This window comes from Pseudopipra pipra, unplaced genomic scaffold (assembly GCF_036250125.1).
Source record: "Pseudopipra pipra isolate bDixPip1 unplaced genomic scaffold, bDixPip1.hap1 HAP1_SCAFFOLD_156, whole genome shotgun sequence".
NCBI lineage: Eukaryota > Metazoa > Chordata > Aves > Passeriformes > Pipridae > Pseudopipra > Pseudopipra pipra.
In genome coordinates, this window is record NW_026990635.1 from 1 (window position 1) to 70564 (window position 70564).

Sequence of the window (70564 nt, forward strand, 5' to 3'; positions counted from 1 at the left end):
TGGCAGTGGTTTTGTTCCCTCTCATGGTCAGTGCCCAGTGTGTCCCTGTGGGCAGTGCCAGGCTGGGGACAGGCACACGCAGCTGGCAGCACTCTCTGCCCCAAACAGCCTCGGGGGGCAGCGCAGCCCCGGGGATCGAGGGGGGCTGGAGGCGGCCCAGGAAAGGACCCCCCGCTCCCCCCGGGGCAGCTCCACAGCCCCCCTGCCCTCTCTGCCACGGGGGCCCCGCTGCTCCCCCGGCTGGCACAGAGCCCCCTGCCCATGGCTGGCAAATCAGGGCCAGGGCTCGGCCTCGCTGCAGCCGCCCCACACAGGAGCAACTCAGGGATCAGCCCAACATTTCCCTGCTTGGCCACTGCAGAGACCCTCAGTTCACCTCAACAGGTTCCTTCTCTTCCCAGCAGGTTACCTGAACTTTAACACCCACAACTGTCTGTCTGTCACCACTCATCACATCAGGTTACCTCAGTGTGTTCATTCCCTGCCCTGCAGAGAATGAAGCTCCTTTTTAACCCCCAAACTTTCCCCTTCCAGCCCACTCCTGATTACCTCTTTTTGAACACAAAATTGAGTCATTCTCTCCCTGAGTTTACCTACCTTTTAAATCCCAGAGTCTTCCCTGCCTGCACACTCCTGATTACCTCTTTAGGACCTCCAAATATTCATGCTCTGCCCTGCAGATTTGCTCAAGTGGGACCCCCAAAATTTCCCTACCTCTCCACAGCTGATCACCTCATGTATACCTAAATATGTTCATGCTCTACCCTACAGACCACCTCAAGTTTACTCTCAAAACTTCCCCCACCTGCTCACCACTGACTACCTCCTTTTGACCTCCAAATATTCATTCTCCACCCTGGAGGGTTTCTCTAGTTTTACCTGTCCACTGATGACTGCCTTAGTTTATCCCAAAATGTTCATTCTCTCTGCCAGACACTACCACACATTTTACCCCCAGAACCTTCCCTGGGCCCACTGTGGTGTCCACTCCTGATTGCCTCCTCTGCACCTCTCAGGATTCATTCTGGACCCTGGAGATTACCTCAGAGATTTCTGCCCTGAATCTCCCCACCTGGCCACCACTGATTACCTCAGTTGACCTCCTGATGTCCTTTCTCTCCCCTGGAGATAACCTCCTTAAAAACCCCCCAAGTTTTAACTCAAAATATTCCTTCTGTCCCCTGGACATTACCTCAAGTTTTACCCCTGTAATTTTCCCCATATGTCCACAACTGATTACCCCAGTTTACCTCAGGATGTACATTCTCTGCTCCACGTGACCTCAACGTTTACAAACACAAATTTTCCCTCCTTGCCCATCACTGACTGCCTCACTTTACCCCAAGGTATTCATTCTCTCTGCTACAGATTTTACTCCCAAAATTCTCCTTACCTACCCACATGTAATCAGCTCCTCGGTACAAATACATGTTCATTCTCTACCCTGTGGGCTACCCCAAGTTTACCCTAAAACACTTCCCAACTGTCCACCACTGAGTACCTCATTTATCCTTCAAAATATTCATTCTCTGCCCTGGACATTCCCTCAAGTTTTACCCCCAAAGGTTTCCCCTCCTGCCCACCCCTGACTGCCTCAGTGTCCATCAGGAGGTACATCCTCTCTGCTACAGGTGACCTCACTCTGGACCCACTGCATTTTCCCGACCTCTCCACATCTCAGCAACTCACTTCTACATCAAGATGTTCATTCTCTACCCAGCACACCACCTCCAGTTTACTCTCAACACTTTCCCCACCTCTCCACCACCCAGGAACTCATTTTCACCTCAGAAGATTCACTCTCTGCCCTGCAGATTCCCACAAGTTTTACCCCCCACATTTTCCCTGCAGGTCCGCAAGGTTTACCCCAGTTTACCCCAGGAGGTGCATTCTCTCTTCTCCACAAGACCTCTGATTTTACAAACACAAATTTTCCCTCCCTGCCCACCACTGACTGCCTCACTGGACCTCAAAAGCCTCATTTTCTCCCCTAGGTGACATCCACACTTACCCTCACAGTTTTCCCTGCTTGCAAACTACTTATTACCTCATTTTTACCTCCAAACATTCATCCTCTGCCACACAGATGACCTCAAAGTTTCCCCCAAAACCTCCTCACCTGTCCACTACTGTTTGCCCCAGTTTACCCCAGGAGGTGCATTCTCTCTCCTCCACATTACCTCAGGTTTGACAAACAAAGATTTCCCTCCCTGCCCACTACTGACTGCCTCACCTTACCCCAAAAGATTCATTCTCTCTGGGACAGATTGCCCCACATTTTACTCCCAACATCTGCCTTACCTGTCCACGTCTGACCAGCTCCTTTGTACCTACAGAGGGTCATTCTGCACCCCACACACACCTCAGGCTTATCTCAAACCTCTCCCCACCTGTCTGCCACCCAGTGCCTCATCTTTACCTCAACAGGTTCCTTCTCTTCCCAGCAGATTACCTGAACTTTAACACCCACAATTGTCTGTGTCTCTCACCACTCATCACCTCAGGTTACCTCAGTGTGTTCATTCCCTGCCCTGCAGAGAATGAACCTCCTTTTTAACCCCCAAACTTTCCCCTTCCAGCCCACTCCTGATTACCTCTTTTTGAACACAAGAGTCATTCTCTCCCCAGAGTCTTCCCTACTGCACACTCCTGATTGCCTCTTTTGGACCTCCAAATATTCATTCTCTGCCCTGCAGCTTTGCTCAAGTTTCACCCTCAGAAATTTCTCTGCCTCTCCCCTACTGACTGCCTCACTTTATTCCAAAATGTTCCTTCTCTCTGCTGCACATTGCCACAGATTTGACCCCCACAATTTTCCCTACAAGTCCACCACTGAGTACCTCATGTTCATCTCTCAATATTCATTCTCTACCATGCAGATTACCTCAGATATTTCCCTCCCAATTTTCCCTATGAGTCCACAACTGATTACCCCAGTTTACCTCAGGATGTACATTCTCTCTGCTCCACGTGACCTCAAATTTTACAAACAGAATTTTTCCCTACCTGCCAAACACTGACTGCCTCACTTCACACCAAGATATTCATTCTCTCTGCTACAGATTGCCCAGATTTTACTCCCAAAATTCTCCTTACCTACCCACATGTAATCAGCTCCTCGGTACAAATACATGTTCATTCTCTACCCTGTGGGCTACCCCAAGTTTACCCTAAAACACTCCCCAGCTGTCCACCACTGAGTACCTCATTTATCCTTCAAAATATTCACTCTCTGCCCTGGACGTTCCCTCAAGTTTTAACCCCAAAGGTTTCCCCCCCTCCTGCCCACCCCTGACTGCCTCAGTGTCCATCAGGAGGTACATCCTCTCTGCTACAGGTGACCTGAAATTTTACAAACACAAATTTTCCCGACCTGCCCACCACTCACTGCCTCACTTTATCTCTAAATGGTCCTTCTGTCCTCTACAGATGAGATCAAGTCTTACCCCCAACATTTCCCTTCCTCTACATCATCAATTATCTCTTCCTGACACCCCAAATTTCCATTCCATCCCTACACATTCCCTGAGTGTTTCCCTCCCAAGCATCCTTCCCTTCTTCCCTGTTTAATAACTCACACTCCAGCCCCAGGCTCTCCACTCCCCCCTCAGTGGGACCCCTCCAAAATGCCACCTCCCTCCCCTCTGCAGCACCTCACCTTTTCCTACACAAACAGTTGCTGGGTCCCCTCAAAATTACATTTCTGCAATCTAATGAATAACTCTTTCCAGTTTCCCAGGGAGAAGAACAGGAACTCACAGCCACCAAGGCCTGACAGTCCCCTGCAGCCAGAGCTCAGCACACACCCAGAGAGGCAATTCCAGCATCTAAAAGAAAAAAAAAGAAGAAAAAAGTGATTTATTTTGGTTTAAAGTTACATTAAGTTGTTCCAAGCAAAGCAAGCCTTGCTCTGGTTTCAGTTGGGTGAACAGGGAGCGCTGGGCACAGGGCACGTCATTAATGCCCAGGGGATGGGGCTTTGTGGGGGAGGGAAGAGCAGCTGATGGAGTTGCCCAGTCCAATTCCTGCCCCAGGCCTGACTGGCCCAGGACAAACCCTCTGGCAGGCAGTGGTTTTGTTCCCTCTCATGGTCAGTGCCCAGTGTGTCCCTGTGGGCAGTGCCAGGCTGGGGACAGGCACACGCAGCTGGCAGCACTCTCTGCTCCAAAGACACTTCTGGCCTCCTTGGCAAACTGCCTCTGACATTTGGTTTTCTTCAGGAGAAATTAAGGAATTGCTCATGGCAGTTTGGAGATGAAGTTATCCCAAAGGGAAGGAAAGAACAAATATTCCTGTCAGAGCCCTTGGGATCTGCTGGGCTGAATTGGGAAGGGCCCATTATCTGCAGAGCAAATACAGGACAACCTCAAACACAAAGCCCAGCCTGTCCAGTGGGGTGTGAAAGCACCACTGGGACAAACCTCCACTCTCCTGATTCTTTTCAGGGACTGCTCCAATCCAGGTCTGAAGCTGCCAAACCCAAACTGTCCCCAGTGCTCTGGAACAACAGGATCTTCTCAGGGATGATACATTGGAAGCACAGTCCCAGCAAACACTCCCAGACACACAGAGGCACAACTGGAGCTCATGGCTGGGGCTGGGAAGGGCTGCAAGGAGGACACAACTCCCAGGTAGGGGAGCCTCGGCAGCAACAGCAGCAAATTCCCAGCTTGGATGGCAAAGCAGAGAGACAAAGGCTGGCAATGCCCATGGCATTGGTAGCTTTCCCTTCTGCTCCCTGTGGGGCCACAGCCCGGGAGGAAATCTCCAAGGGGGACAGAAGACCTCAGGAGGCAACAAAAGACAGCAGCGTCTGTTGCCCTGGTCCTGTTCCAACTCAGCCTGCGGGCCCAAACCTTCCCCCTCCAGGGAAACACTGACCTTCCCGGTGTCAGGCTGGAACACAGCCCTCATTCTCACCTTCCACACGCTCCCAGGCTCACCCCAAATTCAGGACCAGGGGCCAAAGGCCACTCGGGCCGGGGCTCTCTCTGTCTCTGCGGGCTCAGGGACTGCAGCCACCAGGGCCCTCCAGCACGGACAGCCTGGACCCAGAGCAGATCCCTGGGCATTAGCAGCGTCCTGGGCATCCCTGGAGACAGAAACCATCAGCCTCTGGGATAGCACTTCATTGCCAGCACACACAGCCTGCCAAATTTAGGGGGGCAGCTCTCGGACCACAAAGCCCAGTCTGACCCAGTTCTCCTGGGCACCAACACGGACTCCACAAACCCACCAGAATGAGAATGTTCTGCTGCTTTGACAAACTTCAGCCCAGCTTTGCAAACCTCAGTCCCTGCAGCTCCTGCTCTCCAGAGCCCTGTTCAGGGCTGGCTCCAGTTCCCTGGAGAACCTGCCCCAGCCCCACTCTGGGCCAGCCTGAGCAGAAGCCACTGGGCTGCACAAGGAAGAACCCTCCCCTGGCTGCTGCAGCTGGAGGGAGATCCAGCTCCCAATGGAATCCTGGCAACAGCCTCCCAGAGGGTCTCTCCACAGCCCTTGGCAGTGGCTCAGAATGGCAGCAGCTCCAGTGCCAGCTGGGTCCCTGCACGAGTCCTTGTCCCAGCCCTGCCACACGGACACACACGGGAGACACCCACGGGCACACAGGCCTTGCCTGCACAATTCCTCACCCACAGCTGAGGGAAAGCCACACAATATCAAGAAATACCCTGGGCTGAAAGCACTCATCACTCCAGTCCATCAGGACTTGGAGGCAGTTGGGGAGGCAACAGACCCAAATTCTAATCCTACCTCTACATTTCTAACAGGTTCTCTTAGAAAGATCCTGGACAGGAACTCAGACAACAGAACCCAAACACTGCACAAGCAATAGCAGAAGGTTTGCCAGGAAGAACAGAAGTTCCTTGTTCTCCTTAACGCTCTGGGAGTGTAGGACCCAATCCTTACAACCAAGGGACACCAGAGATGTGATTAATACTTAAACCTCTCCCCCATAGTTCTGTCTCAGAGAACTGGGCCAGCCCTGAGCTACTCCCAGGTGCCTGCAGTGCTTTGGGGAGGGGCAGGACAATGTCCCACTTCTGCTTGGAAACATTCCAGATGAGGAAAAGCCACTTCCCTTCTCTCTCTCTGACCCAGAACCAGAACAGTCCTGTGGGACAACACGGACTATGCACGGATGGCCCGAGTCAGTGGGGGGAAAAAAACCTAAACAAACCAAACCACCCCAAATTTCAAGATAAAAACAGGCTGCTTCCTTAATAGGAACACACCAAACTCATTGAAGCCAGAGAGGAAATTACAAACAAACAAACAAACAAACAAACAAAAGACCCAAAGAGATGTTTTGCATTGATCATTCCAAAGGAAATCCTCCACAGATCAGAAGCTAGTACCAATACTTTGTCCTCTATTGAAAATTAATGACTTGAGGGGCTGGACATGTCCAGTGAGGGTTCAGGGCTCTGGTGGGTCCTTTATGGCTGATCCTGACCGGCCCAAGCCAAACCCAACCACCCCCATCCCTGCTCCATCCCAAACCTGGGGGCAACATTCAGACAGTTTGGAAACACTGCCCTTCCCTGCCACTCCATCCTTCCTTACACATCCAGTGCCCAGGGAGCAAATGCCAACAGCAGGAGGAGAGAAACGTGTCCCTCTGACTTACCCCACCCCACGGGCAGCACCAGGAGCCCCCAGCCCGGCCGGCGGGGCTGCAGCCTCTTGCCTTTGGCTGCTCCCAGCCCAGGGCACTTGGCAGAGCTGGGCTGGAGCAGGGCTTTGGCCTGGCCTGGAAGAGAGGAGAACAAGGCAATTAAGGGCACTGGGCAAGTCAAAGGCTCCTGCCCTTCACCCTTCTCTTCAATTGCTCACTAGAGAGTTTTAGCCATGAAAAATCCAGGGGGGACAACAAATAAAATGGGACCTTTTCCACCATTTTTATTCCTCTCTACTTCAGGCACTAAAAGGAGGCTCATCTTTCTTACTGCATTCCTTGCCCCATTTGAACAGAACCCTTTTCATTCCAAACCTCCCATGGGAGTCAGTCAATCCTCTGCCATTGGACTTTGGGTAAAGGAAGAGACACCTGGGACAATGGAGCCCAGGAAATGAGGGAGAGAAACCTGACAGGGAAAGGATTCAAGGCACTCCAGAACTCAGAAATGTGTTCATGCCTTGCCAGCCCACCCCCATTCTGTGCCACCCACCTGAGCTGGGCAGGTGAGGCCAAGGCTCCCCTTCCTCCTGCCAGTCACTGTCCCACCACATGGATCCCCGTGCTGGGCAGCACTTGGAAAAACTTGGGAAAGACAAAAGGGAAATGGCACTGTCTGTCAGAAAACATGTCTGTGAACAAACCTTCTGGACAAATGTAATCCCATCCCTCTGCTCCAATAAACCCAGGGCAGGCAGGTCTCTCCAGCCCAGGGAGAACAGGAAGGAGAACTGCAGGAACACAGGCAGGCACAGGCAGCTCTAGGCACTGATTCCCTGCAGACCTCTCTGCACTTGGGGCTCTTGGCACTTCATTTATAAAGAATGGGGGGCAGCAGCCCAGGAATGCCCCTCAAAAACAGGGGCCTGGGCGGCTGGAGATTATAGGAGGGGAGGTGTGAGGGGAGACACAGAGAGAGAACAGGAACAGGGGTTGTTTGGGAACAGGCTCTGTGTCCAGCAGGGATGGGAACTGGAAACACGGGAGGCTGGAGGAAGGCAGGGGGGGAGCACTGGCCTGCCTTGGATGGATCCTTTTTCCCTTTGCTCAGAGACCTCAACTCCACCCTCTCTGAGAGCAGCAGGGAACTGCTGCAGGGGAAGAGTTCATTTAGGCACAAGCCAGTGATGCAGCCACCGGGGCAGGGCAAGAGGGGAGAGGAACTAACACAAAAATGACACAATCACCACTGAAAGGGACTTTATTGAGCTACAACACAAACACATTCACAGCAGGCCAGGGCAGGAGGTGCCCCCAGGACCACCAACACAGCAGCTGGGCTGGCAGGAACACCCTCTTCTCAAGTTATGGAGCCAGGGGCTGACAGCTGGGATCGAGCCTGGGGGGGTTGGAGAGCACTCAGGCATCAGGGCCAAGTCCTGCCCAGTCACTGCAGACAGTTCAGCCCCAGCAGCAGGGGGAGTTTCTGCCTCTCTCTTCACTATTATTTGGGACCCAACAGCTCAGTGCTGTGGAATTTTAGCTCCATAAGTGTTTTACACAGTTGAGCTTCACCAGAACTGGGGCACTTGTCAGTATTCCTGACTCTTCCAGGGCTGCACTTCCTTTGGGCATGAGGAACCTTGCAGACTGCTCCAAACCTTCACAGCCCACTTGCTCTTCTTGCCACAGTTGGACCAGCTCACTGTACCTTCCGAAAGAGAAGGCAATGATCCCTTCTGAAACCAGAACCTCCCCCCCTTTGCTTTCCCATTCCATGTTTGGTTCCCTACACAACTGAGGCCCTGCCAGGCCTTGCCAAGTGGCAGCCAAGGAATCCAAGCCAGGAACCTGCCAGGGAACAATGTCTGTGCTACAGCAACATCATTCCAGGCCTCTCACTGCCACCCCTTTGCTTCTCCCAACAGCTCCAGGGGCACCAGAACTTGCCCTGAAGACAGAAAGGCTCCTTTTGGGAGCACCACGAGCCATCTATTGTGTAGCACTGGAATTCCATCTCCTGGACAAGCCATGAGAAGCAGGGAACAACGCCTACGGTGACACGTATAGAAATGAGTCACTGTGGTGCAATGACACAGGAGTGGAAACCATTCAGTCAGTCTGACCAAACCCCACAGTCTTCCGAAAGGAATTTCTTCTTTGTGGAGACAGGGCATGGCCAGGAATTCCAACACGTGCAGTCAGAGAGCCTTGCACAATTGGACACCTGACCTGTATGGTCCTCAGTGTTCCTGATGTTCTCCTGCACACACTGCTGGGGCAAGACTGACCTGTATGGTCCCCAATGTTCCTGATGTTCTCCTGCACACACTGCTGGGGCGAGACCAAAGGGATGCTCTACTCCTGCTTTTGCTGCAGCCTGTGACGAGAGGGGAACCTATTGGGATAAAGCACCCTGAATTTTTGCTTCACTATTTGCCCTTGTAGGAACAGCAAAAGCTACAAGAAACAAATTAGGATGCTGTCTTGCAAAGCAAACAAATGCAACATGCAAGGTACTAAGTGAACTGCCTTTGGATGTTAATTCAGTCAGACCTGCTGTGTTACAGAATAGAGCTACAATTGACTTTTTACTATTGGCTCAGGGACATGAATGTAAAGAATTTCAAGGAAGGTGTGGTATGAATTTGTCTGATCATTGGGAGTCTATTCACAGTGCATCCAACAGTTGCAAAAGGGAGTTGCAAAGCTGCATGTTAAGGAGAGCTGGGATTACCTGGAAAACCTGCTGAATAGTTGGGGAATATCAGCATGGGTTAAATCCATAGTAAAGATGGGATGGGCCGGTGTGAGGATGTTTCTGTCTATTGCAATATGCTTGCCATGCTTGATGCAATGCAATCAACCAACTATAAACAAAGCATTAAAGGCTGTTTTATTTGTAAAAAAAGAAGGGGGAATTATGGAGGTGAACAGTGTCACCTCCCTCAGGCCCAGGACAGTGGACATTGTTCAACTAGCTGGCAGAAAGCCATGGGAACGGAAAGCAGGACAAAGAGGACACAGAAGAAGAAGCTACAAGACTGCAAGAAGGACCTTGGTGGCTAAGATATGTAGTTATTTGTATCTCTTAAAACACAGGCTGTATTATGTAGACTTGAAAAAGTAAGCATAAGTAGAAGATCACCAATTGTTCTGCTTGAACTACCTATTGTTCTGCCTGGGATATAAAAGCTGATGCATTGTCATAATAAAGGTCTTCGTCTTTCTTACATCACCGAAACAGAGTCTGTGCCTTTTAAAGCCACACTCCTTCTATTGGGTTAAGGACTGAGGAAGTTGGACCTGTGTCTGACCAGGACAAGTGCAAACAAAATGGTGGGGACTGGAACACACACCTTGCACTCCTGCAGCTCTTACCATTACATTCCAGAGAAACCAGCCAATTGGACCATCACTGCTCATTTCTTAATCCCAATCCCACCCTTCTTTTGCACTTGGAGCACCACTTTTATCACCCAATTACAGTCCATTAGAGAGCTCCACGTCTAGCAGGGACAGGTACCCCTGGGATACTCTCAGGAATGCCTGAATCCATTGCAGGGACCTTGCTTTGAGCTCCCCAGGGCCGGGCACCCCGAGGATCTCCCCGAATAATCCTTTCGGTGCGCGCTGGAGTCCTGGGGGTGCCCCAACCCGGGGGGCACCAACAGCACTGTCCCTCCAGGGGGCACAATTTGGTCCTAAAATGTAGGGGGATCTTGCCTGTGTCCCAGACTGGTCCGGGGATCTGAGGCCCTTCCCGAGAAAATCTCGGTGCCGGCGTGAAGGGCCAGAGATCCCTTGGAGCCACGGGAGAGCAGGCACAGAGTCCCTCCTGGGGGGCCAATTCTGCTGCCTCAACTCAGCTCTTCAAAGAAGCCTCTAAGACTCAGATCGTGACTTTTAGAAGCCATGAAATCTTTTATTCCTATGCTCTTGAATCATTCCAGCCCACCAGGTGCCCTGGTAATCAGATCCCAAAGGGCACACAGACCTATCTCCATTGCAGCTGATATGGCAGCATCACAGGAGGATTCATTTTCCTTACCTGCATTCCTGTTCAATATTCAGGACATTCTCCTACACTCATTACCATACACACCTACCCTTAGAAGGTTTCCAAGGGGCTTCACCCAGGGCCCTCACAGGTCTGCTCTGTCTGGAGCCCTCAAAGTCCTCAGTGCCTGCCTGAGGAACCTCAACACAACTCACCTGCTTACACAGCAACTTGCTGCTGCTTGGCTGCTGCCTCACTTCCCTTCTTCCTTCTTTGTTCACCTCCCTTGGTTGCTCCCTTTCACTCCCTTGGCTCAGTTCTGTGCACTTTCCAGGCTACATCCCACTGCAAAAAGGATCAGCTCTTGTTACATCTTAACACTCAGACAGCATTCCCCCATTTTTCCTGACACTTGGCCATCAGGCCAATGTCTCATTATTTAAAGCAGAGTTTGACTCCTCAGTGACAACAACAGCTACAGCCCTGAATCCTAACACAGGCTGAGACACAAACACGGATGGAACTCTGAAGGATCCACTTTGTCCTGCTCACCAACCAAAAGGAGCTTTCTGAACTCAAGAAGAAGAGACCCAACATCCTTTTTCTGCAATGTCAACTGCTATAAATGTGATCCACAAGACCTGGAAAGGCCCTTCCCACTTCACCTGCAGGGCTGGCAGTGCCACCACTGGACACGGACCCAGTGGCTGGGCAGGAACGGAGGGGCTGGGGCGTCCAATCCATCGGCCCAGGCGGCACCAGGAGTTCCTGGAGTTCCTGCAGGGGAGAGCCTCAGGATTATGAAGGATTATGAAGATCAGTTTAAAATTCAATATGTATATCTCCTGGAATATAGGGAGTTTGACACGGCCTACTGGTGCAACAAGGACACACTCAAGGCTATCTATTCAAAGGATCTACCAGCACTCAAAAGCTATCACTGTCCTTCTTGCAGGGCGAACTCAGGAAACTCTGTTGGCCAAGAGCCTCCAGGAGGATTTCCAGCTTTTGGGGTTCCCTTTTAACCATTTTTCCCATCACTGTAGCTGGGACTATCACCTGCCCTACAGAGGGAACAGCCCACAAAGTTCACTTTGCAGGGATGCCATTAACTCAAAGTCCCTTCTCAGGGGGGTCACTGCACACCTTGGCCTTTGTTTGCCCTCCCCACCAAAGATGCTTCCAACAATTCTGAGACATATGGCAGACCCAGAGCTCTCCTCAGGGAATGCTTCATCTGCTTAAAGGCTGTCCTTGCACCATCTAGCCAAGGCAGAAAATGCTTTACATGCTATTCTTAAAAGTTGGCATAACAGTCTTACCACACATCCAGAGGGAGCAATCCAGAGTCCATCCTGTCCTACCATTCCCAGCAAGGCAGTTCATGGGCTGTCTGGGGCTGAGGGAGGAGTCAGGGGGTTTCTTTTCTTCCTTCCTGCTTTCCCCATTTTCTCCTTCCAAAGCAAAGGTATCCTGGCTTTCCTTGCTCAAGGAGATGCAGCAAAGGCCATCTTTGCAATCCAATACTGGAAACTGCTCGAGGTTGTCATTCAAGGTGCTTCTCTCAGGTCCTGCACTCATCAATCATCTTGGTCATTGGTTCCTTGGCAGGTTCTTGCATTCACGTCCTACAAGCAAACCAGGATGAGCAAATTCAGCTGTTACTGCAACCAATCCAAGCTGGCATTCTGATTTTAAAGGACACTGGCTTGGCCCTACCCATATAGATCCCACATTAGGGGTAATACCTACAAGTTCTACCCTCTTCCACCCTCCTGGAAGTCCACTGGCCCACACAACAGGAACAACTGCAGCTGCCACTTCAGTCAGGACCTTGCTGCTGACAGGAGTTATTCCCTGCACAACAAGAGCTGCTGCTTGGACACATTTAGTTTCAGCAATTACAGTTTCAATATCCTCACTTTCTTAATCCCAATCCCACACTTCTTTTGCACTTGGAGCACCACTTTTATCACCCAATTACAGTCCGTTAGAGAGCTCCATGTCTAGCAGGGACAGGGACCCCTGGGATACTCTCAGCAATGCCTGAATCCATGGCAGGGACCTTGCTTTGAGCTCCCCAGGGCCGGGCACCCCGAGGATCTCCCCGAATAATCCTTTCGGTGCGCGCTGGAGTCCTCGGGGTGCCCCAACCCGTGGGGCACCAACAGCACTGTCCCTCCAGGGGGCCAATTTGGTCCTAAAATGCAGGGGGATCTTGCCTGTGTCCCAGACTGGTCCGGGGATCTGAGGCCCTTCCCGAGAAAATCTCGGTGCCGGCGTGAAGGGCCAGAGATCCCTTGGAGCCACGGGAGAGCAGGCACAGAGTCCCTCCTGGGGGGCCAATTTTCCTGTCTGAAATCAGCTCTTCAAAGAAGCCTCTAAGACTCAGATGGTGAGTTTTAGAAGCCATGAAATCTTTTATTCCTATGCTCTTGAATCATCCCGGCTCACCAGGTGCCCTGGTAATCAGATCCCAAAGGGCACACAGACCTATCTCCATTGCAGCTGATATGGCAGCATTACAGGAGGATTCATTTTCCTTCCCTGCATTCCTATTCCATACTCAGGACATTTTCCAACACTCATTACCATACACACCTACCCTTAGAAGGTTTCCAAGGGGCTTCACCAAGGGCCTTCCCAGGTCTGCTCTGTCTGGAGCCCTCAAAGTCCTCAGTGCCTGCCTTAGGAACCTCAACACAACTCACCTGCTTACACTGCAACTTGCTGCTGCTTGCCTGCTGCCTCACTTCCCTTCTTCCTTCCTTCTTCACCTCCCTTGCTTGGTCCCTTTCAATCCCTTAGCTCAGCTCTGTGCACTTTCCAGGCTACATCCCACTGCAAAAAGGATCAGCTCTTGTTACATCTCAACACTCAGAGAGCATTCCCCCTTTTTTCCTGACACTTGGCCATTAGGCCAGTGTCTCATGATTTAAAGCACAGTTTGACTCCTCAGTGACAACAACAGCTACAGCCCTGAATCCTAACACAGGCTGAGACACAAACACGGATGGGAACTCTGAAGGATCCACTTTGTCCTGCTCACCAATCAAAAGGAGCTTTCTGAACTCAAGAAGAAGAGACCCAACATCCTTTTTCTGCAATGTCAACTGCTATAAATGTGATCCACAAGACCTGGAAAGGCCCTCCCACTTCACCTGCAGGGCTGGCAGTGCCACCACTGGACACGGACCCAGTGGCTGGGCAGGAACGGAGGGGCTGGGGCGTCCAATCCATCGGCCCAGGCGGCACCAGGAGTTCCTGGAGTTCCTGCAGGGGAGAGCCTCAAGACAACAAAGGATTAGGAAGATCATTTTAAACTTTAACATGTATATCCCCTGCAATATGGGGACTTTGACAAGGCCTACTGGGGCAACAAGGACACACTCAAGGCTATCTATTCAAAGGATCTACCAGCACTCAAAAGCTATCACTGTCCTTCTTGCAGGGGGAACTCAGGAAACTCTGTTGGCCAAGAGCCTCCAGGGCAATTTCCAGCTTTTGGGGCTCCCTTTTAACCATTTTTCCCATCACTGTAGCTGGGACTGTCACCTGCCCTACAGAGGGAACAGCCCACAAAGTTCACTTGCAGGGATGCCATTAACTCAAAGTCCCTTCTCAGGGGGGTCACTGCACACCTTGGCCTTTGTTTGCCCTCCCCACCAAAGATGCTTCCAACAGTTCTGAGACATATGGCAGACCCAGAGCTCTCCTCAGGGAATGCTTCAGCTGCTTAAAGGCTGCCCTTGCACCATCTAGCCAAGGCAGCAAATGCTTACAGGCTGTTGGAAAAGTTGGCAGAACAGTCTTACCACACATCCAGAGGGAGCAATCCAGAGTCCACCCCGTCCTACCATTCCCAGCAAGGCAGTTCATGGGCTGTCTGGGGCTCAGGGAGGAGTCAGGGGGCTGCTTTTCTTCCTTTCTGCTTTCCCCATTTTCTCCTTCCAAAGCAAAGGTATCCTGGCTTTCCTTGCTCAAGGAGATGTAGCAAAGGCCATCTTTTCAATCCAATACTGGAAACAGCTCGAGGTTGTCATTCAAGGTGCTTCTCTCAGGTCCTGCACTCATCAATCCCCTTTGCTATTGGTTTTCTTGGCAGGTTCTTGCATTCACATCCTACAAGCAAACCAGGATGAGCCAATTTAGCTGTTACTGCAACCAATCCAAGCTGGCATTCTGATTTTAAAGGACACTGGCTTGGCCTTACCCATATAGATCGCATATTAGGGTTAATACCTACAGGTTCTGCCCTCTTCCACCCTCCTGGAAGTCCACTGGCCCACACAACAGGAACAACTGCAGCTGCCACTTCAGTCAGGATCTTGCTGCTGACAGGAGTTATTCCCTGCACAACAAGAGCTGCTGCTTTGACACATTTAGTTTCAGCAATTACAGTTTCAGTATCCTCACTTTTCCATTTCATTTCTGCCTCAACTTTTCCACTCAATCTCTTCCTAGCAGAGGTTTGGACGAATTTGGCAAATAGACCAACTGAGGAATTCCCCAATGTTTTCCCAGTTTCACCCCTGTCACACCAATCACCTTAACACTGCCAGTCCTTCATTCTCCCTCTATTGTGTTAAGGATTGAGGAAGTTGGACCTGTGTCTGATCAGGACATGTGCAAACCAAATGCTGGGGACTGGAACACACACCTGGCACTCCTGCAGCTCTTACCATTACATTCCAGAGAAAACAGCCAATTGGACCATCACTGCTCATTTCTTAATCCCAATCCCACAATTCTTTTGCACTTGGAGTATCACTTTTATCACCCAATTACAGTCCATTAGAGAGCTCCCTGTCTAGCAGGGACAGCTACCCCTGGGATACTCTCAGCAATGCCTGAATCCATGGCAGGGACCTTGCTTTGAGCTCCCCAGGGCCGGGCACCCCGAGGATCTCCCCGAATAATCCTTTCGGTGCGCGCTGGAGTCCTCGAGGTGCCCCAACCCGGGGGGCACCAACAGCACTGTCCCTCCAGGGGGCCAATTTGGTCCTAAAATGCAGGGGGATCTTGCCTGTGTCCCAGACTGGTCCGGGGATCCGAGGCCCTTCCCGAGAAAATCTCGGTGCCGGCGTGAAGGGCCAGAGATCCCTTGGAGCCACGGGAGAGCAGGCAGAGTCCCTCCTGGGGGGCCAATTCTGCTGCCTCAACTCAGCTCTTCAAAGAAGCCTCTAGGAGTCAACTGGTGAGTTTTAGAAGCCAGGCATTGCTTGCTTACAACACCCTGCCATGATCCCAGCCCACCGGGTGTCCTGGCCATCAGCTCCCAAAGGGCACACACAGGTATCTCCACTGCAGCTGATGGCAGGGGTCAGCACTACAGGAGGGTTCTTTTTCCTTCCCTGCATTCCTGTTCCATATTCAGGACATCCCCAACACCTGTTTCCATACACACAAACCCTTATAAGCTCTCTGAGGGGCTCCATCAGAGGTGTCTGGTGGTCACCTGTGCCTGGAGCCCCCCATGTTCTAAGTGACCACCTTATCAACTTCAAGACAACTCACCTGGTTGTAGAGGAACTTGGTGCTGCTTGGCTGCTCTCTCAGTTCCCTTCTTCATTCTTTCTTTACTTCGCTTGCTTAGTCCCTCTAAATCCCTTGGCTCAGCTCCATGGAGTTTCTAGGGTACATCCCACTGCAAAAACTACCAGTTCTTAGTACACCTCACAACTTAGACACCAGGGAGCAACGCAGAAATCATCTAATCCAGGGAACTGCCTCCAAATATTGGGACAAAAATACCATAACATTCCACAGCCTCCCTTGGCAAATAAACACCAAACTACTCAGACACAAACAATAACCTGCATGCTACAACAGCCTGGCACTGCCAAGTCAGTTGGTAAATTACACAAGGTGAACTTCTTTACAAGTTCCAGTTATGATACAAAAACGAGGGAGATCACAGACTCCCCCAGACACTTTTACTCTGAGGAAAGAAGGAAACCAAAGCCATCCCCAGTGCTGCAATAGCTCAGGCTCCCAAAAGGCCCAGGGGCTGGGCTGGGGCTTTTGGCTGCCCTGGAGCACAGGCAGGAACACGATGTCACCACCCCACAGCCACAGCTGAGAACCCAAAGAGCAGCCACACCAGCAGCTCCTGCCAGCCCTGCTGGGCTGGGCCTTGGGGAGGAAGGGCACTGACCTTTCTTCCTGCCTAGGAGCAAAGAGCCTCCTTGCTGAGCACTTCTCCTGCCAAGGGCATCAGCTCAGAGGGGAAGTTCATCAAGTGCAACTTCCTGGAATGAGAAAGATACTTGTTCCCTGGACAATCTCTTTCCAACGGAACTCAGAAGTACACACTAGAAGTTCAGGTGTTACCTAAAATTTCATACAAGAACCTCTGAGACACAACTGGTGAGTTTCAGAAGCCAGGCAATCTTGTATTCCCATGCTCTTGAATCATTCCAGCCCACCAGGTGCCCTGGCAATCAGCTCCAAAAGGGCACACAGAGGTATCTCCACTGAAGCTGATATGGCAGCATTACAGGAGGATTCATTTTCCTTCCCTGCATTCCTGTTCCACATTCAGGACATTCTCCAACACTTATTACCATACACACCTACCCTTAGAAGGTTTCCAAGGGGCTTCAACGAGGGCCTTCCCAGGTCTGCTCTGTCTGGAGCCCTCAAAGTCCTCAGTGCCTGCCTTAGGAACCTCAACACAACTCACCTGCTTACACTGCAACTTGCTGCTGCTTGCCTGCTGCCTCACTTCCCTTCTTCCTTCCTTCTTCACCTCCCTTGCTTGGTCCCTTTCAATCCCTTAGCTCAGCTCTGTGCACTTTCCAGGCTACATCCCACTGCAAAAAGGATCAGCTCTTGTTACATCTCAACACTCAGAGAGCATTCCCCCTTTTTTCCTGACACTTGGCCATTAGGCCAGTGTCTCATGATTTAAAGCAGAGTTTGACTCCTCAGTGACAACAACAGCTACAGCCCTGAATCCTAACACAGGCTGAGACACAAACACGGATGGGAACTCTGAAGGATCCACTTTGTCCTGCTCACCAATCAAAAGGAGCTTTCTGAACTCAAGAAGAAGAGACCCCAGGTCCTTTTTCTGCAACTTCAGCTGCTATAAATGTGACCCACAAGACCTGGAAAGGCCCTTCCCACTTCACCTGCAGGGCTGGCAGTGCCACCACTGGACACGGACCCAGTGGCTGGGCAGGAACGGAGGGGCTGGGGCGTCCAATCCATCGGCCCAGGCGGCACCAGGAGTTCCTGGAGTTCCTGCAGGGGAGAGCCTCAAGACAACAAAGGATTATGGAGATCATTTTAAACTTCAATAGGCATATCTCCTGGAATACTGGGACTTTGGCAAGGCCTACTGGTGCAACAAGGACACACTCAAGGCTATCTATTAAAAGCATCTACCAGCACTCAAAAGCTATCACTGTCCTTCTTGCAGGAGGAATGCAGGAAACTCTGTTTGCCAAGAGCCTCCAGGAGGATTTCCAGCTTTTTGGGCTCTCTTTTAACCATTTCTCCCATCACTGTAGCTGGGACTGTCACCTGCCCTACAGGGGGAACAGCCCACACAGTTCACTTGCAGGGATGCCATTAACTCAAAGTCCCTTCTCAGGGGGGTCACGGCACACCTTGGCCTTTGTTTGCCCTCCCCACCAAAGATGCTTCCAACAGTTCTGAGACATATGGCAGACCCAGAGCTCTCCTCAGGGAATGCTTCAGCTGCTTAAAGGCTGCCCTTGCACCATCTAGCCAAGGCAGCAAATGCTTACAGGCTGTTGGAAAAGTTGGCAGAACAGTCTTACCACACATCCAGAGGGAGCAATCCAGAGTCCATCCTGTCCTACCATTCCCAGCAAGGCAGTTCATGGGCTGTCTGGGGCTCAGGAGGAGTCAGGGGGCTTCTTTTCTTCCTTCCTGCTTTCCAGATTTTCTCCTGCCAAAGCAAAGGTTTCTTGGCTTTCCTTGCTCAAGTAGATGCAGCAAAGGCCATCTTTTAAATCCAACACTGGAAACTGCTTCAGGTTGTCATTGAAGGGGGTTCTCTCAGGTCCTGCACTCATCAATCCCCTTTGCTATTGGTTTTCTTGGCAGGTTCTTGCATTCACATCCTACAAGCAAACCAGGATGAGCAAATTTAGCTGTTACTGCAACCAATCCAAGCTGGCATTCTGATTTTAAAGGGTACTGGGTTTGCCTTACCAGGAGAGATCCCACATCAGGGGTAATACCTACAGGTTCTGCCCTCTTCCACTCTCCTGCAGTTCCACTGGCCCACACCACAGGAACAACTGCAGCTGCCACTTCAGTCAGGACCTTGCTGCTGACAGGAGTTATTCCCTGCACAACAAGAGCTGCTGCTTGGATGCAATTACAGTTTTAACATCCCCAGTTTTCCATTTCATTTCTGCCTCAACTTTTCCAGTCCATCTCTTCCTAGCACAAGTTTGGGTGAGTTTGGGCAATAGACAAACTGAGGAATTCCCCAATGTTTTCCCAGTTTCACCCCTGTCACACCAATCACCTTAACACTGCCAGTCCTTAATTCTCCCTCTATTGGGTTAAGGACTGAGGAAGTTGGACCTGTGTCTGACCAGGACATGTGCAAACCAAATGCTGGGGACTGGAACACACACCTGGCACTCCTGCAGCTCTTACCATTACATTCCAGAGAAAACAGCCAATTGGACCCTCACTGCTCATTTCTTAATCCCAATCCCACACTGCTTTGGCACTTGGAGCACCACTTTTAGAACACAATTACAGTCCATTAGAGAGCTCCAAGTCCAGTAGGGACAGGTACCCCTGGGATACTCTCAGCAATGCCTGAATCCATGGCAGGGACCTTGCTTTGAGCTCCCCAGGGCCGGGCACCCCGAGGATCTCCCCGAATAATCCTTTCGGTGCGCGCTGGAGTCCTCGGGGTGCCCCAACCCGGGGGCACCAACAGCACTGTCCCTCCAGGGGGCCAATTTGGTCCCAAGGCTTCAATGGACAGCCCAAAAGGCATTTCAAGAGGCCTTCTTTGGAACCCACCAACGGGTATGGGCAGGAAGCCACAAGAAGGCCTCATTTCTAAAGGCAGGGGGATCTTGCCTGTGTCCCAGACTGGTCCGGGGATCTGAGGCCCTTCCCGAGAAAATCTCGGTGCCGGCGTGAAGGGCCAGAGATCCCTTGGAGCCACGGGAGAGCAGGCACAGAGTCCCTCCTGGCGGCCAATTTTCCTGCCTGAAATCAACTCTTCAAAAAAGCCTCTAAGACTCAGCTGGTGAGTTTTAGAAGCCAGGCATTCCTTGCTTACAACACCCTGCCATCATCCCAGCCCCACGGGTGCCCTGTCAATCAGCTCCCAAATTGCACACACAGGTATCTCCACTGCAGCTGACATGGCAGCAATACAGGAGGATTCATTTTCCTTCCCTGCATTCCTGTTCCACAGTCAGGACATTTTCCAAGACTCATTACCATACACACCTACTCTTAGAAGGTTTCCAAGGGGCTTCACCGAGGGTCTTCCCAGGTCTGCTCTGTCTGGAGCCCTCAAAGTCCTCAGTGCCTGCCTTAGGAACCTCAACACAACTCACCTGCTTACACTGCAACTTGCTGCTGCTTGCCTGCTGCCTCACTTCCCTTCTTTCTTCACCTCCCTTGCTTGGCCCCTTTCAATCCCTTGGCTCAGCTCTCTGCAGTTTCCAGGCTACATCCCACTGCAAAAAGGATCAGCCCTTGTTACATCTCAACACTCAGACAGCATTCCCCCTTTATTCTTGACACTGGGCCATCAGGCCAGTGTCTCCTTATTTAAAGCACAGTTCGACTCCTCAGTGACAACAACAGCTACAGCCCTGAATCCTAACACAGGCTGAGACACAAACACGGATGGGAACTCTGAAGGATCCACTTTGTTCTGCTCACCAATCCAAAGGAGCTTTCTGAACTCAAGAAGAGACCCAACATCCTTTTTCTGCAACTTTGGCTACTATAAATGGATCCACAAGACCTGGAAAGGCCCTTCCCACTTCACCTGCAGGGCTGGCAGTGCCACCACTGGACACGGACCCAGTGGCTGGGCAGGAACGGAGGGGCTGGGGCGTCCAATCCATCGGCCCAGGCGGCACCAGGAGTTCCTGGAGTTCCTGCAGGGGAGAGCCTCAAGACAACAAAGGATTAGGAAAAGGATCATTTTTAACTTTAATAGGTATATCTCCTGGAATATGGGGACTTTGACAAGGCCTACTGGTGCAACAAGGACACACTCAAGGCTATCTATTCAAAGGATCTACCAGCACTCAAAACTATCACTATCCGTCTTGCAGGGGGAACTCAGGAAAATCTCTTTGCCAAGAGCCTCCTGGACGATTTACAGGTTTTTGGGTTCTCTTTTAACCATTTTTCCCATCACTATAGCACGGACTATCACCTGCCCTACAGGGGGAACATCCCACAAAGTTCACTTGCAGGGATGCCATTAACTCAAAGTCCCTTCTCAGGGGGGTCACTGCACACCTTGGCCTTTGTTTGCCCTCCCCACCAAAGATGCTTCCAACAGTTCTGAGACATCTGGCAGACCCAGAGCTCTCCTCAGGGAATGCTTCAGCTGCTTAAAGGCTGCCCTTGCACCATCTAGCCAAGGCAGCAAATGCTTACAGGCTGTTCTTAAAAGCTGGTATAAAAGTCTTACCACACATCCAGAGGGAGCAATCCAGAGTCCACCCCGTCCTACCATTCCCAGGAAGGTAGTTCATGGGCTGTCTGGGGCTCAGGGAGGAGTCATGGGGCTTCTTTTCTTCCTTCCTGCTTTCCAGATTTTCTCCTTCAAAAGCAACACCCATCTTTTAAACCTAAGGTTGTCATTCAAGGTGGTTCTCTCAGGTCCTGCACTCATCAATCATCTTGGACATTGGTTTTCTTGGCAGGTTCTTGCATTCACATCCTACAAGCAAACCAGGATGAGCCAATTTAGCTGTTACTGCAACCATCCAGTCTGGCATTGTGATTTTAAAGGGTACTGGCTTTGCCTTACCAGGAGAGATCCCACATCAGGGGTAATACCTACAGGTTCTGCCCTCTTCCACTCTCCTGCAATTCCACTGGCCCACACCACAGGAACAACTGCAGCTGCCACTTCAGTCAGGACCTTGCTGCTGACAGGAGTTATTCCCTGCACAACAAGAGCTGCTGCTTGGACACATTTAGTTCCAGCAATTACAGTTTCAACAACCCCAGTTTTCCATTTCATTTCTGCCTCAACTTTTCCAGTCCATCTCTTCCTAGCAGAGGTTTGGGTGAGTTTGGCAAATGGACCAACCGAGGAATTCCCCAATGTTTTCCCAGTTTAACCCCTGTCACACCAGTCACCTTAACACTGCCAGTCCTTAATTCGCCCTCTACTGGGTTAAGGACTGAGGAAGTTGGACCTGTGTCTGACCAGGACAGGTGCAAACCAAATGCTGGGGACTGGAACACACACCTTGCACTCCTGGAGCTCTTACCATTACATTCAAGACAAAATAGCCAATTGTACCACCACTGCTCATTTCTTCTGTGCCACAGCAACATCATTCCAGGCCTCTCACTGCCAACCCTATGCTTCTCCCAGCAGCTCCAGTGGCACCAGAACCTGCCCTGAAGGCACAAAGGGTCCTTTTGGGAGCACCACGACCCATCTGGACTGTAGCACTGGAATTCCATCTCCTGGACAAGCTGGGAGAAGCCGGGAAGACAACCAGGACCTTACAGGTCAACTGGGGGCACCTCTTCATCCAACAGCAGCTCCAAGAAAGGTACTGAGTCAACACCTCACCAAAAACACAGGAAAACAACTGCCAACACCTCGACAATCACTCCAGTTTTCAATTGATAAAGCAACACTGAAGAAAAGCTTTTCAGACACTTGGCAAGACTCCATCCCACTTTAACCAGTGTGTGGGACTCGTTCCCAGCCTCCTGAGGTTCATTTCCCACCTCCCTTGGGGCTGCAGTACAGTTGGTTCTACACACACACAGGGAGCTGCTGCTCCTGCATTCCAGTCTCCTGGTTCCCCTTGCAACTCCTCCAGCTGTTTGCCCAGCTCTCCAGTGCCCATTCCTTTGCCCACTGCACTTGTTCACAGCCCCAGGGCTCCCAGGGCCACCCTGGGCTCTCCCCTGCCCTGACACTCAGGGCCCTTTCCCAGCCCCGACTCCATCCAGCACTGACCCAGCTGCTGCACCTGCAATTCTCCTGCTCCTGCCCTCCCTCTGCCTGCAAAACACCCCTGCCAGCTCCTGCACCCCACCTCTTACCTCCCAGCAAAGCAGAGCTGCATCCTCCTGGATCCTCCAGCTGGATGCTGCTGGCTCTGGGCAGCTCCCACCCTTCAGCAGGGGATGCCAAAGGCAGCTCTGGGGACTGGCCCCAGGGCAGGGACACCCACTCTGGGTCACACCAACACTCAGTCAGCTCAGGCCTGGGCTCTTCTGCCTGCAGGGCAACAAACAGCCAAGCAGGGACACTGGGACACTCCAAGGAAACAGGCAAAACAAACTCAGCAGCCTGGCACACCACAGCCCCCAGACCTGCCCAGGCTCCAGCTGCTGCACAGACCTGTGGCCACACAGGACCCAAACCCACCCCCAGCACAGACAACCCTGGGCAGGTCAAGCTGCTCATTCCCAAACACAACCAAACATCCATCCCACTGTCTGCCAGCCCCTGCTCCCAGCAATCCATCATCTTTCCCATTTCCTTTCTTTACAGGTCCTTCCATTCACATTCTACTATCAAACCATGATCAGCAAATTTAGCTGTTAATAAAACCAATCCAGCTTGGCTTCCTAATTTTAAAGGATACTGGGTTTGCCTTACCAGGAGAGACTCTGGCTTAGGGGTAATTCTTACAGCTTCTGTCCTTGTCCATTTTCTTGGAATTCCACTGGCCCACACCACAGGAACAACTGCAGCTGCCACTTCAGTCAGGACCTTGCTGCTGACAGGAGTTATTATCCCTTTGTAAACACCAAACTGCTTCAATACAAACAATCTAGTGGACACTACAACTCCTTGGCACTTTCAGTGTAACCAGTGCAAGTCAGTTCCTAAGTTACACAAGGTTTTCTTCTCAAGTTGTAATTAATTAAGATATCAAAACAACAACAACTGTGAGATAAGAGATCCCCCCCAATGGTTCTACTTTTAGGGAAACAAAAACCCAAACCCCCATCCCCAGTACTACAATAGCTCAGGCTCCCAGAAAGGCCCAGGGGCTGGGCTGGGGCTTTTGGCTGCCCTGGAGCACAGGCAGGAACACGATGTCACCACCCCACAGCCACAGCTGAGAACCCAAAGAGCAGCCACACCAGCAGCTCCTGCCAGCCCTGCTGGGCTGGGCCTTGGGGAGGAAGGGCACTGACCTTTCTTCCTGCCTAGGAGCAAAGAGCCTCCTTGCTGAGCACTTCTCCTGCCAAGGGCATCAGCTCAGAGGGGAAGTTCATCAAGGGCAACTTCTTGCACTGAGCAAGATTCCTCTTCCCTGGACAATCTCTTTCCAGCTGAACTCAGAAGTACACACAAAAGTTCAGGTGTTACCTAAAATTTCATACAAGAACCTCTGAGACTCAATGGATGAGTTTTAGAAGCCAGGCAATCTTTTATTCCCATGCTCTTGAATCATTCCAGCCTGCCAGGAGTCCCTTTGGCAATAAGCTCCCAAAGGGCACACACAGGTATCTCCACTGCAGCTGACATGGCAGCATTACAGGAGGATTCATTTTCCTTCCCTGCATTCCTAATCCCTACTCAGGACATTTTCCAACACTTATCACCATACACACCTACCCTTACAAGGTTTCCAAAGGGCTTCACCGAGGGCCTTCCCAGGTCTGCTCTGTCTGGAGCCCTCAAAGTCCTCAGTGCCTGCCTTAGGAACCTCAACACAACTCACCTGCTTACACAGCAACTTGCTGCTGCTTGCCTGCTGCCTCACTTCCTTCTTCCTTCTTTCTTCACCTCCCTTGCTTGGTCCCTTTCAATCCCTTGGCTCAGCTCTGTGCACTTTCCAGGCTACATCCCACTGCAAAAAGGATCAGCCCTTGTTACATCTCAACACTCAGATATCATTCCCCCTTTATTCTTGACACTTGGCCATCAGGCCAATGTCTCATTATTTAAAGCAGAGTTTGACTCCTCAGTGACAACAACAGCTACAGCCCTGAATCCTAACACAGGCTGAGACACAAACACGGATGGGAACTCTGAAGGATCCACTTTGTCCTGCTCACCAACCAAAAGGAGCTTTCTGAACTCAAGAAGAGACCCAACATCCTTTTTCTGCAATGTCAACTGCTATAAATGTGATCCACAAGACCTGGAAAGGCCCTTCCCACTTCACCTGCAGGGCTGGCAGTGCCACCACTGGACACGGACCCAGTGGCTGGGCAGGAACGGAGGGGCTGGGGCGTCCAATCCATCGGCCCAGGCGGCACCAGGAGTTCCTGGAGTTCCTGCAGGGGAGAGCCTCAAGACAACAAAGGATTATGGAGATCATTTTAAACTTCAATAGGCATATCTCCTGGAATACTGGGACTTTGGCAAGGCCTACTGGTGCAACAAGGACACACTCAAGGCTATCTATTAAAAGCATCTACCAGCACTCAAAAGCTATCACTGTCCTTCTTGCAGGAGGAATGCAGGAAACTCTGTTTGCCAAGAGCCTCCAGGAGGATTTCCAGCTTTTTGGGCTCTCTTTTAACCATTTCTCCCATCACTGTAGCTGGGACTGTCACCTGCCCTACAGGGGGAACAGCCCACACAGTTCACTTGCAGGGATGCCATTAACTCAAAGTCCCTTCTCAGGGGGGTCACTGCACACCTTGGCCTTTGTTTGCCCTCCCCACCAAAGATGCTTCCAACAGTTCTGAGACATCTGGCAGACCCAGAGCTCTCCTCAGGGAATGCTTCAGCTGCTTAAAGGCTGCCCTTGCACCATCTAGCCAAGGCAGCAAATGCTTACAGGCTGTTCTTAAAAGTTGGTATAAAAGTCTTACCACACATCCAGAGGGAGCAATCCAGAGTCCACCCCGTCCTACCATTCCCAGGAAGGCAGTTCATGGGCTGTCTGGGGCTGAGGGAGGAGTCAGGGGGTTTCTTTTCTTCCTTCCTGCTTTCCAGGTTTTCTCCTTCAAAAGCAAAGGTTTCTTGGCTTTCCTTGCTCAAGTAGATGCAGCAAAGGCCATCTTTGCAATCCAATAGTGGAAACTGCTCGAGGTTGTCATTCAAGGTGCTTCTCTCAGATCCTGCACTCATCAATCATCTTGGTCATTGGTTTCTTGGCAGGTTCTTGCATTCACGTCCTACAAGCAAACCAGGATGAGCAAATTCAGCTGTTACTGCAACCAATCCAGTCTCGCATTCTGATTTTAAAGGATACTGGGTTTGCCTTACCAGGAGAGATCCCACAGTAGGGGTAATACCTACAGGTTCTGCCCTCTTCCACTCTCCTGCAATTCCACTGGCCCACACCACAGGAACAACTGCAGCTGCCACTTCAGTCAGGACCTTGCTGCTGACAGGAGTTATTCCCTGCACAACAAGAGCTGCTGCTTGGACACATTTAGTTTCAGCAATTACAGTTTCAACAACCCCAGTTTTCCATTTCATTTCTGCCTCAACTTTTCCAGTCCATCTCTTCCTAGCACAGGTTTGGGTGAGTTTGGCAAAGAGAGAAACTCAGGAATTCCCCAATGTTTTCCCAGTTTCACCCCTGTCACACCAATCACCTTAACACTGCCAGTCCTTCATTCTCCCTCTACTGGGTTAAGGACTGAGGAAGTTGGACCTGTGTCTGACCAGGACATGTGCAAACCAAATGCTGGGGACTGGAACACACACCTGGCACTCCTGCAGCTCTTACCATTACAGTCCCGAGAAAACAGCCAATTGCACCATCACTGCTCATTTATTAATCCCAATCCCACACTGCTTTGGCACTTGGAGCACCACTTTTATCACCCAATTACACTCCATTAGAGAGCTCCATGTCTAGCAGGGACAGCTACCCCTGGGATACTCTCAGCAATGCCTGAATCCATTGCAGGGACCTTGCTTTGAGCTCCCCAGGGCCGGGCACCCCGAGGATCTCCCCGAATAATCCTTTCGGTGCGCGCTGGAGTCCTCGGGGTGCCCCAACCCGGGGGGCACCAACAGCACTGTCCCTCCAGGGGGCCAATTTGGTCTCAAGGCTTCAATGGACAGCCCAAAAGGCATTTCAAGAGGCCTTCTTTGGAACCCCCCAATGGGTATGGGGAGGAAGCCACAAGAAGGCCTCATTTCTAAAGGCAGGGGGATCTTGCCTGTGTCCCAGACTGGTCCGGGGATCTGAGGCCCTTCCCGAGAAAATCTCGGTGCCGGCGTGAAGGGCCAGAGATCCCTTGGAGCCACGGGAGAGCAGGCACAGAGTCCCTCCTGCAGGGCCAATTTTGCTGCCTGAAAACAGCTCTTCAAAGAAACTTCTAAGACTCAGCTGGTGAGTTTTAGAAGCCAGGCATTCCTACACACTGTGAGATATTTTAAAAGCTTACTGAGTGAAAAAACATACAGCTTTTATCAGTGACATCTGACCTCCCACAGACAGCTCCTTTTCCCTTTCAGTACAAAATTATTTTCATGGAATCATTTAATAGGAAGTGCCCAGGAACCCCAGACTGTGCTTTCCAGAACAGAAAATAAACAGAGGGAAGGAGCTTTGCATGAGTGTAACATACTCCAGAACACACCTGACTTTAGTTTTACTCTGTATGCTCAAATATAGCAGAAGACAAAAACTCCAGCAGGAGAGCTGGCACATTACCCATGGTACCCTCAAAGTCCCCCTTAAGAGACCTGGAGAAAAATCGTAGTTGTGCGAGTCCCTTTTGCCTGCAGATGGCTGGGGATCCTCTCCATCCACCTCGTGCTCTCCCAACAGCAGAAAGGGGAACCTCAGGGACACGGTGGCACTCGACATCCTGCTGAGAGAACAAGGAAACCTTTAGCATAAAGGGGAGTTGGAATCTAAAACTTCCTTTCCTGGGAGCTTTGTGAAGCCTGCAACCAAGAGGGGGAAAATTTGCATCTCCTTTGGTGCAGGTGTCAACAGAGGCCAACAGAGCTTTCACCTTTTTCAGACAACTGTGCCCTTTTTGGCTCCCTGGCAGCTCCAATGGCACCAGAACCCCCTTCCTGCACACCCACGGGTGTCACACACAGGCACCCACACACCTTTGCTCCAGCCCACACGGGGCCAACATTTCCTCACCCTGCACATCCCAAGGGGAGTAGTTTTGCTAGAGAGCACAGCAACCCCCCTGTCCTCACAAACTGCCTCCCTGAAAAAAGGAATAATTTCTCCTGGACACTCCTCCCACAGTCAAGGTTTTTTAAAATGTGCTCAGGGTCCCTCCCAGCTTCTGCCTGCCCTTGCATTTAAAGGCATGGGCATGTTTCAACAGCAAACCCAGCTCCTCACTGGCAGTATAAGCCCTGCTCTCACCTGGACAGACTCCCGGGCTCGGCACAGCTGTGGCTCATGGAGCAGCTTCCCAAGGCCCTTCTCTCTCCCAGCAGGAAGCACAACTCGCCTCCACTCCCCAGCACCAGGGGAAACCACGAGCCAGGCTGCAAACTGACACAGAACAACCAAAAAGCATTAATGCAGCACCAAGAAACCAAGTTAAAGCAGTCTTTGCCTCGTAACCCTGCACGGGGAAAGACTTTGGGATTCCGAGGCAATCCCTGAGACACCCAGAGAGCAACAGCCCCGCAGCCCTGCCACGGCTCCCCCGGGGTCACCCGGCAGGGAAGGGGCTTACCCGGCCCCCGCTGCCCAGCACAAGGCGCCCCTAAACGCCCCCCGGCTCCCCCGGTCCATAACCCAGCGGCCAAGGCGCTCTCCCCTCCGCAGCCCGGGCAGCAGCGGGGCACCGCCCTCAGCCCTCACACACAACCGACCGCACCCCCCCCGCCGGCCCTTTATACCGCGGGCCGGCAGCGCTGCCCAATCAGCGCTCGAGCGCCGCCGCCCAATCCCAGCCCGCCTGGCCCTGCGGCCCCGCCCCGCCCGCTCAGCTGAGGGAGATCGGGAACTGGGGACAGGAACCTGCTGCTGGGGGAGACAGCCTGGAGATGGAATTGCACACGGGCACCTGAAGCCCAGGCGATTTGCTTGCCTTGGCAAGGCCCTGTCACAGGAAATCTTGCTCCCTGTCACAGGAAATCTCTGTTTCCCTGCCCATCCCTGGAGACAGGTGGCCCCTAAAATCCCCGGCAATCAGGAAGCACAGGCTGGAGGAGCTGGCAGGACCCAGTGGCCGTGTGTGCTGTGTGACACCGTGTCCTGCAGCCCCACGGACCTGCACAGCAGGGACAGGTCCTGGCAGCGTTTCAGTGCTGAGGCCAAAGCTGGGGCTCAGGGACAGCTGGGGCACGTGGCAGCTCTGGGAATCTCTGCCATGGATGGCTGGGCATTCCAGGACTGCCTGCTGGGCAAAGGAGCTTCTCTGCAGACTGTGGAACCAACAGGTCTCATGGACTGTAAGAAGCCAGAACTGCTGCAGGACTGTAGAGGAATCTGGGTCACAAGAGACAGTTCAAGGTCTCTAAGTCTGACCTCCTGCTCAGGCCACAGTCACCAATGGGATCGCACCGGGTTGCTCAGGGAGGGATCCAGTCATGTTTTGAAACATTCCACGGATGGGGATACAACAACCTCCCCAGGCAACCCGTTCCATGAGCGACTGTCCTGACAAAATACCTCCCCTCCTATGCGGTTGGCAGCAACAGCTGGGCTGGCAGGAGCAGAACCTCCCTGCTGGGCCATTCCCCAGCAGCCCAAGTGCCCTGCACAGGGCTTGGTGCGGAGGCCTGGGCAGCTCGTTCCTCCAGCTGGGCATTTTAGGAGCTGCCCTTGCTCCGTCACTGCCAAGTCCCTCTGGCAGTGGTGCAGCTCCTCAGCTGGAATGCCTCTGAGGGACTCCCGGCCACGTTTCCCAGCAGCTGAAGGAAGGGAGGGTCACCCCCCAAGCTGGGCTGCCTTTCTCTCGCTGCCTTTTCCCCACCTTTACACTGCAGTGACAAGAGCTGCACTTTCCCAGGGAACGGGGCAGTGACAGGGCAGAGCAGCAGGCAGGAACCCCCTTCTTTTCTGCAGGCCACTGACTAACTGTGTGTGAAGGGACAGCGACTCTGGTACCAACTCCACCTTCCACTTCTTGTCACAGATCGATCTGAGGCACTTGTCAGGTCAATACCTGCTCTTTTCAGGAGCACCAGGCTTGTGGTCAGTGTCCTCATTGTAGCCCACGAATCCCTCTAGGTGTTAAATCAGCCTCCCTGTCCTGATTCTTCTCATGAAGAATTAGCATTTAATGAGATCTACAAATTATCCTGAGAGGGTCTATGTTACAAGCTCAGTTTGGCAGTGTTGCTATCCTGGAAAGTGTGGAACAGTGACTGTCAGTTCTCCTTAGGATGCTCTTAAACACCATCCCTACATTCCCAGGAGAACTCTGGAGGGAGAGACAGAGAGTTTAAAACATGAAACCTTGGCATCGCAATTGTTATTTCTAAGGATGTGTTTCTATCTGATACAGTTGTTGGGGTGATTACTCTGGAGAGTGTTTTGTACCTCAGGCAGTAAGTCTGGTGTATCAGCCTCCTCGTGAGCAGGAACCAGCAGGTTCCCCAAAGGAATGTTCTGTCAGACTCTGTCAAACACAGCACGGAGGTGAGCAGGAGTGGTGCTTGTGCACAGCTGAAGTGAAGCACACTTGGATTCGAACTGCTCTGGGAGATCTTTGTTGAGATGGGTATTTCTGCACAGCTTCTTGTGCCATGTTGAATTTAGAGATGAGCTGATAAAGGCAGTGACACTGTTCTGTCATCACTGAGCTTTTGAGGATTTCAAACCCCTTACTCTTAAGTCCAGGGGCTCGTTCCCTGGGGTCCGTGCTCGGGGGTTTGTTCCCGGGGCTCGTTGCCGGGTCCCGCCCGTGCCCGCTGCGGGTCCTGGCCGGTGCCGCCTCTCGCCCGGCAGGCGGAGTGGGGGCCCCGCGGCGGGAGGACCGAGGTGGGACTGGGGCTGGAACCCCCCCAGGGAACGGGACACGGTCCCGCTCGGGCCGGGGGAGCCGGGGCTGTGCCTTGGCACGGGAGAGCGGTGACCCCGGTGGGCACGGCCGGGACTGCAGCCCCGGGGCGCGACCCAAAAGCGGGGGATGGACCCCAAAGCACGGCTGGGATGAGAGAGTGTGTCGTGGGTGGCCATAACCACTTGTCCCTCCCGCAGTCCTCGGCCCTGTCCGTGCTGCTCCTTGGCAATCCAGGCGAACCAAGGACGCCTGCTTCCAAATTGCCAGCCACTCCCCCATACCACCACAGTGATCCTCAGATCTCAATTCGGTCAGACAAGACTCGACACATAAGGAGCGAAAACGGACATGAACTCTCCCATAAATGCATAAAGCTACTTTATTTTCAGTATACATTTCATTTTGAAAAATATAAATGCTAAAGTATCTCATCATTTCATCTTTTGATTCCATAAAAGTCACAATAGAAAGCTTCATAAAACTGTAAAATACTATAATGTTATAAGGAATTTCATGGTTTATATTACTGGGAAAAAAAATCACTTGAATAATATTTGAAACGTTTTCTGCTTTTTTCCTTTTTGTTCCACCATCCTGATCCACTTCATTTCGTCCCAAGTTTTCATTCTCTCCTCCAAAGCAAATACAGACTTAGGAGAATTAAAAACAATAATAAAAGTAGCTGAAAGTGCTGTTGATTCAAAATAAAAATACAAATACAAAGGTGTATCAGCAGGCCAGAGGCTGGTGGCCACTGTGTTCCCGGAGCTGGGACAAAGCTGGCTGTGGCTGGTGGCCGTCAGGGGTCCCACCGGGAGCTGGGACCTTGGATTTGTGAGGGGAAGGTCGTTGTTGACGGCCGACTCTGATCTCAGAGGGCTTTGGGTCAGCCTCCACACCTATTCCCTGAAGCGCCCACCCAGGCTTTTCCTACGAAATAACCCAATTTGGATTGAGCTGCTCCTCTTCAGGCCTTTTCCCATGTCTCTCCAGCCTTTTCAGAGCAGGTTTCAGCTGCGTTCCTGTGACACACAACACAGCTTTCATGGAAACGGAAGCGAAGACCCCTTTAGAGTGAGCGGGGGATGTACGGAGGTGACAGTTCCTTCGTGGGAACAGATGCTAAAATTTGGCATTTAAGGTCTCAGGACCATCAGAAAATCCTCTCGACTTAACCAACAAGAACTTTGGTTTCAAAAGAACCAAGCGGCAGCACGTGCCCTTCGTCTGCAGAGGGGTTGTCTCCATCAGGGAACTCACCTGGACAGCTCGGGGATTCTTTCTTCTTATTTCAATTTTTGGACGAAGCTTTTAGTGCGTACCCTCATGTACCCAGCGTCCTGGTCCAAACCCGACACAAATAAGGATTCCTCGCAGGGAAAAGGCGCCAGCACTGAAAGCCCTGCCGGCCCACGGAGTGCCCAGGCTGCGTCACACACTGCACCTGAAAGCAAACCTCACAAGCTTTCTGTCCCGGGAAACAGGGCTGCTGTCCCCTCCTTTGGTCAGCCCCGCCCACCACTGCCGGCCACCCGATCCAAACCCGATCCAAATGAGGATTCCGCACAGAGAAAAGGTGCCAGCACAGAAAGCCCTGCCTGTTCACGGACACCCCAGGCTGCGCCACACACTGCACCTGAAAGCCAAACCTCACAAGCTTTCTGTCCCGGGAAAAGAAGACTGCTGCTGTCCCTCCCTTTGGTCAGCCCCGCCCCGCCATTGCCGGCCACCCGATCCAAACCCGATCCAAATGAGGATTCCTCGCAGGGAAAAGGTGCCAGCACAGAAAGCTCTGCCTGCCCACAGAGTGCCCAGGCTGCGCCACACACTGCACCTGAAAGCCAAACCTCAGAAGCATTTTGTCCGGGGAAGCAGGGCTGCTGTCCCCCCTTTGGTCAGCCCCGCCACCCATTTTAGCAGCCCCCCCAAAACCCGATCCAAATGAGGATTCCTCTCGGAGAAAAGGTGCCAGCACAGAAAGCCCTGCCCGCTCACGGACACCCCAAGCTGCGCCACACACTGCACCTGAAAGCCAAACCTCACAAGCTTTCTGTCCCGGGAAAAGAAGACTGCTGCTGTCCCCCCTTTGGTCAGCCCCGCCCCGCCATTTTAACAGCCCCCCCCAAACCCGATCCAAATGAGGATTCCTCGCAGGGAAAAGGTGCCAGCACAGAAAGTCCTGGCTGGCCACAGAGTGCCCAGGCTGCGCCACACACTGCACCTGAAAGCCAAACCTCACAAGCTTTCTGTCCCGGGAAACAGGGCTGCTGTCCCCCTTTGGTCAGCCCCACCCACTCCTGCCGGCCACCCGATCCAAACCCGATCCAAATGAGGATTCCATGCAGGGAAAAGGTGCCAGCACAGAAAGTCCTGCCTGCCCACAGAGTGGCCAGGCTGTCAAAAACACACTGCACCTGAAAGCCAAAGCTCACAAGCTTTCTGTCCCGGGAAACAGGGCTGCTGTCCCCCCTTTGGTCAGCCCCGCCCCTCCATTGCCGGCCACCCGTTCCAAACCCGATCCAAATGAGGATTCCTCGCAGGGAAAAGGTGCCAGCACAGAAAGCCCTGCCTGCTCACGGACACCCCAGGCTGCGCCACACACTGCACCTGAAAGCCAAACCTCACAAGCTTTCTGTCCCGGGAAACAGGGCTGCTGTCCCCCCTTTGGTCAGCCCCGCCCCGTCATTTTAGCAGCCCCCCCAAAACCCGATCCAAATGAGGATTCCTCTCAGGGAAAAGGTGCCAGCACAGAAAGCTCTGCCTGCCCACAGAGTGCCCAGGCTGCGCCACACACTGCACCTGAAAGCCAAACCTCACAAGCTTTCTGTCCCGGGAAACAGGGCTGCTGTCCCCCCTTTGGTCAGCCCCGCCCCCCCATTTTAGCAGCCACCCCAAAACCCGATCCAAATGAGGATTCCTCGCAGGGAAAAGGTGCCAGCACAGAAAGTCCTGGCTGGCCACAGAGTGCCCAGGTTGTCCCACACATTGCACCTGAAAGCCAAACCTCACAAGCTTTCTGTCCCGGGAAACAGGGCTGCTGTCCCCCCTTTGGTCAGCCCCGCCCCGCCATTTTAGCAGCCCCCCCAAAACCCGATCCAAATGAGGATTCCTCGCAGGGAAAAGGTGCCAGCACAGAAAGCCCTGCCTGCTCACGGACACCCCAGGCTGCGCCACACACTGCACCTGAAAGCCAAACCTCACAAGCTTTCTGTCCCGGGAAACAGGGCTGCTGTCCCCCCTTTGGTCAGCCCCGCCCCGCCCTTTTAGCAGGCCCCCCAAAACCCGATCCAAATGAGGATTCCTCGCAGGGAAAAGGTGCCAGCACAGAAAGCCCTGGCTGGCCACAGAGTGCCCACGCTGTCCCACACACTGCACCTGAAAGCCAAACCTCACAAGCTTTCTGTCCCGGGAAACAGGGCTGCTGTCCCCCCTTTGGTGAGCCCCGCCCACCCCTGCCGGCCACCCGATCCAAACGAGGATTCCTCGCAGGGAAAAGGTGCCAGCACAGAAAGTCCTGGCTGGCCACAGAGTGCCCAGGCTGCGCCACACACTGCACCTGAAAGCCAAACCTCACAAGCTTTCTGTCCCGGGAAACAGGGCTGCTGTCCCCCCTTTGGTCAGCCCCACCTACTCCTGCCGGCCACCCGATCCAAACCCGATCCAAATGAGGATTCCTCGCAGGGAAAAAGTGCCAGCACAGAAAGCCCTGCCTGCCCACAGAGTGCCCAGGCTGTCCCACACACTGCACCTGAAAGCCAAACCTCACAAGCTTTCTGTCCCGGGAAACAGGGCTGCTGTCCCCCCTTTGGTCAGCCCCGCCCCGCCATTGCCGGCCACCCGATCCAAACCCGATGCAAGTGAGGATTCCTCGCAGGGAAAAGGTGCCAGCACAGAAAGCCCTGCCTGCTCACGGACACCCCAGGCTGCGCCACACACTGCACCTGAAAGCCAAAACTCACAAGCTTTCTGTCCCGGGAAACAGGGCTGCTGTCCCCACTTTGGTCAGCCCCGCCCACTCCTGCCGGCCACCCGATCCAAACGAGGATTCCTCGCAGGGAAAAGGTGCCAGCACAGAAAGCCCTGCCTGCTCACGAACACCCCAGGCTGCGCCACACACTGCACCTGAAAGCCAAAACTCACAAGCTTTCTGTCCCGGGAAACAGGGCTGCTGTCCCCCCTTTGGTCAGCCCCGCCATTTTAGCAGCCCCCCCCAAACCCGATCCAAATGAGGATTCCTCGCAGGGAAAAGGTGCCAGCACAGAAAGTCCTGCCTGCCCACAGAGTGCCCAGGCTGTCCCACACACTGCACCTGAAAACCAAACCTCACAAGCTTTCTGTCCCGGGAAACAGGGCTGCTGTCCCCCCTTTGGTCAGCCTCGCCATTGCCGGCCACCCGATCCAAACCCGATCCAAATGAGGATTCCTCGCAGGGAAAAGGTGACAGCACAGAAAGCCCTGCGTGCCCACAGAGTGCCCAGGCTGCGCCACACACTGCACCTGAAACCCAAACCTCACAAGCTTTCTGTCCCGGGAAACAGGGCTGCTGTCCCCCCTTTGGTCAGCCCCGCCCCGCCATTTGAGCAGGCCCCCCAAAACCCGATCCAAATGAGGATTCCTCGCAGGGAAAAGGTGCCAGCACAGAAAGCCCTGCCTGCCCTCAGAGTGCCCAGGCTGCGCCACACACTGCACCTGAAAGCCAAACCTCACAAGCTTTCTGTCCCGGGAAACAGGGCTGCTGTCCCCACTTTGCTCAGCCCCGCCCCGCCATTTTAGCAGGCCCCCCAAAACCCGATGCAAATGAGGATTCCTCGCAGGGAAAAGGTGCCAGCACAGAAAGCCCTGCCTGCCCACAGAGTGCCCAGGCTGCGCCACACACTGCACCTGAAAGCCAAACCTCACAAGCTTTCTGTCCCGGGAAACAGGGCTGCTGTCCCCCCTTTGGTCAGCCCCGCCCCGCCATTGCTGGCCACCCGATCCAAACCCGATCCAAATGAGGATTCCTCGCAGGGAAAAGGTGCCAGCACTGAAAGCCCTGCCTGCTCACGGACACCCGAGGCTCCGCCACACACTGCACCTGAAAGCCAAACCTCACAAGCTTTCTGTCCCGGGAAACAGGGCTGCTGTCCCCCCTTTGGTCAGCCCCGCCATTTTACCAGGCCCCCCAAAACCCGATCCAAATGAGGATTCCTCGCAGGGAAAAGGTGCCAGCACAGAAAGCCCTGCCTGCCCACGGACACCCCAGGCTACGCCACACACTGCACCTGAAAGCCAAACCTCACAAGCTTTCTGTCCTGGGAAACAGGGCTGCTGTCCCCCCTTTGGTCAGCCCCGCCAACTCCTGCCGGCCACCCGATCCAAACCCGATCCAAATGAGGATTCCTCGCAGGGAAAAGGTGCCAGCACAGAAAGCACTGCCTGCCCACAGAGTGCCCAGGCTGCGCCACACACTGCACCTGAAAGCCAAACCTCACAAGCTTCCTGTCCCGGGAAACAGGGCTGCTGTCCCCCCTTTGGTCAGCCCCGCCCCGCCATTGCCGGCCACCCGATCCAAACCCGATGCAAATGAGGATTCCTCGCAGGGAAAAGGTGCCAGCACAGAAAGCCCTGCCTGCCCACAGAGTGCCCAGGCTGCGCCACACACTGCACCTGAAAGCCAAACCTCACAAGCTTTCTGTCCTGGGAAACAGGGCTGCTGTCCCCCCTTTGGTCAGCCCCGCCCACTCCTGCCGGCCACCCGATCCAAACCCGATCCAAATGAGGATTCCTTGCAGGGAAAAGGTGCCAGCACAGAAAGCCCTGCCTGCCCACAGAGTGCCCAGGCTGCGCCACACACTGCACCTGAAAGCCAAACCTCACAAGCTTTCTGTCCCGGGAAACAGGGCTGCTGTCCCCCCTTTGCTCAGCCCCGCCCCGCCATTGCCGGACACCCGATCCAAACCCGATCCAAATGAGGATTCCTTGCAGGGAAAAGGTGCCAGCACAGAAAGTCCTGGCTGGCCACAGAGTGCCCAGGCTGTCCCACACACTGCACCTGAAAGCCAAAACTCACAAGCTTTCTGTCCCGGGAAACAGGGCTGCTGTCCCCCCTTTGGTCAGCCCCGCCCCGCCCCGCCATTGCGGGCCACCCGATCCAAACCGGATCCAAATGAGGATTCCTCGCAGGGAAAAGGTGCCAGCACAGAAAGCCCTGCCGGCTCACGGACACCCCAGGCTACGCCACACACTGCACCTGAAAGCCAAAGCTCACAAGCTTTCTGTCCCGGGAAACAGGGCTGCTGTCCCCCCTTTGCTCAGCCCAGCCCCGCCATTTTAGCAGCCCCCCCAAAACCCGATCCAAATGAGGATTCCTCGCAGGGAAAAGGTGCCAGCACAGAAAGCCCTGCCTGCCCACAGAGTGCCCAGGCTGCGCCACACACTGCACCTGAAAGCCAAACCTCACAAGCTTTCTGTCCCGGGAAACAGGGCTGCTGTCCCCCCTTTGCTCAGCCCCGCCCCGACATTGCCGGCCACCAGATCCAAACCCGATCCAAATGAGGATTCCTCGCAGGGAAAAGGTGCCAGCACAGAAAGCCCTGGCTGGCCACAGAGTGCCCACGCTGTCCCACACACTGCACCTGAAAGCCAAACCTCACAAGCTTTCTGTCCCCGGAAACAGGGCTGCTGTCCCCCCTTTGCTCAGCCCCGCCCCGCCATTTTAGCAGCCCCCCCAAAACCCGATCCAAATGAGAATTCCTCGCAGGGAAAAGGTGCCAGCACAGAACGCTCTGCCTGCCCACAGAGTGCCCAGGCTGCACCACACACTGCACCTGAAAGCCAAACCTCACAAGCTTTCTGTCCCGGGAAACAGGGCTGCTGTCCCCCCTTTGCTCAGTCCCGCCCCGCCATTTTAGCAGCCCCCCCAAAACCCGATCCAAATGAGGATTCCTCGCAGGGAAAAGGTGCCAGCACAGAAAGCCCTGCCTGGCCACGGACACCCCAGGCTGCGCCACACACTGCACCTGAAAGCCAAACCTCACAAGCTTTCTGTCCCGGGCAACAGGGCTGCTGTCCCCCCTTTGCTCAGCCCCGCCCCGCCATTGCCGGCCACCCGATCCAAACCCGATGCAAATGAGGATTCCTCGCAGGGAAAAGGTGCCAGCACAGAAAGCACTGCCTGCGCACGGAGTGCCCAGGCTGCGCCACACACTGCACCTGAAAGCCAAAGCTCACAAGCTTCCTGTCCCGGGAAACAGGGCTGCTGTCCACCTTTTGGTCAGCCCCAACCCGCCACTGCCGGCCACCCGATCCAGACCCGATCCAAATGAGGATTCCTCGCAGGGAAAAGGTGCCAGCACAGAAAGCCCTGCCTGCCCACAGAGTGCCCAGGCTGCGCCACACACAGCACCTGAAAGCCAAACCTCACAAGCTTTCTGTCCCGGGAAACAGGGCTGCTGTCGCCCCTTTGGTCAGCCCCGCCCCGCCATTTTAGCAGCCCCCCCAAAACCCGATACAAATGAGGATTCCTCGCAGGGAAAAGGTGTCAGCACAGAAACCCGTTCCTGCCCACAGAGTGCCCAGGCTGCGCCACACACTGCACCCGAAAGCCAAACCTCACAAGCTTTCTGTCCCGGGAAACAGGGCTGCTGTCCCCCCTTTGGTCAGCCCCGCCCCGCCATTTTAGCAGCCCCCCCAAAACCCGATGCAAATGAGGATTCCTCGCAGGGAAAAGGTGCCAGCACAGAAAGCACTGCCTGCTCACGGACACCCCAGGCTCCGCCACACACTGCACCTGAAAGCCAAACCTCACAAGCTTTCTGTCCCGGGAAACAGGGCTGCTGTCCCCCCTTTGCTCAGCCCCGCCCCGCCATTTTAGCAGGCCCTCCAAAACCCGATCCAAATGAGGATTCCTCGCAGGGAAAAGGTGCCAGCACAGAAACCCCTTCCTGCCCACAAAGTGCCCAGGCTGCGCCACACACTGCACCTGAAATCCAAAGCTCACAAGCTTTCTGTCCCGGGAAACAGGGCTGCTGCCCCCCCTTTGGTCAGACCCGCCCACTCCTGCCGGCCACCCAATCCAAACCCGATGCAAATGAGAATTCCTCGCAGGGAAAAGGTGCCAGCACAGAAAGCCCTGCCTGCCCACAGAGTGCCCAGGCTGCGCCACACACTGCACCCGAAAGCCAAACCTCACAAGCTTTCTGCCCCGGGAAACAGGGCTGCTGTCCCCCCTTTGGTCAGCCCCGCCCCGCCATTTTAGCAGCCCCCCCAAAACCCGATGCAAATGAGGATTCCTCGCAGGGAAAAGGTGCCAGCACAGAAAGCCCTGCCCGCTCACGGATAGCCAAGACTGCGCCACACACTGCACCTGAAAGCCAAAGCTCACAAGCTTTCTGTCCCGGGAAACAGGGCTGCTGTCCCCCCTTTTGTCAGCCGCGCCTCGCCATTTTAGCAGCCCCCCCAAAACCCGATCCAAATGAGGATTCCTCGCAGGGAAAAGGTGCCAGCACAGAAAGCCCTGCCTGCCCACAGAGTGCCCAGGCTGCGCCACACACTGCACCTGAAAGCCAAAGCTCACAAGCTTTCTGACCCGGGGAACAGGGCTGCTGTCCACCCTTTGGTCAGCCCCAACCCGCCACTGCCGGCCACCCGATCCAAACCCGATCCAAATGAGGATTCCTCGCAGGGAAAAGGTGCCAGCACAGAAAGCCCTGCCTGCCCACAGAGTGCCCAGGCTGCGCCACACACTGCACCTGAAAGCCAAAGCTCACAAGCTTTCTGTCCCGGGAAACAGGGCTGCTGTCCCCCCTTTGGTCAGCCCCGCCCCGCCATTGCCGGCCACCCGATCCAAACCCGATCCAAATGAGGATTCCTCGCAGGGAAAAGGTGCCAGCACAGAAAGCCCTGCCTGCTCACGGACACCCCAGGCTACGCCACACACTGCACCTGAAAGCCAAACCTCACAAGCTTTCTGTCCCGGGAAACAGGGCTGCTGTCCCCACTTTGGTCAGCCCCGCCCCGCCATTGCCGGCCACCCGATTCAAACCCGATCCAAATGAGAATTCCTCGCAGGGAAAAGGTGCCAGCACAGAAAGCCCTGCCTGCCCACAGAGTGCCCAGGCTGTCCCACACACTGCACCTGAAAACCAAACCTCACAAGCTTTCTGTCCCGGGAAACAGGGCTGATGTCCCCCCTTTGCTCAGCCCCGCCCACCCCTGCCGGCCACCCGATCCAAACCCGATCCAAATGAGGATTCCTTGCAGGGAAAAGGTGCCAGCACAGAAAGTCCTGGCTGGCCACAGAGTGCCCAGGCTGTCCCACACACTGCACCTGAAAGCCAAACCTCACAAGCTTTATGTCCCGGGAAACAGGGCTGATGTCCCCCCTTTGCTCAGCCCCGCCCACCCCTGCCGGCCACCCGATCCAAACCGGATCCAAATGAGGATTCCTCGCAGGGAAAAGGTGCCAGCACAGAAAGCACTGCCTGCTCACGGACACCCCAGGCTCCGCCACACACTGCACCTGAAAGCCAAAGCTCACAAGCTTTCTGTCCCGGGAAACAGGGCTGCTGTCCCCACTTTGGTCAGCCCCGCCCCGCCATTTTAGCAGGACCCCTAAAACCCGATCCAAATGAGGATTCCTCGCAGGGAAAAGGTGCCAGCACAGAAAGCCCTGCCTGCCCACAGAGTGCCCAGGCTGAGCCACACACTGCACCTGAAATCCAAACCTCACAAGCTTTCTGTCCCGGGAAACAGGGCTGCTGTCCCCCCTTTGCTCTGCCCCGCCCCGCCATTTTAACAGCCCCCCCAAAACCCGATGCAAATGAGGATTCCTCGCAGGGAAAAGGTGTCAGCACAGAAACTCCTTCCTGCCCACAGAGTGCCCAGGCTGCGCCACACACTGCACCCGAAAGCCAAACCTCACAAGCTTTCTGTCCCGGGAAACAGGGCTGCTGTCCCCCCTTTGGTCAGCCCCGCCCCGCCATTGCCGGCCACCCGATCCAAACCCGATGCAAATGAGGATTCCTCGCAGGGAAAAGGTGCCAGCACAGAAAGCCCTACCCGCTCACGGACAACCCAGGCTGCGCCACACACTGCACCTGAAAGCCAAAACTCACAAGCTTTCTGTCCCGGGAAACAGGGCTGCTGTCCCCCCTTTGGTCAGCCCCGCCCCGCCATTTTAGCAGCCCCCCCAAAACCCGATCCAAATGAGGATTCCTCGCAGGGAAAAGGTGCCAGCACAGAAAAACCTTCCTGCCCACAAAATGCCTAGGCTGCGCCACACACTGCACCTGAAAGCCAAAGCTCACAAGCTTTCTGTCCCGGGAAACAGGGCTGCTGTCCCCCCTTTGGTCAGCCCCGCCCCGCCATTTTAGCAGCCCCCCCAAAACCCGATCCAAATGAGGATTCCTCGCAGGGAAAAGGTGCCAGCACAGAAAACCCTTCCTGCCCACAAAGTGGCTAGGCTGCGCCACACACTGCACCTGAAAGCCAAAGCTCACAAGCTTTCTGTCCCGGGAAACAGGGCTGCTGTCCCCCCTTTGGTCAGCCCCGCCCCGACATTGCCGGCCACCTGATCCAAACCCGATGCAAATGAGGATTCCCCGCAGGGAAAAGGTGCCAGCACAGAAAGTCCTGCCTGCCCACAGAGTGCCCAGGCTGCGCCACACACTGCACCAAAAATCCAAAGCTCACAAGCTTTCTGTCCCGGGAAACAGGGCTGCTGTCCCCCCTTTGGTCAGCCCCGCCCCGCCATTTTAGCAGGCCCCCCAAAACCCGATACAAATGAGGATTCCTCGCAGGGATAAGGTGCCAGCACAGAAAGCCCTGCCTGCCCACAGAGTGCCCAGGCTGCGCCACACACTGCACCTGAAAGCCAAAGCTCACAAGCTTTCTGTCCCGGGAAACAGGGCTGCTGTCCCCCCTTTGGTCAGCCCCGCCCCGCCATTGCCGGCCACCCGATCCAAACCCGATCCAAACGAGGATTCCTCGCAGGGAAAAGGTGCCAGCACAGAAAGCCCTGCCTGCTCACGGACACCCCAGGCTGCGCCACACACTGCACCTGAAAGCCAAAGCTCACAAGCTTCCTGTCCCGGGAAACAGGGCTGCTGTCCCCCCTTTGGTCAGCCCCGCCCACTCCTGCCGGCCACCCGATCCAAACCCCATTCAAATGAGGATTCCTCGCAGGGAAAAGGTGCCAGCACAGAAAGCCCTGCCTGCCCACAGAGTGCCCAGGCTGCGCCACACACTGCACCTGAAAGCCAAACCTCACAAGCTTTCTGTCCCGGGAAACAGGGCTGCTGTCCCCCCTTTGGTCAGCCCCGCCCCGCCATTTTAGCAGCCCCCCCAAAAATCGATCCAAATGAGGATTCCTCGCAGGGAAAAGGTGCCAGCACAGAAAGTCCTGGCTGGCCACAGAGTGCCCAGGCTGAGCCACACACTGCACCTGAAAGCCAAACCTCACAAGCTTTCTGTCCCGGGAAACAGGGCTGCTGTCCCCCCCCTTGGTCAGCCCCGGCCCGCCATTGCCGGCCACCCGATCCAAACCCGATCCAAATGAGGATTCCTCGCAGGGAAAAGGTGCCACCACAGAAAGCCCTGCCTGCTCACGGACACCCCAGGCTGCGCCACACACTGCACCTGAAAGCCAAAGCTCACAAGCTTTCTGTCCCGGGAAACAGGGCTGCTGTCCCCCCTTTGGTCAGCCCCGCCCCGCCATTTTAGCAGCCCCCCCAAAACCCGATCCAAATGAGGATTCCTCGCAGGGAAAAGGTGCCAGCACAGAAAGCCCTGCCTGCCCACAGAGTGCCCAGGCTGTGCCACACACTGCACCTGAAAGCCAAACCTCACAAGCTTTCTGTCCCGGGAAACAGGGCTGCTGTCCCCCCCCTTGGTCAGCCCCGCCCCGCCATCATTGCCGGCCACCCGATCCAAACCCGATCCAAATGAGGATTCCTCGCAGGGAAAAGGTGCCAGCACAGAAAGCCCTGGCTGCCAACAGAGTGCCCAGGCTATGCCACACACTGCACCTGAAAGCCAAACCTCACAAGCTTTCTGTCCCGGGAAACAGGGCTGCTGTCCCCCCTTTTGTCAGTCCCGCCCCGCCATTTTAGCAGCCCCCCCAAAACCCGATCCAAATGAGGATTCCTCGCAGGGAAAAGGTGCCAGCACAGAAAGCCCTGCCTGCCCACAGTGTGCCCAGGCTGCGCCACACACTGCACCTGAAAGCCAAACCTCACAAGCTTTCTGTCCCGGGAAACAGGGCTGCTGTCCCCCCTTTGGTCAGTCCCGGTCCATCATTGCCGGCCACCCGATCCAAAGCGGATCCAAATGAGGATTCCTCGCAGGGAAAAGGTGCTAGCACAGAAAGCCCTGCCTGCCCACAGACTGCCCAGGCTGTGCCACAGATTGCACCTGAAAGCCAAACCTCATAAGCTTTCTGTCCCGGGAAACAGGACTGCTGTCCCCCCTTTGGTCAGCCCCGCCCGCCATTTTAGCAGCCCCCCCAAAACCCGATCCAAATGAGGATTCCTCGCAGGGAAAAGGTGCCAGCACAGAAAGCCCTGCCTGCCCACAGAGTGCCCAGGCTGTGCCACACACTGCACCTGAAAGCCAAACCTCACAAGCTTTCTGTCCCGGGAAACAGGGCTGCTGTCCCCCCCCTTAGTCAGACCCGCCCCGCCATTGCCGGCCACCCGATCCAAACCCGATCCAAATGAGGATTCCTCGCAGGGAAAAGGTGCCAGCACAGAAAGCCCTGCCTGCCAACAGAGTGCCCAGGCTATGCCACACACTGCACCTGAAAGCCAAACCTCACAAGCTTTCTGTCCCGGGAAACAGGGCTGCTGTCCCCCCTTTCGTCAGCCCCGCCCACCACTGCCGGCCATCCGATCCAAACCCGATCCAAATGAGGATTCCTCGCAGGGAAAAGGTGCCAGCACAGAAAGCCCTGCCTGTTCACGGACACCCCAGGCTGTGCCACACACTGCACCTGAAAGCCAAACCTCACAAGCTTTCTGTCCCGGGAAACAGGGCTGCTGTCCCCCCTTTGGTCAGCCCCGCCCCGCCATTTTAGCAGCCCCCCAAAACCCGATCCAAATGAGGATTCCTCGCAGGGAAAAGGTGCCAGCACAGAAAGCCCTGCCTGCCCACAGTGTGCCCAGGCTGCGCCACACACTGCACCTGAAAGCCAAACCTCACAAGCTTTCTGTCCCGGGAAACAGGGCTGCTGTCCCCCCCCTTGGTCAGCCCGCCCCGCCATTGCCGGCCACCCGATCCAAACCCGATCCAAATGAGGATTCCTCGCAGGGAAAAGGTGCCAGCACAGAAAGCCCTGGCTGCCAACAGAGTGCCCAGGCTATGCCACACACTGCACCTGAAAGCCAAAGCTCACAAGCTTTCTGTCCCGGGAAACAGGGCTGCTGTCCCCCCTTTGGTCAGCCCCGCCCCGCCATTTTAGCAGCCCCCCCAAAACCCGATCCAAATGAGGATTCCTCGCAGGGAAAAGGTGCCAGCACAGAAAGCCCTGCCTGCCCACAGTGTGCCCAGGCTGCGCCACACACTGCACCTGAAAGCCAAACCTCACAAGCTTTCTGTCCCGGGAAACAGGGCTGCTGCCCCCCCTTGGTCAGCCCCGCCCACCACTGCCGGCCACCCGATCCAAACCCGATCCAAATGAGGATTCCTCGCAGGGAAAAGGTGCCAGCACAGAAAGCCCTGCCTGCCCACAGAGTGCCCAGGCTGTACCACACACTGCACCTGAAAGCCAAAGCTCACAAGCTTTCTGTCCCGGGAAACAGGGCTGCTGTCCCCCCTTTGGTCAGTCCCGGTCCATCATTGCCGGCCACCCGATCCAAACCGGATCCAAATGAGGATTCCTCGCAGGGAAAAGGTGCTAGCACAGAAAGCCCTGCCTGCCCACAGACTGCCCAGGCTGTGCCACAGATTGCACCTGAAAGCCAAACCTCATAAGCTTTCTGTCCCGGGAAACAGGACTGCTGTCCCCCCTTTGGTCAGCCCCGCCCCGCCATTTTAGCAGCCCCCCAAAACCCGATCCAAATGAGGATTCCTCGCAGGGAAAAGGTGCCAGCACAGAAAGCCCTGCCTGCCCACAGAGTGCCCAGGCTGTGCCACACACTGCACCTGAAAGCCAAACCTCACAAGCTTTCTGTCCCGGGAAACAGGGCTGCTGTCCCCCCCCTTAGTCAGCCCCGCCCCGCCATTGCCGGCCACCCGATCCAAACCCGATCCAAATGAGGATTCCTCGCAGGGAAAAGGTGCCAGCACAGAAAGCCCTGCCTGCCCACGGACACCACAGGCTGCGTCACACACTGCACCTGAAAGCCAAACCTCACAAGCTTTCTGTCCCGGGAAACAGGGCTGCTGTCCCCCCTTCGGTCACCCCCACCCCGCCATTTTAGCAGCCCCCCCAAAACTCGACCCAAATGAGGATTCCTCCCACGGAAAAGGTGCCAGCACAGAAAGCCCTGCCTGCCCACAGAGTGCCCAGGCTGTGCCACACACTGCACCTGAAAGCCAAACCTCACAAGCTTTCTGTCCCGGGAAACAGGGCTGCTGTCCCCCCCCTTGGTCAGCCCCGCCCCGGCATTGACGGCCACCCGATCCAAACCCGATCCAAATGAGGATTCCTCGCAGGGAAAAGGTGCCAGCACAGAAAGCCCTGCCTGCCAACAGAGTGCCCAGGCTATGCCACACACTGCACCTGAAAGCCAAACCTCACAAGCTTTCTGTCCCGGGAAACAGGGCCGCTGTCCCCCACCTTTGCTCAGCCCCGCCCACCACTGCCGGCCATCCGATCCAAACCCGATCCAAATGAGGATTCCTCGCAGGGAAAAGGTGCCAGCACAGAAAGCCCTGCCTGTTCACGGACACCCCTGGCTGCGTCACACACTGCACCTGAAAGCCAAACCTCACAAGCTTTCTGTCCCGGGAAACAGGGCTGCTGTCCCCCCTTCGGTCACCCCCGCCCGCCATTTTAGCAGCCCCCCCAAAACTCGACCCAAATGAGGATTCCTCCCACGGAAAAGGTGCCAGCACAGAAAGCCCTGCCTGCCAACAGAGTGCCCAGGCTATGCCACACACTGCACCTGAAAGCCAAACCTCACAAGCTTTCTGTCCCGGGAAACAGGGCCGCTGTCCCCCACCTTTGCTCAGCCCCGCCCACCACTGCCGGCCATCCGATCCAAACCCGATCCAAATGAGGATTCCTCGCAGGGAAAAGGTGCCAGCACAGAAAGCCCTGCCTGTTCACGGACACCCCTGGCTGCGTCACACACTGCACCTGAAAGCCAAACCTCACAAGCTTTCTGTCCCGGGAAACAGGGCTGCTGTCCCCCCTTTCGTCAGCCCCGCCCACCACTGCCGGCCATCCGATCCAAACCCGATCCAAATGAGGATTCCTCGCAGGGAAAAGGTGCCAGCACAGAAAGCCCTGCCTGTTCACGGACACCCCAGGCTGTGCCACACACTGCACCTGAAAGCCAAACCTCACAAGCTTTCTGTCCCGGGAAACAGGGCTGCTGTCCCCCCTTTGGTCAGCCCCACCCCGCCATTTTAGCAGCCCCCCCAAAACCCGATCCAAATGAGGATTCCTCGCAGGGAAAAGGTGCCAGCACAGAAAGCCCCGCCTGCCCACAGTGTGCCCAGGCTGCGCCACACACTGCACCTGAAAGCCAAACCTCACAAGCTTTCTGTCCCGGGAAACAGGGCTGCTGTCCCCCCCCTTGGTCAGCCCCGCCCCGCCATTGCCGGCCACCCGATCCAAACCCGATCCAAATGAGGATTCCTCGCAGGGAAAAGGTGCCAGCACAGAAAGCCCTGCCTGCCCACAGTGTGCCCAGGCTGCGCCACACACTGCACCTGAAAGCCAAACCTCACAAGCTTTCTGTCCCGGGAAACAGGGCTGCTGTCCCCCCCCTTGGTCAGCCCCGCCCCGCCATTGCCGGCCACCCGATCCAAACCCGATCCAAATGAGGATTCCTCGCAGGGAAAAGGTGCCAGCACAGAAAGCCCTGGCTGCCAACAGAGTGCCCAGGCTATGCCACACACTGCACCTGAAAGCCAAAGCTCACAAGCTTTCTGTCCCGGGAAACAGGGCTGCTGTCCCCCCTTTGGTCAGCCCCGCCCCGCCATTTTAGCAGCCCCCCCAAAACCCGATCCAAATGAGGATTCCTCGCAGGGAAAAGGTGCCAGCACAGAAAGCCCTGCCTGCCCACAGTGTGCCCAGGCTGCGCCACACACTGCACCTGAAAGCCAAACCTCACAAGCTTTCTGTCCCGGGAAACAGGGCTGCTGCCCCCCCTTGGTCAGCCCCGCCCACCACTGCCGGCCACCCGATCCAAACCCGATCCAAATGAGGATTCCTCGCAGGGAAAAGGTGCCAGCACAGAAAGCCCTGCCTGCCCACAGAGTGCCCAGGCTGTACCACACACTGCACCTGAAAGCCAAAGCTCACAAGCTTTCTGTCCCGGGAAACAGGGCTGCTGTCCCCCCTTTGGTCAGTCCCGGTCCATCATTGCCGGCCACCCGATCCAAACCGGATCCAAATGAGGATTCCTCGCAGGGAAAAGGTGCTAGCACAGAAAGCCCTGCCTGCCCACAGACTGCCCAGGCTGTGCCACAGATTGCACCTGAAAGCCAAACCTCATAAGCTTTCTGTCCCGGGAAACAGGACTGCTGTCCCCCCTTTGGTCAGCCCCGCCCCGCCATTTTAGCAGCCCCCCCAAAACCCGATCCAAATGAGGATTCCTCGCAGGGAAAAGGTGCCAGCACAGAAAGCCCTGCCTGCCCACAGAGTGCCCAGGCTGTGCCACACACTGCACCTGAAAGCCAAACCTCACAAGCTTTCTGTCCCGGGAAACAGGGCTGCTGTCCCCCCCCTTAGTCAGCCCCGCCCGCCATTGCCGGCCACCCGATCCAAACCCGATCCAAATGAGGATTCCTCGCAGGGAAAAGGTGCCAGCACAGAAAGCCCTGCCTGCCCACGGACACCACAGGCTGCGTCACACACTGCACCTGAAAGCCAAACCTCACAAGCTTTCTGTCCCGGGAAACAGGGCTGCTGTCCCCCCTTCGGTCACCCCCACCCCGCCATTTTAGCAGCCCCCCCAAAACTCGACCCAAATGAGGATTCCTCCCACGGAAAAGGTGCCAGCACAGAAAGCCCTGCCTGCCCACAGAGTGCCCAGGCTGTGCCACACACTGCACCTGAAAGCCAAACCTCACAAGCTTTCTGTCCCGGGAAACAGGGCTGCTGTCCCCCCCCTTGGTCAGCCCCGCCCCGGCATTGACGGCCACCCGATCCAAACCCGATCCAAATGAGGATTCCTCGCAGGGAAAAGGTGCCAGCACAGAAAGCCCTGCCTGCCAACAGAGTGCCCAGGCTATGCCACACACTGCACCTGAAAGCCAAACCTCACAAGCTTTCTGTCCCGGGAAACAGGGCCGCTGTCCCCCACCTTTGCTCAGCCCCGCCCACCACTGCCGGCCATCCGATCCAAACCCGATCCAAATGAGGATTCCTCGCAGGGAAAAGGTGCCAGCACAGAAAGCCCTGCCTGTTCACGGACACCCCTGGCTGCGTCACACACTGCACCTGAAAGCCAAACCTCACAAGCTTTCTGTCCCGGGAAACAGGGCTGCTGTCCCCCCTTCGGTCACCCCCGCCCCGCCATTTTAGCAGCCCCCCCAAAACTCGACCCAAATGAGGATTCCTCCCACGGAAAAGGTGCCAGCACAGAAAGCCCTGCCTGCCAACAGAGTGCCCAGGCTATGCCACACACTGCACCTGAAAGCCAAACCTCACAAGCTTTCTGTCCCGGGAAACAGGGCCGCTGTCCCCCAACTTTGCTCAGCCCCGCCCACCACTGCCGGCCATCCGATCCAAACCCGATCCAAATGAGGATTCCTCGCAGGGAAAAGGTGCCAGCACAGAAAGCCCTGCCTGTTCACGGACACCCCTGGCTGCGTCACACACTGCACCTGAAAGCCAAACCTCACAAGCTTTCTGTCCCGGGAAACAGGGCTGCTGTCCCCCCTTTCGTCAGCCCCGCCCACCACTGCCGGCCATCCGATCCAAACCCGATCCAAATGAGGATTCCTCGCAGGGAAAAGGTGCCAGCACAGAAAGCCCTGCCTGTTCACGGACACCCCAGGCTGTGCCACACACTGCACCTGAAAGCCAAACCTCACAAGCTTTCTGTCCCGGGAAACAGGGCTGCTGTCCCCCCTTTGGTCAGCCCCACCCCGCCATTTTAGCAGCCCCCCAAAACCCGATCCAAATGAGGATTCCTCGCAGGGAAAAGGTGCCAGCACAGAAAGCCCTGCCTGCCCACAGTGTGCCCAGGCTGCGCCACACACTGCACCTGAAAGCCAAACCTCACAAGCTTTCTGTCCCGGGAAACAGGGCTGCTGTCCCCCCCCTTGGTCAGCCCCGCCCCGCCATTGCCGGCCACCCGATCCAAACCCGATCCAAATGAGGATTCCTCGCAGGGAAAAGGTGCCAGCACAGAAAGCCCTGCCTGTTCACGGACACCCCAGGCTGCGCCACACACTGCACCTGAAAGCCAAACCTCACAAGCTTTCTGTCCCGGGAAACAGGGCTGCTGTCCCCCCTTTGGTCAGCCCCGCCCTGCCATTGCCGGCCACCCGATCCAAACCCGATCCAAATGAGGATTCCTCGCAGGGAAAAGGTGCCAGCACAGAAAGCCCTGCCTGCCCACGGACACCCCAGGCTGCGCCACACACTGCACCTGAAAGCCAAACCTCACAAGCTTTCTGTCCCGGGAAACAGGGCTGCTGTCCCCCCTTTGGTCACCCCCGCCCCGCCATTTTAGCAGACCCCCAAAACCCGATCCAAATGAGGATTCCTCGCAGGGAAAAGGTTCCAGCACAGAAAGCCCTGCCTGCCCACAGAGTCCCCAGGCTGTGCCACACACTGCACCTGAAAGCCAAACCTCACAGGCTTTCTGTCCCGGGAAACAGGGCTGCTGTCCCCCACCTTGGTCAGCCCCGCCCACCACTGCCGGCCACCCGATCCAAACCCGATCCAAAGGAGGATTCCTCGCAGGGAAAAGGTGCCAGCACAGAAAGCCCTGCCTGCCCACAGAGTGCCCAGGCTGCGCCACACACTGCACCTGAAAGCCAAACCTCACAAGCTTTCTGTCCCGGGAAACAGGGCTGCTGTCCCCCCTTTGGTCAGCTCCGCCCACCACTGCCGGCCATCCGATCCAAACCCGATCCAAATGAGGATTCCTCGCAGGGAAAAGGTGCCAGCACAGAAAGCCCTGCCTGTTCACGGACACCCCAGGCTGCGCCACACACTGCACCTGAAAGCCAAACCTTACAAGCTTTCTGTCCCGGGAAACAGGGCTGCTGTCCCCCCTTTGGTCAGCCCCGCCCTGCCATTGCCGGCCACCCGATCCAAACCCGAACCAAATGAGGATTCCTCGCAGGGAAAAGGTGCCAGCACAGAAAGCCCTGCCTGCCCACAGAGTGCCCAGGCTGTGCCACACACTGCACCTGAAAGCCAAACCTCACAAGCTTTCTGTCCCGGGAAACAGGGCTGCTGTCCCCCCTTTGGTCAGCCCCGCCCCGCCATTGTGGGCCACCCGATCCAAACCCGATCCAAATGAGAATTCCTCGCAGGGAAAAGGTGCCAGCACAGAAAGCCCTGCCTGCCCACGGACACCCCAGGCTGCGCCACACACTGCACCTGAAAGCCAAACCTCACAACCTTTCTGTCCCGGGAAACAGGGCTGCTGTCCCCCCTTTGGTCAGCCCCGCCCCGCCATTTTAGCAGCCCCCCCAAAACCCCATCCAAATGAGGATTCCTCGCAGGGAAAAGGTGCCAGCACAGAAAGCCCTGCCTGCCCACGGACACCCCAGGCTGCGCCACACACTGCACCTGAAAGCCAAACCTCACAAGCTTTCTGTCCCGGGAAACAGGGCTGCTGTCCCCCCTTTGGTCAGCCCCGCCTCGGCATTGACGGCCACCCGAACCAAACCCGATCCAAATGAGGATTCCTCGCAGGGAAAAGGTGCCAGCACAGAAAGCCCTGCCTGCCCACAGTGTGCCCAGGCTGCGCCACACACTGCACCTGAAAGCCAAACCTCACAAGCTTTCTGTCCCGGGAAACAGGGCTGCTGCCCCCCCCTTGGTGAGCCCCGCCCAACACTGCCGGTCACACGATCCAAACCCGATCCAAAGGAGGATTCCTCGCAGGGAAAAGGTGCCAGCACAGAAAGCCCTGCCTGCTCACAGACACCCCAGGCTACGCCACACACTGCACCTGAAAGCCAAACCTCACAAGCTTTCTGTCCCGGGAAACAGGGCTGCTGTCCCCCCTTTGGTCAGCCCGCCCCGCCATTTTAGCAGCCCCCCCAAAACCCGATCCAAATTAGGATTCCTCGCAGGGAAAAGGTGCCAGCACAGAAAGCCCTGCCTGCCCACGGACACCCCAGGCTGCGCCACACACTGCACCTGAAAGCCAAACCTCACAAGCTTTCTGTCCCGGGAAACAGGGCTGCTGTCCCCCCTTTGGTCAGCCCCGCCCCGCCATTTGAGCAGCCCTCCCAAAACCCGATCCAAATGAGGATTCCTCGCAGGGAAAAGGTGCCAGCACAGAAAGCCCTGCCTGCCCACAGAGTCCCCAGGCTGTGCCACACACTGCACCTGAAAGCCAAACCTCACAGGCTTTCTGTCCCGGGAAACAGGGCTGCTGTCCCCCACCTTGGTCAGCCCCGCCCACCACTGCCGGCCACCCGATCCAAACCCGATCCAAAGGAGGATTCCTCGCAGGGAAAAGGTGCCAGCACAGAAAGCCCTGCCTGCCCACGGACACCCCAGGCTGCGCCACACACTGCACCTGAAAGCCAAACCTCACAAGCTTTCTGTCCGGGAAACAGGGCTGCTGTCCCCCCTTTGGTCAGCCCCGCCCCGGCATTGACGGCCACCCGATCCAAACCCGATCCAAATGAGGATTCCTCGCAGGGAACAGGTGCCAGCACAGAAAGCCCTGCCTGCCCACAGTGTGCCCAGGCTGCGCCACACACTGCACCTGAAAGCCAAACCTCACAAGCTTTCTGTCCCGGGAAACAGGGCTGCTGCCCCCCCCCTTGGTCAGCCCCGCCCAACACTGCCGGCCACACGATCCAAACCCGATCCAAATGAGGATTCCTCGCAGGGAAAAGGTGCCAGCACAGAAAGCCCTGCCTGCGCACAGACACCCCAGGCTACGCCACACACTGCACCTGAAAGCCAAACCTCACAAGCTTTCTGTCCCGGGAAACAGGGCTGCTGTCACCCCTTTGGTCAGCCCCGCCCCACCATTTGAGCAGCCCTCCCAAAACCCGATCCAAATGAGGATTCCTCGCAGGGAAAAGGTTCCAGCACAGAAAGCCCTGCCTGCCCACAGAGTCCCCAGGCTGTGCCACACACTGCACCTGAAAGCCAAACCTCACAGGCTTTCTGTCCCGGGAAACAGGGCTGCTGTCCCCCACCTTGGTCAGCCCCGCCCACCACTGCCGGCCACCCGATCCAAACCCGATCCAAAGGAGGATTCCTCGCAGGGAAAAGGTGCCAGCACAGAAAGCCCTGCCTGCCCACAGAGTGCCCAGGCTGTGCCACACACTGCACCTGAAAGCCAAACCTCACAAGCTTTCTGTCCCGGGAAACAGGGCTGCTGTCCCCCCTTTGGTCACCCCCGCCCACCACTGCCGGCCATCCGATCCAAACCCGATCCAAATGAGGATTCCTCGCAGGGAAAAGGTGCCAGCACAGAAAGCCCTGCCTGTTCACGGACACCCCAGGCTGCGCCACACACTGCACCTGAAAGCCAAACCTTACAAGCTTTCTGTCCCGGGAAACAGGGCTGCTGTCCCCCCTTTGGTCAGCCCCGCCCTGCCATTGCCGGCCACCCGATCCAAACCCGAACCAAATGAGGATTCCTCGCAGGGAAAAGGTGCCAGCACAGAAAGCCCTGCCTGCCCACAGAGTGCCCAGGCTGTGCCACACACTGCACCTGAAAGCCAAACCTCACAAGCTTTCTGTCCCGGGAAACAGGGCTGATGTCCCCCCTTTGGTCAGCCCCGCCCCGCCATTGTGGGCCACCCGATCCAAACCCGATCCAAATGAGAATTCCTCGCAGGGAAAAGGTGCCAGCACAGAAAGCCCTGCCTGCCCACGGACACCCCAGGCTGCGCCACACACTGCACCTGAAAGCCAAACCTCACAAGCTTTCTGTCCCGGGAAACAGGGCTGCTGTCCCCCCTTTGGTCAGCCCCGCCCCGCCATTTTAGCAGCCCCCCCAAAACCCCATCCAAATGAGGATTCCTCGCAGGGAAAAGGTGCCAGCACAGAAAGCCCTGCCTGCCCACGGACACCCCAGGCTGCGCCACACACTGCACCTGAAAGCCAAACCTCACAAGCTTTCTGTCCCGGGAAACAGGGCTGCTGTCCCCCCTTTGGTCAGCCCCGCCTCGGCATTGACGGCCACCCGAACCAAACCCGATCCAAATGAGGATTCCTCGCAGGGAAAAGGTGCCAGCACAGAAAGCCCTGCCTGCCCACAGTGTGCCCAGGCTGCGCCACACACTGCACCTGAAAGCCAAACCTCACAAGCTTTCTGTCCCGGGAAACAGGGCTGCTGCCCCCCCCTTGGTGAGCCCCGCCCAACACTGCCGGTCACACGATCCAAACCCGATCCAAAGGAGGATTCCTCGCAGGGAAAAGGTGCCAGCACAGAAAGCACTGGCTGCCAACAGAGTGCCCAGGCTATGCCACACACTGCACCTGAAAGCCAAACCTCATAAGCTTTCTGTCCCGGGAAACAGGGCTGCTGTCCCCACTTTGGTCAGCCGCGCCCCGCCATTTTAGCAGCCCCCCCAAAACCCGATCCAAATGAGGATTCCTCGCAGGGAAAACGTGCCAGCACAGAAAGCCCTGCCTGCCCACGGACACCCCAGGCTGCGCCACACACTGCACCTGAAAGCCAAACCTCACAAGCTTTCTGTCCCGGGAAACAGGGCTGCTGTCCCCCCTTTGGTCAGCCCCGCCTCGGCATTGACGGCCACCCGAACCAAACCCGATCCAAATGAGGATTCCTCGCAGGGAAAAGGTGCCAGCACCGAAAGCCCTGCCTGCCCACAGAGTGCCCAGGCTGTGCCACACACTGCACCTGAAAGCCAAACCTCACAGGCTTTCTGTCCCGGGAAACAGGGCTGCTGTCCCCCACCTTGGTCAGCCCCGCCCACCACTGCCGGCCACCCGATCCAAACCCGATCCAAATGAGGATTCCTCGCAGGGAAAAGGTGCCAGCACAGAAAGCCCTGCCTGCCCACGGACACCCCAGGCTGCGCCACACACTGCACCTGAAAGCCAAACCTCACAAGCTTTCTGTCCCGGGAAACAGGGCTGCTGTCCCCCACCTTGGTCAGCCCCGCCCCGCCATTGCCGGCCACCCGATCCAAACCCGATCCAAAGGAGGATTCCTCGCAGGGAAAAGGTGCCAGCACAGAAAGCACTGGCTGCCAACAGAGTGCCCAGGCTATGCCACACACTGCACCTGAAAGCCAAACCTCATAAGCTTTCTGTCCCGGGAAACAGGGCTGCTGTCCCCCCTTTGGTCAGCCCCGCCCCGCCATTTTAGCAGCCCCCCCAAAACCCGATCCAAATGAGGATTCCTCGCAGGGAAAAGGTGCCAGCACAGAAAGCCCTGCCTGCCCACAGAGTGCCCAGGCTGTGCCACACACTGCACCTGAAAGCCAAACCTCACAAGCTTTCTGTCCCGGGAAACAGGGCTGCTGTCCCCCCTTTGGTCAGCCCCGCCTCGGCATTGACGGCCACCCGATCCAAACCCGATCCAAATGAGGATTCCTCGCAGGGAAAAGGTGCCAGCACAGAAAACCCTGGCTGCCCACAGAGTGCCCAGGCTATGCCACACACTGCACCTGAAAGCCAAACCTCATAAGCTTTCTGTCCCGGGAAACAGGGCTGCTGTCCCCCCTTTGGTCAGCCCCGCCCCGACATTTTAGCAGCCCCCCCAAAACCCGATCCAAATGAGGATTCCTCGCAGGGAAAAGGTGCCAGCACAGAAAGCCCTGCCTGCCCACAGTGTGCCCAGGCTGCGCCACACACTGCACCTGAAAGCCAAACCTCACAGGCTTTCTGTCCCGGGAAACAGGGCTGCTGCCCGTCCCGGGAAACAGGGCTGCTGCCCCCCCCTTGGTCAGCCCCGCCCAACACTGCCGGCCACACGATCAGAACCCGATCCAAATGAGGATTCCTCGCAGGGAAAAGGTGCCAGCACAGAAAGCCCTGCCTGCTCACAGACACCCCAGGCTACGCCACACACTGCACCTGAAAGCCAAACCTCACAAGCTTTCTGTCCCGGGAAACAGGGCTGCTGTCCCCCCTTTGGTCAGCCCCGCCCCGCCATTTTAGCAGCCCCCTCAAAACCCGATCCAAATTAGGATTCCTCGCAGGGAAAAGGTGCCAGCACAGAAAGCCCTGCCTGCCCACGGACACCCCAGGCTGCGCCACACACTGCACCTGAAAGCCAAACCTCACAAGCTTTCTGTCCCGGGAAACAGGGCTGCTGTCCCCCCTTTGGTCAGCCCCGCCCCGCCATTTGAGCAGCCCTCCCAAAACCCGATCCAAATGAGGATTCCTCGCAGGGAAAAGGTGCCAGCACAGAAAGCCCTGCCTGCCCACAGAGTGCCCAGGCTGTGCCACACACTGCACCTGAAAGCCAAACCTCACAGGCTTTCTGTCCCGGGAAACAGGGCTGCTGTCCCCCAACTTGGTCAGCCCCGCCCACCACTGCCGGCCACCCGATCCAAACCCGATCCAAAGGAGGATTCCTCGCAGGGAAAAGGTGCCAGCACAGAAAGCCCTGCCTGCCCACAGAGTGCCCAGGCTGTGCCACACACTGCACCTGAAAGCCAAACCTCACAAGCTTTCTGTCCCGGGAAACAGGGCTGCTGTCCCCCCTTTGGTCAGCCCCGCCCCGCCATTGACGGCCACCCGATCCAAACCCGATCCAAATGAGGATTCCTCGCAGGGAAAAGGTGCCAGCACAGAAAGCCCTGCCTGCTCACAGACACCCCAGGCTACGCCACACACTGCACCTGAAAGCCAAACCTCACAAGCTTTCTGTCCCGGAAACAGGGCTGCTGTCCCCCCTTTGGTCAGCCCGGCCCCGCCATTTTAGCAGCCCCCCAAAACCCGATCCAAATGAGGATTCCTCGCAGGGAAAAGGTGCCAGCACAGAAAGCCCTGCCTGCCCACGGACACCCCAGGCTGCGCCACACACTGCACCTGAAAGCCAAACCTCACAAGCTTTCTGTCCCGGGAAACAGGGCTGCTGTCCCCCCTTTGGTCAGCCCCGCCCAGCCATTTGAGCAGCCCTCCCAAAACCCGATCCAAATGAGGATTCCTCGCAGGGAAAAGGTTCCAGCACAGAAAGCCCTGCCTGCCCACAGAGTGCCCAGGCTGAGCCACACACTGCACCTGAAAGCCAAACCTCACAAGCTTTCTGTCCCGGGAAACAGGGCTGCTGTCCCCCCTTTGGTCAGCCCCGCCCCGCCATTTTAGCAGCCCCCCCAAAACCCGATCCAAATGAGGATTCCTCGCAGGGAAAAGGTGCCAGCACAGAAAGCCCTGCCTGCCCACGGACACCCCAGGCTGCGCCACACACTGCACCTGAAAGCCAAACCTCACAAGCTTTCTGTCCCGGGAAACAGGGCTGCTGTCCCCCCTTTGGTCAGCCCCGCCCACCACTGCCGGCCACCCGATCCAAACCCGATCCAAATGAGGATTCCTCGCAGGGAAAAGGTGCCAGCACCGAAAGCCCTGCCTGCCCACAGAGTGCCCAGGCTGTGCCACACACTGCACCTGAAAGCCAAACCTCACAAGCTTTCTGTCCCGGGAAACAGGGCTGCTGTCCACCCTTTGGTCAGCCCCGCCCCGCCATTGCCGGCCACCCGATCCAAACCCGATCCAAATGAGGATTCCTCGCAGGGAAAAGGTGCCAGCACAGAAAGCCCTGCCTGCCCACGGACACCCCAGGCTGCGCCACACACTGCACCTGAAAGCCAAGGCTCACAAGCTTTCTGTCCCGGGAAACAGGGCTGCTGTCCCCCCTTTGGTCAGCCCCGCCCCGCCATTTTAGCAGCCCCCCCCAAAACCCGATCCAAATGAGGATTCCTCGCAGGGAAAAGGTGCCAGCACAGAAAGCCCTGCCTGCCCACAGAGGGCCCAGGCTGCGCCACACACTGCACCTGAAAGCCAAACCTCACAAGCTTTCTGTCCCGGGTAACAGGGCTGCTGTCCCCCCTTTGGTCAGCCCCGCCCACCATTACCGGCCACCCGATCCAAACCCGATGCAAATGAGGATTTCTCGCAGGGAAAAGGTGCCAGCACAGAAAGCCCTGCCTGCCCACGGACACCCCAGGCTGCGCCACACACTGCACCTGAAAGCCAAACCTCACAAGCTTTCTGTCCCGGGAAACAGGGCTGCTGTCCCCCCTTTGGTCAGCCCCGCCCCGCCATTTGAGCAGCCCTCCAAAAACCCGATCCAAATGAGGATTCCTCGCAGGGAAAAGGTGCCAGCACAGAATGCCCTGCCTGCCCACGGACACCCCAGGCTGCGCCACACAGTGCACCTGAAAGCCAAACCTCACAAGCTTTCTGTCCCGGGAAACAGGGCTGCTGTCCCCCCTTTGGTCAGCCCCGCCCACCACTGCCGGCACCCGAACCAAACCCGATCCAAATGAGGATTCCTCGCAGGGAAAAGGTGCCAGCACAGAAAGCCCTGCCTGCCCACAGAGTGCCCAGGCTGCGCCACACACTGCACCTGAAAGCCAAACCTCACAAGCTTTCTGTCCCGGGAAACAGGGCTGCTGTCCCCCTTTGGTCAGCCCCAACCCGCCATTTGAGCAGCCCCCCCAAAACCCGATCCAAATGAGGATTCCTCGCAGGGAAAAGGTGCCAGCACAGAAAGCCCTGCCTGCCCACGGACACCCCAGGCTGCGCCACACACTGCACCTGAAAGCCAAACCTCACAAGCTTTCTGTCCCGGGAAACAGGGCTGCTGTCCCCCCTTTGGTCAGCCCTGCCCACCATTGCCGGCCACCCGATCCAAACCCGATCCAAATGAGGATTTCTCGCAGGGAAAAGGTGCCAGCACAGAAAGCCCTGCCTGCCCACGGACACCCCAGGCTGCGCCACACACTGCACCTGAAAGCCAAACCTCACAAGCTTTCTGTCCCGGGACACAGGGCTGCTGTCCCCCCTTTGGTCAGCCCCTCTCCACCATTGCCGGCCACCCGATCAAAACCGGATCCAAATGAGGATTCCTCGCAGGGAAAAGGTGCCAGCACAGAAAGCCCTGCCTGCCCACAGAGTGCCCAGGCTGTGCCACACACTGCACCTGAAAGCCAAACCTCACAAGCTTTCTGTCCCGGGAAACAGGGCTGCTGTCCCCCCTTTGGTCAGCCCCGCTCCACCATTGCCGGCCACCCGACCCAAACCGGATCCAAATGAGGATTCCTCGCAGGGAAAAGGTGCCAGCACAGAAAGCCCTGCCTGCCCACAGAGTGCCCAAGCTGTGCCACACACTGCACCTGAAAGCCAAACCTCACAAGCTTTCTGTCCCGGGAAACAGGGCTGCTGTCCCCCTTTTGGTCAGCCCCGCCCCGGCACTGACGGCCACCCGATCCAAATGAGGATTCCTCGCAGGGAAAAGGTGCCAGCACAGAAAGCCCTGCCTGCCCACAGTGTGCCCAGGCTGCGCCACACACTGCACCTGAAAGCCAAACCTCACAAGCTTTCTGTCCCGGGAAACAGGGCTGCTGTCCCCCCCCTTGGTCAGCCCCGCCCCGCCATTGCCGGCCACCCGATCCAAACCCGATCCAAATGAGGATTCCTCGCAGGGAAAAGGTGCCAGCACAGAAAGCCCTGCCTGCCCACGGACACCCCAGGCTGCGCCACACACTGCACCTGAAAGCCAAACCTCACAAGCTTTCTGTCCCGGGAAACAGGGCTGCTGTCCCCCACCTTGGTCAGCCCCGCCCCGCCATTGCCGGCCACCCGATCCAAACCCGATCCAAATGAGGATTCCTCGCAGGGAAAAGGTGCCAGCACAGAAAGCCCTGCCTGCCCACAGAGTGCCCAGGCTGTGCCACACACTGCACCTGAAAGCCAAACCTCACAAGCTTTCTGTCCCGGGAAACAGGGCTGCTGTCCCCCCTTTGGTCAGCCCCGCCCCGCCATTGTGGGCCACCCGATCCAAACCCGATCCAAATGAGAATTCCTCGCAGGGAAAAGGTGCCAGCACAGAAAGCCCTGCCTGCCCACGGACACCCCAGGCTGCGCCACACACTGCACCTGAAAGCCAAACCTCACAAGCTTTCTGTCCCGGGAAACAGGGCTGCTGTCCCCCTTTCGGTCACCCCCGCCCCGTCATTTTAGCAGCCCCCCCAAAACTCGATCCAAATGAGGATTCCTCGCAGGGAAAAGGTGCCAGCACAGAAAGCCCTGCCTGCCCACAGAGTGCCCAGGCTGTGCCACTCACTGCACCTTAAATCCAAACCTCATAAGCTTTCTGTCCCGGGAAACAGGGCTGCTGCCCCCCCCTTGGTCAGCCCCGCCCACCACTGCCGGCCACACGATCCAAACCCGATCCAAAGGAGGATTCCTCGCAGGGAAAAGGTGCCAGCACAGAAAGCCCAGCCTGCCCACAGAGGGCCCAGGCTGTGCCACACACTGCACCTGAAAGCCAAACTCACAAGCTTTCTGTCCCGGGAAACAGGGCTGCTGTCCCCCCTTTGGTCAGCCCCGCCCACCACTGCCGGCCATCCGATCCAAACCCGATCCAAATGAGGATTCCTCGCAGGGAAAAGGTGCCAGCACAGAAAGCCCTGCCTGTTCACGGACACCCCAGGCTGCGCCACACACTGCACCTGAAAGCCAAACCTCACAAGCTTTCTGTCCCGGGAAACAGGGCTGCTGTCCACCCTTTGGTCAGCCCCGCCCCGCCATTGCCGGCCACCCGATCCAAACCCGATCCAAATGAGGATTCCTCGCAGGGAAAAGGTGCCAGCACAGAAAGCCTTGCCTGCCCACAGAGGGCCCAGGCTGTGCCACACACTGCACCTGAAAGCCAAACCTCACAAGCTTTCTGTCCCGGGAAACAGGGCTGCTGTCCCCCCTTTGGTCAGCCCCGCCCCGCCATTTTAGCAGTCCCCCCAAAACCCGATCCAAATGAGGATTCCTCGCAGGGAAAAGGTGCCAGCACAGAAAGCCCTGCCTGCCCACAGTGTGCCCAGGCTGCGCCACACACTGCACCTGAAAGCCAAACCTCACAAGCTTTCTGTCCCGGGAAACAGGGCTGCTGTCCCCCCTTTGGTCAGCCCCGCCCCGCCATTGCCGGCCACCCGATCCAAACCCGATCCAAATGAGGATTCCTCGCAGGGCAAAGGTGCCAGCACAGAAAGCCTTGCCTGCCCACGGACACCCCAGGCTGCGCCACACACTGCACCTGAAAGCCAAACCTCACAAGCTTTCTGTCCCGGGAAACAGGGCTGCTGTCCCCCCTTTGGTCAGCCCCGCCCCGCCATTTGAGCAGCCCCCCCCAAAACCCGATCCAAATGAGGATTCCTCGCAGGGAAAAGGTGCCAGCACAGAAAGCCCTGCCTGCCCACAGAGTGCCCAGGCTGTGCCACACACTGCATCTGAAAGCCAAACCTCACAAGCTTTCTGTCCCGGGAAACAGGGCTGCTGTCCCCCCCTTTGGTCAGCCCCGCTCCACCATTGCCGGCCACCCGATCCAAACCGGATCCAAATGAGGATTCCTCGCAGGGAAAAGGTGCCAGCACAGAAAGCCCTGCCTGCCCACAGAGTGCCCAGGCTGTGCCACACACTGCACCTGAAAGCCAAACCTCACAAGCTTTCTGTCCCGGGAAACAGGGCTGCTGTCCCCCCTTTGGTCACCCCCGCCCACCACTGCCGGCTATCCGATCCAAACCCGATCCAAATGAGGATCCTCGCAGGGAAAAGGTGCCAGCACAGAAAGCCCTGCCTGTTCACGGACACCCCAGGCTGCGCCACACACTGCACCTGAAAGCCAAACCTCACAAGCTTTCTGTCCCGGGAAACAGGGCTGCTGTCCCCCCTTTGGTCAGCCCCGCCCCGCCATTTTAGCAGCCCCCCCAAAACCCGATCCAAATGAGGATTCCTCGCAGGGAAAAGGTGCCAGCACAGAAAGCCCTGCCTGTTCACGGACACCCCAGGCTGCGCCACACACTGCACCTGAAAGCCAAACCTCACAAGCTTTCTGTCCCGGGAAACAGGGCTGCTGTCCCCCCTTTGGTCAGCCCCGCCCGCCATTTTAGCAGCCCCCCCAAAACCCGATCCAAATGAGGATTCCTCGCAGGGAAAAGGTGCCAGCACAGAAAAGCCCTGCCTGCCCACAGAGTGCCCAGGCTGCGCCACACACTGCACCTGAAAGCCAAACCTCATAAGCTTTCTGTCCCGGGAAACAGGGCTGCTGTCCCCCCTTTTGTCAGTCCCGCCCCGCCATTTTAGCAGCCCCCCCAAAACCCGATCCAAATTAGGATTCCTCGCAGGGAAAAGGTGCCTGCACAGAAAGCCCTGCCTGCCCACGGACACCCCAGGCTGCGCCACACACTGCACCTGAAAGCCAAACCTCACAAGCTTTCTGTCCCGGGAAACAGGGCTGCTGTCCCCCCTTTGGTCAGCCCCGCCCTGCCATTGCGGCCACCCGATCCAAACCGGATCCAAATGAGGATTCCTCGCAGGGAAAAGGTGCCAGCACAGAAAGCCCTGCCTGCTCACGGACACCCCAGGCTGCGCCACACACTGCACCTGAAAGCCAAACCTCACAAGCTTTCTGTCCCGGGAAACAGGGCTGCTGTCCCCCCTTTGGTCAGCCCCGCCCCGCCATTTGAGCAGCCCCCCAAAACCCGATCCAAATGAGGATTCCTCGCAGGGAAAAGGTGCCAGCACAGAAAGCCCTGCCTGCCCACAGAGTCCCCAGGCTGTGCCACACACTGCACCTGAAAGCCAAACCTCACAAGCTTTCTGTCCCGGGAAACAGGGCTGCTGTCCCCCTTTGATCACCCTCGCCCCGCCATTGCCGGCCACCCGATCCAAACCCGACCCAAATGAGGATTCCTCGCAGGGAAAAGGTGCCAGCACAGAAAGCCCTGCCTGCCCACAGAGTGCCCAGGCTGTGCCACACACTGCACCTGAAAGCTAAACCTCACAGGTTTTCTGTCCCGGGAAACAGGGCTGCTGTCCCCCCTTTGGTCAGCCCCGCCCCGCCATTGCCGGCCACCCGATCCAAACCGGATCCAAATGAGGATTCCTCGCAGGGAAAAGGTGCCAGCACAGAAAGCCCTGCCTGCCCACAGAGTGCCCAGGCTGTGCCACACACTGCACCTGAAAGCCAAACCTCACAAGCTTTCTGTCCCGGGAAACAGGGCTGCTGTCCCCCCTTTGGTCACCCCCGCCACCACTGCCGGCCATCCGATCCAAACCCGATCCAAATGAGGATTCCTCGCAGGGAAAAGGTGCCAGCACAGAAAGCCCTGCCTGTTCACGGACACCCCAGGCTGCGCCACACACTGCACCTGAAAGCCAAACCTCACAAGCTTTCTGTCCCGGGAAACAGGGCTGCTGTCCCCCCTTTGGTCAGCCCCGCCCCGCCATTTTAGCAGCCCCCCCCAAAACCCGATCCAAATGAGGATTCCTCGCAGGGAAAAGGTGCCAGCACAGAAAGCCCTGCCTGCCCACAGAGTGCCCAGGCTGTGCCACACACTGCACCTGAAAGCCAAACCTCATAAGCTTTCTGTCCCGGGAAACAGGGCTGCTGTCCCCCCTTTGGTCAGCCCCGCCCACCACTGCCGACCACCCGATCCAAAACCGATCCAAATGAGGATTCCTCGCAGGGAAAAGGTGCCAGCACAGAAAGCCCTGCCTGCCCACAGAGTGCCCAGGCTGCGCCACACACTGCACCTGAAAGCAAACCTCACAAGCTTTCTGTCCCGGGAAACAGGGCTGCTGTCCCCCCTTTGGTCAGCCCCGCTCCACCATTGCCGGCCACCCGATCCAAACCGGATCCAAATGAGGATTCCTCGCAGGGAAAAGGTGCCAGCACAGAAAGCCCTGCCTGCCCACAGAGTGCCCAGGCTGTGCCACACACTGCACCTGAAAGCCAAACCTCACAAGCTTTCTGTCCCGGGAAACAGGGCTGCTGTCCCCCCTTTGGTCAGCCCCGCTCCACCATTGCCGGCCACCCGATCCAAACCGGATCCAAATGAGGATTCCTCGCAGGGAAAAGGTGCCAGCACAGAAAGCCCTGCCTGCCACAGAGTGCCCAGGCTGTGCCACACACTGCAGCTGAAAGCCAAACCTCATAAGCTTTCTGTCCCGGGAAACAGGGCTGCTGTCCCCCCTTTGGTCAGCCCCGCCCCGCCATTTGAGCAGCCCCCCCAAAACCCGATCCAAATGAGGATTCCTCGCAGGGAAAAGGTGCAGCACAGAAAGCCCTGCCTGCCCACAGAGTGCCCAGGCTGTGCCACACACTGCACCTGAAAGCCAAACCTCACAAGCTTTCTGTCCCGGGAAACAGGGCTGCTGTCCCCCTTTGGTCAGCCCCGCTCCACCATTGCCGGCCACCCGATCCAAACCGGATCCAAATGAGGATTCCTCGCAGGGAAAAGGTGCCAGCACAGAAAGCCCTGCCTGCCCACAGAGTGCCGAGGCTGTGCCACACACTGCACCTGAAAGCCAAACCTCACAAGCTTTCTGTCCCGGGAAACAGGGCTGCTGTCCCCCCTTTGGTCACCCCCGCCCACCACTGCCGGCCACCCGATCCAAACCCGATCCAAATGAGGATTCCTCGCAGGGAAAAGGTGCCAGCACAGAAAGCCCTGCCTGCCCACGGACACCCCAGGCTACGCCACACACTGCACCTGAAAGCCAAACCTCACAAGCTTTCTGTCCCGGGAAACAGGGCTGCTGTCCCCCCTTTGGTCAGCCCCGCCCCGCCATTTTAGCAGCCCCCCCAAAACCCGATCCAAATGAGGATTCCTCGCAGGGAAAAGGTGCCAGCACAGAAAGCCCTGCCTGCTCACGGACACCCAGGCTACGCCACACACTGCACCTGAAAGCCAAACCTCACAAGCTTTCTGTCCCGGGAAACAGGGCTGCTGTCCCCCCTTTGGTCACCCCCGCCCCGCCATTTTAGCAGCCCCCCCAAAACCCGATCCAAATGAGGATTCCTCGCAGGGAAAAGGTGCCAGCACAGAAAGTCCTGCCTGCCCACGGATACCCCAGGCTGCGCCACACACTGCACCTGAAAGCCAAACCTCATAAGCTTTCTGTCCCGGGAAACAGGGCTGCTGTCCCCCACCTTGGTCAGCCCCGCCACCACTGCCGGCCACCCGATCCAAACCCGATCCAAAGGAGGATTCCTCGCAGGGAAAAGGTGCCAGCACAGAAAGCCCTGCCTGCCCACAGAGTGCCCAGGCTGTGCCACACACTGCACCTGAAAGCCAAACCTCACAAGCTTTCTGTCCCGGGAAACAGGGCTGCTGTCCCCCCTTTGGTCAGCCCCGCTCCACCATTGCCGGCCACCCGATCCAAACCGGATCCAAATGAGGATTCCTCGCAGGGAAAAGGTGCCAGCACAGAAAGCCCTGCCTGCCCACAGAGTGCCCAGGCTGTGCCACACACTGCACCTGAAAGCCAAACCTCACAAGCTTTCTGTCCCGGGAAACAGGGCTGCTGTCCCCCCTTTGGTCAGCCCCGCTCCACCATTGCCGGCCACCCGATCCAAACCGGATCCAAATGAGGATTCCTCGCAGGGAAAAGGTGCCAGCACAGAAAGCCCTGCCTGCCCACAGAGTGCCCAGGCTGTGCCACACACTGCACCTGAAAGCCAAACCTCACAAGCTTTCTGTCCCGGGAAACAGGGCTGCTGTCCCCCCTTTGGTCACCCCCGCCCACCACTGCCGGCTATCCGATCCAAACCCGATCCAAATGAGGATTCCTCGCAGGGAAAAGGTGCCAGCACAGAAAGCCCTGCCTGTTCACGGACACCCCAGGCTGCGCCACACACTGCACCTGAAAGCCAAACCTCACAAGCTTTCTGTCCCGGGAAACAGGGCTGCTGTCCCCCCTTTGGTCAGCCCCGCCCCGCCATTTTAGCAGCCCCCCCAAAACCCGATCCAAATGAGGATTCCTCGCAGGGAAAAGGTGCCAGCACAGAAAGCCCTGCCTGCCCACGGACACCCCAGGCTACGCCACACACTGCACCTGAAAGCCAAACCTCACAAGCTTTCTGTCCCGGGAAACAGGGCTGCTGTCCCCCCTTTGGTCAGCCCCGCCCCGCCATTGTGGGCCACCCGATCCAAACCCGATCCAAATGAGAATTCCTCGCAGGGAAAAGGTGCCAGCACAGAAAGCCCTGCCTGTTCACGGACACCCCAGGCTGCGCCACACACTGCACCTGAAAGCCAAACCTCACAAGCTTTCTGTCCCGGGAAACAGGGCTGCTGTCCCCCCTTTGGTCAGCCCCGCCCCGCCATTTGAGCAGCCCCCCCAAAACCCGATCCAAATGAGGATTCCTCGCAGGGAAAAGGTGCCAGCACAGAAAGCCCTGCCTACCCACAGAGTGCCCAGGCTGTGCCACACACTGCACCTGAAAGCCAAACCTCATAAGCTTTCTGTCCCGGGAAACAGGGCTGCTGTCCCCCCTTTGGTCAGCCCCGCCCCGCCATTTTAGCAGCCCCCCCAAAACCCGATCCAAATGAGGATTCCTCGCAGGGAAAAGGTGCCAGCACAGAAAGCCCTGCCTGCTCACGGACACCCCAGGCTACGCCACACACTGCACCTGAAAGCCAAACCTCACAAGCTTTCTGTCCCGGGAAACAGGGCTGCTGTCCCCCCTTTGGTCACCCCCGCCCCGCCATTTTAGCAGCCCCCCCAAAACCCGATCCAAATGAGGATTCCTCGCAGGGAAAAGGTGCCAGCACAGAAAGTCCTGCCTGCCCACGGATACCCCAGGCTGCGCCACACACTGCACCTGAAAGCCAAACCTCATAAGCTTTCTGTCCCGGGAAACAGGGCTGCTGTCCCCCACCTTGGTCAGCCCCGCCCACCACTGCCGGCCACCCGATCCAAACCCGATCCAAAGGAGGATTCCTCGCAGGGAAAAGGTGCCAGCACAGAAAGCCCTGCCTGCCCACAGAGTGCCCAGGCTGTGCCACACACTGCACCTGAAAGCCAAACCTCACAAGCTTTCTGTCCCGGGAAACAGGGCTGCTGTCCCCCCTTTGGTCAGCCCCGCTCCACCATTGCCGGCCACCCGATCCAAACCGGATCCAAATGAGGATTCCTCGCAGGGAAAAGGTGCCAGCACAGAAAGCCCTGCCTGCCCACAGAGTGCCCAGGCTGTGCCACACACTGCACCTGAAAGCCAAACCTCACAAGCTTTCTGTCCCGGGAAACAGGGCTGCTGTCCCCCCTTTGGTCAGCCCCGCTCCACCATTGCCGGCCACCCGATCCAAACCGGATCCAAATGAGGATTCCTCGCAGGGAAAAGGTGCCAGCACAGAAAGCCCTGCCTGCCCACAGAGTGCCCAGGCTGTGCCACACACTGCACCTGAAAGCCAAACCTCACAAGCTTTCTGTCCCGGGAAACAGGGCTGCTGTCCCCCCTTTGGTCACCCCCGCCCACCACTGCCGGCTATCCGATCCAAACCCGATCCAAATGAGGATTCCTCGCAGGGAAAAGGTGCCAGCACAGAAAGCCCTGCCTGTTCACGGACACCCCAGGCTGCGCCACACACTGCACCTGAAAGCCAAACCTCACAAGCTTTCTGTCCCGGGAAACAGGGCTGCTGTCCCCCCTTTGGTCAGCCCCGCCCCGCCATTTTAGCAGCCCCCCCAAAACCCGATCCAAATGAGGATTCCTCGCAGGGAAAAGGTGCCAGCACAGAAAGCCCTGCCTGCCCACGGACACCCCAGGCTACGCCACACACTGCACCTGAAAGCCAAACCTCACAAGCTTTCTGTCCCGGGAAACAGGGCTGCTGTCCCCCCTTTGGTCAGCCCCGCCCCGCCATTGTGGGCCACCCGATCCAAACCCGATCCAAATGAGAATTCCTCGCAGGGAAAAGGTGCCAGCACAGAAAGCCCTGCCTGTTCACGGACACCCCAGGCTGCGCCACACACTGCACCTGAAAGCCAAACCTCACAAGCTTTCTGTCCCGGGAAACAGGGCTGCTGTCCCCCCTTTGCTCAGCCCCGCCCCGCCATTTGAGCAGCCCCCCCAAAACCCGATCCAAATGAGGATTCCTCGCAGGGAAAAGGTGCCAGCACAGAAAGCCCTGCCTACCCACAGAGTGCCCAGGCTGTGCCACACACTGCACCTGAAAGCCAAACCTCATAAGCTTTCTGTCCCGGGAAACAGGGCTGCTGTCCCCCCTTTGGTCAGCCCCGCCCCGCCATTTTAGCAGCCCCCCCAAAACCCGATCCAAATGAGGATTCCTCGCAGGGAAAAGGTGCCAGCACAGAAAGCCCTGCCTGCCCACGGACACCCCAGGCTACGCCACACACTGCACCTGAAAGCCAAACCTCACAAGCTTTCTGTCCCGGGAAACAGGGCTGCTGTCCCCCATTTGGTCAGCCCCGCCCCGCCATTTAAACAGCCCCCCCAAAACCCGATCCAAATGAGGATTCCTCGCAGGGAAAATGTGCCAGCACAGAAAGCCCTGCCTGCCCACAGAGTCCCCAGGCTGTGCCACACACTGCACCTGAAAGCCAAACCTCACAGGTTTTCTGTCCCGGGAAACAGGGCTGCTGTCCCCCACCTTGGTCAGCCCCGCCCACCACTGCCGGCCACCCGATCCAAACCCGATCCAAAGGAGGATTCCTCGCAGGGAAAAGGTGCCAGCACAGAAAGCCCTGCCTGCCCACAGAGTGCCCAGGCTGTGCCACACACTGCACCTGAAAGCCAAACCTCATAAGCTTTCTGTCCCGGGAAACAGGGCTGCTGCCCCCCCCTTGGTCAGCCCCGCCCCGCCATTGCCGGCCACCCGATCCAAACCCGATCCAACTGAGAATTCCTCGCAGGGAAAAGGTGCCAGCACAGAAAGCCCTGCCTGCTCACGGACACCCCAGGCTGCGCCACACACTGCACCTGAAAGCCAAACCTCACAAGCTTTCTGTCCCGGGAAACAGGGCTGCTGTCCCCCCTTTGGTCAGCCCCGCCCCGCCATTTGAGCAGCCCCCCCAAAACCCGATCCAAATGAGGATTCCTCGCAGGGAAAAGGTGCCAGCACAGAAAGCCCTGCCTGCCCACAGAGTCCCCAGGCTGTGCCACACACTGCACCTGAAAGCCAAACCTCACAAGCTTTCTGTCCCGGGAAACAGGGCTGCTGTCCCCCCTTTGGTCAGCCCCGCTCCACCATTGCCGGCCACCCGATCCAAACCGGATCCAAATGAGGATTCCTCGCAGGGAAAAGGTGCCAGCACAGAAAGCCCTGCCTGCCCACAGAGTGCCCAGGCTGTGCCACACACTGCACCTGAAAGCCAAACCTCACAAGCTTTCTGTCCCGGGAAACAGGGCTGCTGTCCCCCCTTTGGTCACCCCCGCCCACCACTGCCGGCCATCCGATCCAAACCCGATCCAAATGAGGATTCCTCGCAGGGAAAAGGTGCCAGCACAGAAAGCCCTGCCTGTTCACGGACACCCCAGGCTGCGCCACACACTGCACCTGAAAGCCAAACCTCACAAGCTTTCTGTCCCGGGAAACAGGGCTGCTGTCCCCCCTTTGGTCAGCCCCGCCCCGCCATTTGAGCAGCCCTCCAAAAACCCGATCCAAAGGAGGATTCCTCGAAGGGAAAAGGTGCCAGCACAGAATGCCCTGCCTGCCCACGGACACCCCAGGCTGCGCCACACACTGCACCTGAAAGCCAAACCTCACAAGCTTTCTGTCCCGGGAAACAGGGCTGCTGTCCCCCCTTTGGTCAGCCCCGCCCACCATTGCCGGCCACCCGATCCAAACCCGATCCAAATGAGGATTTCTCGCCGGGAAAAGGTGCCAGCACAGAAAGCCCTGCCTGCCCACGGACACTCCAGGCTGCGCCACACACTGCACCTGAAAGCCAAACCTCACAAGCTTTCTGTCCCGGGAAACAGGGCTGCTGTCCCCCCTAAGGTCAGCCCCGCCCCGCCATTGCCGGCCACCCGATCCAAACCCGATCCAAATGAGGATTCTTCGCACGGAAAAGGTGCCAGCACAGAAAGCCCTGCCTGCCTACAGAGGGCCCAGGCTGTGCCACACACTGCACCTGAAAGCAAAACCTCACAAGCTTTCTGTCCCGGGAAACAGGGCTGCTGTCCCCCCCCTTGGTCAGACCCGGCCCGCCATTGCCGGCCACCCGATCCAAACCCGATCCAAATGAGGATTCCTCGCAGGGAAAAGGTGCCACCACAGAAAGCCCTGCCTGCTCACGGACACCCCAGGCTGCGCCACACACTGCACCTGAAAGCCAAACCTCACAAGCTTTCTGTCCCGGGAAACAGGGCTGCTGTCCCCCCTTTGGTCAGCCCCGCCCCGCCATTTGAGCAGCCCCCCCAAAACCCGATCCAAATGAGGATTCCTCGCAGGGAAAAGGTGCCAGCACAGAAAGCCCTGCCTGCCCACAGAGTACCCAGGCTATGCCACACACTGCACCTGAAAGCCAAACCTCACAAGCTTTCTGTCCCGGGAAACAGGGCTGCTGTCCCCACTTTGGTCAGCCCCGCCCCGCCATTTTAGCAGCCCCCCCAAAACCCGATCCAAATTAGGATTCCTAGCAGGGAAAAGGTGCCAGCACAGAAAGCCCTGCCTGCCCACAGAGTGCCCAGGCTGCGCCACACACTGCACCTGAAAGCCAAACCTCACAAGCTTTCTGTCCCGGGAAACAGGGCTGCTGTCCCCCCCCTTGGTCAGCCCCGCCCCGCCATTTTAGCAGCCCCCCCAAAACCCGATCCAAACGAGGATTCCTCGCAGGGAAAAGGTGCCAGCACAGAAAGCCCTGCCTGCCCACGGACACCCCAGGCTGCGCCACACACTGCACCTGAAAGCCAAACCTCACAAGCTTTCTGTCCCGGGAAACAGGGCTGCTATCCCCCCCTTTGGTCAGCCCCGCTCCACCATTGCCGGCCATCCGATCCAAACCGGATCCAAATGAGGATTCCTCGCAGGGAAAAGGAGCCAGCACAGAAAGCCCTGCCTGCCCACAGTGTGCCCAGGCTGCGCCACACACTGCACCTGAAAGCCAAACCTCACAAGCTTTCTGTCCCGGGAAACAGGGCTGCTGTTCCCCCCTTTGGTCAGCCCCGCCCCGCCATTTTAGCAGCCCCCCCAAAACTCGATCCAAATGAGGATTCCTTGCAGGGAAAAGGTGCCAGCACAGAAAGCCCTGCCTGCTCACGGACACCCCAGGCTACGCCACACACTGCACCTGAAAGCCAAACCTCACAAGCTTTCTGTCCCGGGAAACAGGGCTGCTGTCCCCCCTTTGATCACCCCCGCCCCGCCATTGCCGGCCACCCGATCCAAACCGGATCCAAATGAGGATTCCTCGCAGGGAACAGGTGCCAGCACAGAAAGCCCTGCCTGCCCACAGAGTGCCCAGGCTGTGCCACACACTGCACCTGAAAGCCAAACCTCACAAGCTTTCTGTCCCGGGAAACAGGGCTGCTGTCCCCCATTTGGTCAGCCCCGCCCCGCCATTTAAACAGCCCCCCCAAAACCCGATCCAAATGAGGATTCCTCGCAGGGAA

The 70564-nt window shown here is 56.7% G+C and overlaps 3 long non-coding RNA genes across 4 annotated transcripts; all 3 read right to left on the bottom strand.

Moving 5' to 3' along the window:
- Positions 1 to 8348: 8348 nt before the first annotated feature.
- On the bottom strand, positions 8349 to 11470 carry LOC135408055 (uncharacterized). The gene is made up of 3 exons (XR_010427204.1): positions 11285 to 11470; positions 10835 to 10964; positions 8349 to 9017 (listed from the first exon to the last, which is right to left on the bottom strand). It is a non-coding gene; the product is annotated as an uncharacterized LOC135408055 (long non-coding RNA).
- Positions 11471 to 12095: 625 nt separating this feature from the next.
- Positions 12096 to 24941, bottom strand: LOC135408054 (uncharacterized). Its single transcript, XR_010427203.1, has 3 exons — positions 24527 to 24941; positions 16137 to 16266; positions 12096 to 12476 (listed from the first exon to the last, which is right to left on the bottom strand). It is a non-coding gene; the product is annotated as an uncharacterized LOC135408054 (long non-coding RNA).
- A 2554-nt stretch (positions 24942 to 27495) lies between these two features.
- On the bottom strand, positions 27496 to 28536 carry LOC135408056 (uncharacterized). Of its 2 annotated transcripts, none has more exons than XR_010427206.1 (3): positions 28493 to 28536; positions 28112 to 28236; positions 27496 to 27587 (listed from the first exon to the last, which is right to left on the bottom strand). It is a non-coding gene; the product is annotated as an uncharacterized LOC135408056 (long non-coding RNA). The 2 variants fall into 2 exon arrangements; XR_010427205.1 differs by having other exon boundaries at positions 27496 to 27590.
- Positions 28537 to 70564: the final 42028 nt, after the last annotated feature.